Here is a 72,089-nt window from a genome sequence, read left to right on the forward strand (position 1 = left end):
GTCAAGTTTCATTTTTTTTTTATCTTGATATATGTACTTTCTTGTCTTCCAAACAGGTTATAGCTGAGTTTTTGTCTGCGGAGGAAGTCGCTGGAATGAAGGAAGCATTTGAAATGATGGATACTGGAAAGAAGGGCAAGATAAACCTTGAAGAACTTAAAGATGGCTTGCAGAAGCTTGGCCATCAAATCCCTGATGCTGATCTTCAGATTCTCATGGAAGCGGTAAGCATTCTCATGCCCTGCTTCTTGGCTCGATCTGATTTCTTATAGCTCTACCGGTGGTAACATAATATTTGAAAGTTAGCTACTAAACTTTTCTGCCTCAAAGAGAAAGCAGGTGCCTGAGATGATATGGCCATGTACATAGAACTCTAAATTACATCGATGGACATTATTTTAAAATGACAGAAAACCGCTCGGAATCCATGTGAACTTAATAAAGAAAATACTCAATGGAAGGAAGTAAAGGATACCAAGTAGCTGGATTAAGGCCAGATTGTTGGTGGTACACTTATTTTAGTGTCTCAATGTTTGCTAAGAGTCTTTTCAGTTTGGTTAGAGATTTGTACGTTGATGCAGGGATAACTGTGAGATAAAGAAAATTTTAAGAAATTCACGGAGATGAAATAGATCTATTATACTTATATAGCTTAGGGCCAAGCCCAACTAGTTTGGGATCAAATCGTAGTTGTTGATGATGAGAAGTTAGCATTAGACTTTTGTCTTTCACCCTTTTGTCAAAAAATTGATTGATTACAAAATATATTTTGTCAATATAAGTTGTAACATTTTCCTACCATTTCAGTGTAGAAAAACGGAAAACCTGTAGCCAAATGAGCTTGACATTTAGCTTGTCTTGGCATCCCTAGTTCGATGCTTATTATGTTCCAGAAAGGAAAAAAAAAAACATTTCTCTTGATCCTTTTGGGTTTTTGACCTGAAGGGTGCTTATCTTTTTTATTATTTCTTTTCCTTAAACTATTGTTTTATTATGTTTTTATTTTTCTGTATCGGTTTTACAGGCTGACGTTGATGGAGATGGAAGTTTAAATTATCCAGAGTTTGTTGCTGTATCTATTCATCTTAGAAAGATGGCCAATGATGAACACCTGCACAAAGCATTTTCATTTTTTGACAAAAATCAGAGTGGTTACATAGAAATCGAAGAGCTTCGTAGTGCCTTGAGTGATGAGGACGACAGCAACAGTGAGGAAGTCACCAATGCCATTATGCATGATGTTGATACAGACAAGGTCAGTATGTCCATTTATGTGCACATACACCATTTAGTAACTTTTCGTTCTTTGGTTAATAGTGCAAATATTATGCATTGATGCTAATGTTTTACATCTTACTGAGTCTTCATCTTGAAGCTTCCTTCTGAACCCTTGTTTGAGTTTAGAGCTCAAATACTCCACCTAGTTGTGCCTTATCGTATCTCTAAAATCCGTCATATTATATACACGTATTATACTTTGATGGCATGCACACTTTCTAGGACATATGTGTTGCTAACTAGACTCTAGTGCTGTGACAAATGAAGACCTTCATAAATACATGTATACTTCGATGGTATCTGTTCTTCCCATCACATATGTATTATCGGTCATTACTCTCTAGTGCCAAGACATTATGCTCTCCCTGCTCGCGTCATGATTTACACGGTTGGTTAACCTGCTGCTCGTTACATGTCTGCTACAGACTTAAAGTTTTGTTAGCTGTTTTCCATCTCATCTCTAACAACATTCCTACTCATTTGTATTAGCTTCTTTTCGAGAGTTTGTGAGCTCAGCCTTGTCTCGTCTTTTGTCAAACGTGTGCAGGATGGTCGGATTAGTTATGAGGAATTTGCTGCGATGATGAAGGCTGGTACGGATTGGAGAAAAGCATCGAGACAATATTCACGTGAACGTTTTAACAGTCTCAGCTTAAAATTGATGAGGGATGGCTCATTACAAGTTGATAACAAAGTCTAGATCATCAAAATCCAGAAGAAAGAAATGTTAAAAGAGGAAAAAATATAGTTTTTTCTTTAATTTATATATATCTTTTTTTTTTCCTTTTTATCATTGAGCATGAAAGTCTTTTTTTTCCACTCTAAACTCCATATAGGCATATCCTTGGAATGTATGTGTAATCTAACAAACTAGGTTTATTTTACTTGTAAATATATGGAATCAGAGATCATAAAAAGAAATTACACTTTCTTCTTAGACACTATTAGTTGTTGTTAGTAGGGGCGGGAGGGCGTTCAGGCCATTCAGATTGGATATGAAAATTTTTGTTGGAATTATCGTTTGAAGAAATTACAATCCAAATTCAATCTAAATAAGTTCGAATTGGATTGCATTTTTAAATTTTGGTTTCGACTTTTGAGTCTTTAAAGCAGGTCATAATAATTAAAACTTGAATTCATCTAATAGTTTGCTTCTTAGAATAAATAACTTTGTATTGTTAATAAGGATTGAGGCGACTTTGTTGCTCTTAATACTATAACGAGTAGCTTATCCTTTCCACTTCATTAAAAATAATTGCAATTTTATGAATTATTGAATTGAAGACCTATTTGAGGAATTTTCAATTTGATTTCGATATTCATATTGAGTCCGCAACTAATAACAAGAGTTTCTCTATATGTAAGGCTCAAATTTGAAATCTCTAATTAAAGGTCAGAACAAAATATAATTATTTGACAACTTTAATTATCTTTAAAAGATTAAGTCAACTTCTCATTGATTCTACTTCTTCTATATTTCATTATTGAGCTATTTGTCTATAATTGATTCTATGAATTCTTAGTCATTGTTTTTGGTTTTATTGGTAACTACCGACTCCAACAACTTGGTTGACAGATGGAAAGAGTTGTTTCCTTCCAACTCAAATATACTTTTATTGTTTCACTATTATTGGCTCTCCTTAATGTTAATTTACAAAAAGAGTATCATATGTGACGCTCATGACGGAGGGCAGGTTAAAAAAAAGATCGACAGACTTCTAAATTGACAAATTTCTGAAGAAAAGGTACATATGAGCTATGAAGCTTATAGCAGAAATTGAAGAGAAATGTAAAGTGTTTGTAATATTAAGTAAGTCCACATGGCATGTACGCTTTTGAACTTGATGATGACAAAGTCTAAGGGATGAATTCGTAACGTTTGTTAGACCAAAGCGAACCATAGATGTTAATAGGGCTTGAATTGTGGCAATATTTTGTAGAGCGATTGAATTATTTATCTAAGTTTATTTTGTATATATTGACAGTATACATTGATTAACACGAAGATAAAATATATAGATAAAGATGTCTTTGCTCTTACATGTACATTTCTTCGGTTATATATAATGATCTACATTATTTGAATTCTTCTAAAATGTTGTTGTACATGTGTCTGATTCCTCAAAAATATACTATTTTGCAAAATTCGATACAAACCTATCGATATTTCTGAAGAGTTTGAATAACATTGATAATGATAATCAACAAAACGCAAAAGTACTTGGAGATTCTTTCATCAAGAAAATTTTGCAATATCAATCCATTAGACAATTACATATATCCACAATAAAAAACTTGGGTTGATTTCTTATATCGTCACTCAACTAGAAATAATTATTATCTCAGAACGTCACGTGATCATCTGAGAAATCAAACTCGGAAAATCTCCATTCTACATTCCTCTCCCTAACCAAAATTACAAAATTATGCATTCAATTTCTCTTCTTTCCAACATCTATTTACCTTCTGAATAAATTCTTCAACTTTTCTTGTTAGCTCATCATCTTCTTCTTCTTCCTCATCATCCCTCCTCTCATCGTCGTCGTCAATGTCCCTTGCAACCAATTTTATACTTGTGGTTGATTCAATTGTATGTGTTAAACCATTGTTCTTGTCCAAAATAGAACAATTACTTTTCACAAAAGTACTCTTGGAAAGTGGAACAATTTTGTTGTCACTAATTTTTGAGCTACTATTATTATTAACTAGTAGGATGACAATGATCAAATTACAAAAAATGAAAGCAACAAAAGAATTAATGGAATTTGCTTGATTGAATAACTCAAATGTTGAACTCAACATGGTTGTAGAAACACAAAAATATATAGGACAACTAATAAATCATAATTGTGATGGATTAGGATTTTAAGCCCCTTTTTAAAGACAAATTTATCTTTGACTTTTAAAATAGTCATGTGCCAACTAAGCATTTTTTTAACACATTTTGAGAATTTTGATGGTGAGGTGTGGTGTGGTGTGAAAGCTAAGTTTATGACTTTTTTATATATTTTAATATTGTCAAAAGTTAATATTTTTAATTTTCGTTAAATATTTATCGAACTCTGTTTGTGAAACTTTACGGACAAGTGATGATTAGGGCAGTAGCGGAGCCAGAATTTTTAATAAGGGAGTTTAAAATCTAAGAAGTAAACACACGAACTAGTGAAAGGGGGTTCGACATCTATTATACATATCTAAAAAATAATTTTAACCATATATAAATCGTAATATTTTTCGCCGAAGAAGATTCGAATGAACCCTCTAAGTATATACTGCCTCCGCCCCTGATCTAGGGGATGTTAGGAGGTTCATCTGAACCTCCTCGACAACAAATTCTAATGTGTATATAAGATTTTATTTATTTATTTATATATATATATATATAAATTTAAGTTATGTTTTATAAAACTCTTTACTCGTCCTTTGTCTTCAAAAATTTATCACATTGATTATCTTACCTAACTTATTTAATAAAGAAAACAATTTAAAATGAGAATTGACATGTATTCACGTTGTATTCGTATAAATCATGATTAATGTTAGTTCTACCTTCCATAAAAGTTTCAATTCTTTAATGATAAATTGATAATTAATTATACCCATATTGCTATAATTATTTCTTGAATTCTCTAACAATTATTGCTTCTTTTGTTTTTTATTTATCAACTTCTGGATTTTCCATTATAATGCCAACTACAATTTAGGACTTAAGATTCAATAAGAAACAACAAAGAAAAGAAGTACTCCATCGTCTCAATTTATATAACAGATTTCGAGAATCATGAGTTTAAATATATGAAATTTTTCAGTTTTTTAATTTTTTATATATATTTAGAATCTATGTAAAAAACACTCAAAGTCATAATAATTGATAATTCAAAATATTTAACTGATATTAAAAATCATAATTAAGCAAATACTCATCTATTTTTTGAAATCTGAATACTACCATATAAATTGGGACGAAGAGAATTATAAAAGGGTTGCTTACAAAATTGTCAATCATAGTTATATATAACAACTATTTTTTTCCTTCTAAACTATAGTACAAAGTTTCTTGTTTTATATACTATAGTTAAGGTCAACAACTTAACAATCAGAGTTATATATAACAACTATTTTTTTCCTTCTAAACTATAGTACAAAGTTTCTTGTTTCATATACTATACTTAAGGTCAACAACTTAACAATCAGAGTTATATATAACAACTATTTTTTTCCTTCTAAACTATAGTACAAAGTTTCTTGTTTCATATACTATAGTTAAGGTCAACAACTTAACAATCATATAATTCATTGACTTTGATAAAATATTCCTAATTTTTCTGCCCTCCAACCCCTATTGATCTTCTCAATAAAATCTTCAATCCTTTTCCTCAATTCATCCTCTTTTTTCTCATTATTTTCTTCAAAATTTTCCTTTCTTGTTTTTGCTAAATATATTTTTGTGTCATTTGTACTATTAGCACTCACTCCTTCTACATTTTCACACTTGAAATTCGTGTCTTGATGAAGAGATTGTGTTGATGAAAATCGAGTAGCATCGTCATGTGCTTCACTTTTGTTGTCTTGATTTATCTCATTGAGTACTTTTATGGTCGATATCTCACTCGGTACATAAATTGTATGCATTTCTTTTGATGTGACACGTGCATCCGTTTTTCTATCAACTGCTATATTTTCACTCTTGAAACTCGTCTCTCGATGATGAGACGGGTTAAAAATAGTCTCGTGATTGACAACAAGCATCAATGTCGTACACTCCATTTTTTTGTCTTGATTTATATCTCGAAGTACTTCTATGATTGATGTATCACTCGATATCGAAAATGTTTGCATTTCTTGTAATGTGACACGTGTCCATTTTTCTAACTTGATAATCAAGATGACTCATACCTTTGTGAAAGTGTTTAGCCTTGGGATTGCCTTGTGTTTCTTCTCTTGGACATGTCATGATCAAGAATATTGTTGGTGTTATCTTGTGAACTAGATTGGAAGCCACTAAGTAGGATAATGGCTATGATTAAATTGCACAAACAAAATATAATGTGAGAATTAGAAGAAGCAATAAAGATCATCTCAAATGTGGAACTCAACATAGTTGAAAATGATATATGAAATTCTAGTCTTGAAGAGAACTTTTCAGCAAGGGGTGTTTTACCCCTCAACTGGCAACTCTAATGCGAATTTGGCTTAGTCAACCTAGTAAATCTCGAATACCAGAAAATTAAACAAAAAAAGAATCTTGAAAACAAGTAAGTTGCAAGAAGATATTGATAGGATTGAGAAGATATTTATTTAGATGTTAATTTTAAGTAGCATGTGATGAAGTGAGGCTATTTAAAGGTTTGTTTTGATTCTCAAAATGTGCCAAAGAAGCTTTTGGACCAATATTTAGAAGGAAAGCTAATGATATTTTAGTGTTATTTATGTAAAGCTTCCCTAGGAAGTATTAAATGTGGGACATTTTTGAATAATTTATGTGTGTCTACACTATCTTCAAAATAAAGAGGAGCACAAACAGGAGATTGTCCATGTGGGGCATTCTTAAATTATTAGGGTGTGTTTGATAGGATGGAAAATATTTTTAGAAAAGTAAGTAGATTTATTTATTTATTGGGATTAAAAAAATATTATTCTAAAATATTTGTATAATTTAGATAAACACTATAAGATTGGAGGTAGGGGCGAAGCTAGTGTAGAGTGTGCGGGTTTTTGTAATTTCAATTGTTTTATTTATTATTTTAAAGTCTGGTGTAACTTTTGAGGTGTATATTTTGTTATTTTAAATATTTTTTAGTGTCTAGTGCAATTTTTTGTATTGTATATTTTAGATTTCGGTTGGACTTTATAGGTGTTTATGATGATAAAGTTCTGTTAAATCTAATCGATAAAGTTCAGTAAATATTTGATGGAGACTAAAATGATTAATTTTGATAAAATTAAAGAACAAAAAATGCTCAATGCATATTTAAGATACTTTTTTAATCTATCATATCCTCAAACATAAGAGACTATTTTGATTATTTTCTCTGCATATAAACAACTACTATAAAAAATTTCTTTTCCGATAAAAGTAATGAGGCTCTTAATTATGATTTTAAGTTAGTGGACATGTGATCTATCACGATTCAAATTTATAATATGTATGCTTCGTTTTGAGTTTAGCATGAATTTGTCTTTTAAACTACACTAAATAGAGTTTAAATAGCTCGAATATCATATTACTATGTCATGAATTTGAGATATATCTTATAAAAATCTTCACTTAATTTTCGTCGTGTGCACCTTATCGATGTCATGTGACAGACTTCTATGGCTATCAAACTTATTCAATAAAGAAACAATTCAAAATATGAATTGATTTAGTGGTTAAGAGTTCTACCTTCCACAAAAGTTCAATTCTTTAATGGTACATGGCATGGCCAAACAAATAAAGTTAAAGGTAAATTGATAATTAATATACATCATTATAATAGAAGCAGAAAAAGAGATTTTTTTTAATTTTTAAAATAAAATTTACATTTAAAGTCACAATCATTGATAATACAAAATATATAAACGACATGAAAAATTCAGAATTAAAAAAATTCATTTGTTTTTTCAAATTCGAACCATGCCACATAAATTAAGACGGAAAAGTAATGAAGTGTTCCTTACAAAATTGTATAACAACTATTTTTATCTTCTAATTTCTAGTACAAACTAGCAATTATACAGTTCATTGACTTTGATAAAATATTCCTAATTTTTCTGCCCTCCAACCCTTATTGATTTTCTCAATAAAATCTTCAATTCTTTTCCTTAATTCATCCTCTTCTTTCTCATCACTTTTCTCAAAATTGTTGTCATTTGTCTCTTTTCTTGTTTTTGCTAAATACATTTTTGTGTCGATTGTAATATTAGCATTCGCTCCTTCTACATTTTCATATTTGAAATTCGTGTCTTGATGAAGACATTGTTTATCATTATCAAACTCGTGATGTTGAAAATGAGCAGCATCGTCGTATACTTCATTTTTATTGTCTTGATTTACCTCCTTGAGTACTTCTATGATTGATATGTCACTCGATACCGAAAATGTATGCATCTCTTCTGATGTCACATGTGTGTCCATTTTGCTACCATTAGCATTTGCGCCATCTACATTCTCAAACTTGAAATTCGTCTCTTGATGATGAGACTGTTTAAAATAAATAGACTCGTGATATTGAACACAAGAAACATTGTAATATGCTTCACTTTTGTTGGCTTGGTTTATATCCCCGAGTACTTCTATGGTCGATGTGTCATTCATACCTTTGTGAAATTGTGTAGCCTTGGAATTGCCTTGTGCTTGTTTTCTCTTAGACATGTCATGATCAAGAATATTGGTAGTGTCATCTTGTGAACTAGATTGGAAGCCACTTACTAGGAGAATAGCTACTATAACATTGCAAAAACAAAATATAATGTGAGAATTGGAAGAAGCCATAAAGATCATCTCAAATGTAGAACTCATCATGGTTGAAAAATGATATCTCGCGTTTCAGCCTTGAGAATGGACAATTTTTTGGCAGGGAGTTTTTTATCCCTCAATTGGTGGACAATCCTGATACAAATTTGGATAAGTCAATCTACTAAATCTCGAAAACCAGAAGACTAAACTAAAAAAAGAATCTTGTAAACAAATAAGTTGCAAGAAGATGTTGATAGAATTTGAGAAGATATTTAGGTGTTCAATTTAAGTAGAATGTGATGTAGTGAGGCTATTTAAAGGTTTGTTTTGATTCTCAAATTGTGTCAAAGAAGCTTTTTAGATATGATATTTATTGTGTTACTTTTGAGAAGCTTCCCTAGGAAGGACTATAAAAATGTGTGATATTTTTTTAACAATAATTTATGTGTGTCTACACTCTATACATTACCACTCCATCCCCAATTAAAAAAAGATATACATGTGGGACATTTTTAAATTATTAATGTGTGTTTACATTATAACTCATCTAACGCGTTTATTTGATTTTTTTTTACTAATAGAGGATGTTCGTTTCATAGATAATTTAATCGGTTAAATATGTGAAAATCGTATGCATGTTTGAATTGATGAGCACTTTGTGAATATGTGCAAAAAAAAAATAATTCAAATTATAAATCGAAAGTGTTTAATACAAGTATTTTATTATATGTTCATGTATTCAATTGAAATATATGATAGCTCGAGTATTTAAATAAAATTACTTGATAAATTTAAGAGGTTATCAATAGTTAATATCTTAAAAGGTTATTCAACTTTAAAAATTCATTTAATAAAATTATTAAATTTTATTTTAATATCAATAAAATCACTCAATTAAAATTATCATTAAACTTTTTTTACATAACAAGAGTATAAATTATTATGCCATAAGAGCTTCCAATTGGAGTGTTCCCCACTTCTTCCATGTTAGGATGAATATATAGTTGACTTTATATAACGAAAATCTAGTATACTCATCTTCAAAACCAACACGTGGTAGTGTTATCAAATTCTTTCACTTCTTACTCCTATTCTATCTAACGTGAGATTTGTTTAAGATATTCTTCGTATCTCATTTTCAAAAATCTGTCAATCCTACTTGATCTGATCCTATCAGTCCACCCGTTATCAACGGTGTGATACGATTGGCTTAATCTTAGTTACCTTACTTATTCAACAAAAAAAGAAAAATTTAAAATGTGCATTGAGATGAATTCATGTTGTGTGGTATATCATAATTATGTTAGTTAGAGTTCTACCTTCCACAAAAGTTCAATTCTTCAATAAAATGAAAATATTTTAAGTTTGATACCGATCATATTTTGAGAGTCAATTTTTAAAAATTTTGAGTTTGACTTTAAAAATGAAAAGTTGTCAAAATAAAATTTATATATTTGGAAAATAAGTAAAAATCTACTAAAAAAAAGTCATAATAATTGACGATTCAAAATATGTAAAAAAACAAATAAAAAGAAATCACGATTAAAAAAAATCATCTATTTGATAAAATTCGAATTGTGCCACGAAAATTGGGGAGAGCAGGTAATAAAGAGGTCCTTACAAAATTGGCAATCACAGTTATATATCATCTATTTATTTTTTCCTTCTAAATTCTAGTACAAGTTACTGAATTATAGACTAATTGACTTTGATAACATATTCCCAATTTTTCTGCCCTCCAACCCTCATTGATCTTCTCAATAAAATCTTCAATTCTTTTCCTTAATTCATCCTCTTCTTTCTCATCACTTTTCTCAAAATTGTTGTCATTTGTCTCTTTTCTTGTTTTTGCTAAATACATTTTTTTGTCAATTGTAATATGAGCACTTGCCTCTTCTACATTTTCATATTTGAAACTCGTGTCTTGATGAATAGATTGTTTATCATTATCAAAATTGTGATGTTGAAAACGAGCAACATCGTCGTGTGCTTCATTTTTGTTGTCTTGATTTACCTCCTTGAGTACTTCCATGGTTGATACGTCACTTGATACCGAAAATGTATGCATTTCTTTTGATGTGACATGTGTGTCTATTTTTCTATCAATGGTATCATTAGTATTCACCTCTTCAACATTTTCACACTTGAAACTCGTCTCTCGATGAAGAGACAGGTTAAAATTAGCAGGCTCATGATATTGAGAACGAGCATCAACATCGTATGCTCCACTTTTGTTGTCTTGATTTATATCCCAAAGTACTTCTATGGTCGATGTGTCACTGGATATCGAAAATATTTGCATTTCTTGTGCTGTGACACATGTGTCCATTTTTCTAACTTGATAATCAAGACCATTCATACCTTTATGAAATTGTGTAGCTTTGGGACTCCCTTGTGCTTGTTTTCTCTTGGACATGTCATGATCAAGAATATTGGTAGTGTTATCTTGTGAACTAGATTGGAAGCCACTTACTAGGAGAAAAGCTATGATAAAATTGCAAAAACAAAATATAATGTGAGAATTGGAAGAAGCCATAAAGATCATCTCAAATGTGGAACTCAACATAGTTGAAAATGATATCTCGAATTAGATCTGTGTGAAATGGATAACTTTTCAGCAAAGAGTGTTTTACTCAGTAAATTTCGAATACCAGAGAATCTTGAAAACAAACGAGTTGCAAGAAGATATATTGAGAGAATATTTGAGAAGATATGTAGGTGTTCAATTTAAATAGAATTGTGATGAAGTGAGGCTATTTATAGGTTTGTTATTATTCTTAAATTGTGCCAGAGAAGCTTTTAGACCATTAATTTAGATATTATATTTACTGTGTTACTTTTGAGAAGCTTCCCTAGGAAGGACTATAAAAATGTGGGATATTTTTTTCAATAATAATTATGTGTGTCTACACTCTACATTACCCCTCTATCCCCAATTTTTAAAAAAAGTTTCCATGTGGGACATTTTTAAATTATTAATGTGTGTTTACATCTTAACTCTTCTGACGCGTTTATTTTTTTTAAAAAAATTCATAGATAAATAATAAGTTAATCATTTAAATATGTTACTCCCTCCATTTCACAAAGAATGACCTAGTTTGATTTGACACGGAGTTTAAGAAAATAAAAAAGACTTTTGAATCTTGTGGTCCTAAATTAAAGTTATGTCAAATATACAAAATTGCCCTTTAATCTTGTGGTCTTAAACATGTCACGTGGAAAGCTGAAAGTAAAATGTTACCAAAAAAAGAAAGAGGTCATTCTTTTTTAAACATATTAAAAAGGAAAGGAGGTCATTCTTTTAAACGGAGAGTATATTTTTCAAATATATACATTAGTTTTAACAAGTTGTAAAATCACATGCATGTTTGAATTAACAAGCAGTTGTAAACATGTGCAAAACCTTTTCAATTGAAATATATCATAGTTCAAATATTTAAATAAAATTATCTTACAAATTTAAAAAGTTATCCATGATTTAGCCAAAATTAACACATAGTTTATTTCTTTATATCAAGGACCTACATGTGGTAGTTGGTTTACCTGTTAGGACGAGTATATAATTGACTTTGTATAACCAAAAACGAGTATATAATTGAAGAACGTGTTTTGAAAACTAACAAAAAAAGTCATTCTAAAAAAAAAATAGAGTTAATCAAGTTTTTGTTTGACTAATTTTTTTTATATGCTCCTGAATATTTTAATTATTAATTACTGTATTTATAGTATTTTTTCATAATTTTTAAATATAATAAATTTTATTTCACAAAAAAACTTAAAGCTTATATCACAGTTAAAGTTTCAAAATTTGAATCTCAAAATTTTAACTTTATCACATAAATTAAGACAAAAGAAATATAACATAGACACAAATTATTTAAAGAGGTATTCTCTCTATCCCAATCTATATGTCACTATTCAAATTTCGAGAGTCAAATAACTTAATTTTGATCGTAAATTCAGACATGAAATCTTTAAGTTTTTTAAAAATAATATTTATATATCTAAAAGTTACATATAAAATACTATAAATTACAATAATTAATAACCTAACATATTTTAAAATTACATTAAAAAAATAACGATCAAACAATAAAAAATATCATATAAATTGAAACCGAAGAAGTACTACACTTTACTACTATCTCTAAGTAAGCTTCACATGTTCACTCTGTCCAATACTCAACTATCAAGTCAACCCTCTGTTAGCTTTCCCTCCACAACTCACGTCTGAAAACTTCTTGGACACATTTTTCAAAAATAAAAAAACAAACCTTTAAATAGCCTCATTTCATCCCAATTCTCAACATTGGTAACTCTTGCAAAGTCATTTATAAATTAAAACTTCATCACTAATCCGTCACTAAATAAGATTATTTTAGTTGTTTATCGACTAAATTTTGTCCATCGCTAAATTTAACTTTCCCTTTTTTTTTGGGAGTAGTGAAACCATGTTGAGTCCCACATTTGAGTTCATCCTAATAGCTTCTTCCAATTCTCATATACTCTTTTGTTTTTGCAATTTGATCATAGCTATCCCCCTACTTGAAAGTTCCAAAACAAGTTCAAAAGAGAATAACAATACTATGAATTCTCAAATATCCAAGAAAAGAGAATCACTAGGCACTTCAAAACCAAAACATCTTGATTTTGAAGTAAGAGAAATGGACACGTGTTACATCACAAGAAATGCACACATATTCGATATTAAATGACACATCAATCATAGAAGTACTTCAGGATGTAAGCCAAGACAACAACAGTGGAGCATACGACAATACTGCTTGTGTTCAGTATTACGAGTCTACTAATTGTAAACAATCTCATCACCAGGACAAGAGTTACAAGTGTGAAAATGTAAAAGAGGCAAATGCTAATGGCACAATTGAGAGAACAATGCATTTGGCAAAAATGAAAAAGAAAGCAAGTGTCAATATTTTTGAGAAAAGTGATGAGAAAGAAGAGGATGAATTGAGGAAAAGAATTGAAGATTTCATTGAGAAAATCAATAGGGGTTGGAGAGAAGAGAAGTTGAAGATGTGTTATCAAAGTCAATGACATGTATGATTGTCATCAATTTGTTTAGCTTATGTTAGATAAATAAATAAAAATGTTGTACTAGAATGTTGAAAAGAAGTATAGTAGGCATTTGGACATCGATATGATTGATAAAGAGAAATTGACATAAATAGTCATCCATCGAAGATGGTTAACTATATTTGTGCCATTTATGAGTGCAAAAACTAGTATAATAATATTACATTGAACTTGATGTAAAAGAATACAGAGGTTTCTGCAGAACTAGTGTGGGTATTATTGTGAGGATGGACAAGCAGACACCACGACAAATCCAGTATATCGCCCGGAATATTACCAGTGATACAAGTAAATAAGTAATCAAAATGGTCCCTATAAGTATAATCATCCCACAAAATTTGTTGACTCATGTGTTTGTTAGACATGAACCATAAAATGCTCTATCTATGAAAAAGTTCTAATGTGGTTTTGGTTTATAGCCATCAACAGCAAAGTTTCTTGTGGCAACAGGGAGAGCTAATCGAATGCCATCGAGTTCAGGTTTTGCAATTACCTGACAACCTAGACGTGACCTGAAGGCGATGAATGTAAAAGAAATGAGAAGCTTCATAAATCATGGGAACTGCTAAATAGTACAAAGCAAGAGACATACGTATCGGTGAGAGCAAAAGCAAGATCCAACATATCATTTTCTTCATCTGTTGGATCTTCTAGCTTGTTGTAATACTCCATATCCTGTGAAACGCCACAAAAATAGATAAGAAATACAGCATATTTATTAGATCAGAACAACCAAGATGGTATTGAGTAGCTCGGTAGCTCCCAGCCAGGCGGAAAAAAGAAGCCAATGACATTATCCCGATCACAATTACTTACCATAACAATCACATGACATGTGGAACAGGCAAGTGAAGCTTCACATGCTCCTGCATCAAAGGCCATACAAATTTAGTTAAGTTAACAGCAAAGCATTTGTTGTCGTGCTTAGAAATGTTAACACCACAAAAATATCCAGAAGTGTTCTACCAATATTTTTATTTATCTGACAGTGTCCTAAACCACAATAAGTAGGCATGCATGTGTCAATCATGTAATTTTGCCTAGATGAATGCATCTGTGGCTATGGAGTATCTAATACTGAAGTCGAAACTAGAAGAAGTATCATGAACATAAAAACTTTCATTTATGACGGTCTTAATAAAATCATCCCATGTGCATATCTTCAACAACCGTCTCTCCAGGAAACCTTAAAGATGTGTTACAAACTTCCTCTCTTACCATCACCATCACCGCTTCAGTAGTATCTCTAGTATGAAGATGGTGAGATCACAATGCTCCTTCTGGAACTCCTCGAGCCCAACCATACCACTAACTTTGAAACAATTTTGGGAATTTCAACACATTATGCTCGAATCTGTAAGGGAATACTACTTTCTTTTCCGTTGTTTTCTTAGAACTTTTTGGATAGGTAGGATTGCAAGATGATGTTAGATGAAAATTCTAACACATCCAATCAATGCCTCTCAACTGACTGAAACTAGTACCAAGATTCACTAAATCGCCTTATCATTATTAAAATATCAGCAAACTTAAGTAGTTGAGGATTATAAGATCCGTTCAAGATATATGAACCAAGACACCTCAACAAAGCTGACCTTCAAGTTCAATGTCATTTTCATGTGCAGCTTCTAACATAGACATTCCAACAGGGACCTTGATATGGTTCTCTTCTCCATCCTTGTCAACGAAAGTTACAGATATTCTGCGAATCACAAAAAGAAACCATAGAAAAGTAAGTTTGTGGTAACTAAATCAGTGTGGCATAATCTCATGACATTCCATCAGCTAAATTGTGAGGCTAACCATGATAAGATGATGATGGATGCAATGAAGGAGACAGCATAAAGTTCAAAATTTACCATCATAATTCATACAGTAAAAAGGCTATTAAATCTCTGATACACAATCTATATGAGATATAGTGCATTAGATATCAGAAAACATAAGTTTAAGGAGGAAATGTTGGATTGTAACAAAAACTTTCCCTAGTGACGTCATGCATTGGACACAAAAGCAAATGAGATATATGTCCAAAATTTTAGGTAGTTTTTGGGAAATAATAGATCTAGATAAGTAGGAGTGAATGTGAATTGGTTTCATGATCCTAGAGTGGGAAAGAACAAATCTGATTTTTTGAGGATCAATTCTGGTCCAGTTAGAATTTAAAAATTTTACCGAACACATACCTAGAGCATCTCAATCTATAGAAGTTGATTTAGAGAAGGGCCTACTTAATAAATATTCTATGAACTTTTCTTCCAGTCCATATAAACACTCATGGCACCACTAACTAGTTACTGCTAGGTTGGCAAATTCATATGGTTTTACTTTCAACGGAACTTGTGTAAAAAAGGTATCATATAAGAGTGTACTCTAATAAGATCTGGCCCAAACTAGATCTGGATCAATTCAGAAGAAACAAAGAAAAAGTAGTTGAAAAGATCAAAGCTAGTCCAATCTACTATAAACTAGACATTTTCCAAACAGAACCTAACAGACCTTTAAAACCTAAATTCCATTCAAGACTTCCCCTTTAACAAGTAGATCACCAATTTAATTATGTCATTTTTGTAAAGGACAATTGTAGCCAGCAACATAATCTCATTTTCTGCCTACAGAAACCATAAGTACACACATTGAAGAGGAAGAGAAAAGAGAATGGAGTAAACAATTCATGTGAGAACTTACTTTTGCTCTCCCTCATTTCCTGCAGTAGTACAAAATTGTTCATGCCTCTGAAGCACAAATCAAAGTTCAGCACATCAAAAGAGGTGAAAAAAATCATATTTCAAAGCAGAGAACGAAACACAAACCAACAAAATAGGGTGCTAAAGAGAGTCGTAGAACATAAGTAATTAAAGCAACGAATTCTAGAACAATACTAATTATTAGATTCATCTAGCAAAGCTACTGACCAGGCCCTGTGTAGATGAATATCGCAACAAGTGTGTGTATGATGTCCTCGGAATACAAGCTAATGGGGCTGCAATTCATCAATAAAGAAAAGGTTATTCGGAGACCAAATATAACTCCCGTCAACTTTAAGATAGCAGTACACTGATTAATTGTAGAACTAATGCTTTGATAAGTCAACACAACAGAGTACAGACGGATGTCTAGAAATAAAAGTAAAAACTGTGTGAAATTGAATCTTGAAATAAAAAATGAAAACAAAAACTATGTAGAAATTGTGTGTCTGGTGAACCAGATTCATCTATCAGGTTATGCAATTGCCTGTGCAAAAGAGTCGTTCCATGCATCCAAAGAATAATTTCTTTTAAAAAAACGTTTTATACTCTTCGCATTATTCTCACTGTTTTGGAAAATTGTCCTCTTTCTTTTGACCAATATGATCTGAAAGGGGCAGAATGGTATAGTTCTCAGTTTCTTTTTCTTTCCTTTTTCTTTTTGGCTAAGGTAAATAATTCTTTTAATAATGAAAAAATCCTCTGTATACAAGCAGTATACTAAAAAGTAGAGAATCTACCACATTATTTGATTCTCTCCTACAATTTTGTAACTTGTATTAGTATGCCTCTAGATATTATTTAACTCAACTTTGGATTTGCATTTCATCTTAACTATGGACCTTGACCATTGGTTTCATCTTAATTGTGGACCTTGTCTATTTTTAAGTATGGATGTACATCCACATACTAAATCATCTTGATTGTTGGGCTTCAACCCTACTTGATTCAGAACGGTCTCTTGATATTTGATTTTGCTTTGATGTGATTGCACAATGTATGTGTTGGTCAAAATTTACAATTTGCAAGATTTAACATATTCTGTACGATGGACAAAAGTAGGTTTTATACATCACCATATTTCTCTCTATACTTATGATTTCTTTCTCCCTTTAAAATCCATCTAAGAATAACAAATCTTATCCATTCCCTCCTATCCTTTTGTCCTTCATTCATAAAATTCATAGGAATACAACCAAATCCCAAGAAGAAAAATCCACAAAATTTGAGTTCATTGAACAACTTGTACTGAGGCTTTCATCCGTAAATACTTGCCAGCAGTTGCACCTTTTCTGCTTAAGCAATTGCGTATCACTGATCAAGTTACCGCCCTCTATGTGGAACTGAAGACGAGTCAGTGCCTCAGTGGACCATTTGTTTTTCATGTGCACCTTTTCTGCTGCAGTTTGGGAAAAGCTCTAATCTTGGCAAGGCTGTCACAGGAATGCAATGGATTGGGTAAGTGAGGTTGCATGGATGGTGGTAGCAGGCACTGTGTATTTCATTTGGTAAGAGAGAAACAATAGGGTGTTCCAAGGCAAACACAAAACAAAAGTCTCCTGAGGTTCTTCTAAGGCTTATCATTCAAAATCTTACGGTGAGGAGGTGTATGCAACCAAAACTTGCAGGAATAATGAAGCATTTGGATTTCTATCCTCAGTGTTTTGCACTTCATATTTTATAACCGTGGTGTCCAGGCCAGCTTGTGCGCACCTCGACTAATTTCAAATTTCAAGAGATACATACCAAATAACTCTGTTCACCAACGCTAGAGCAAATGGGAAAGAATCACCTAGTTTATTTGAATCTGAGACTCCGGATTCTCAATTCATTTCATTGACCACTAGGCCACACCTTGGATGCGGTGTTTTGCACTTTTGAGGGACAGTTTAGCAGTTTTTCCTTTGGTTCTGTACCTGATTCTGGACCTTGGTAATTTATCCATATGCCAATTACTCTCCATTTTTTGAGCTTTGTACAAAACTTCACTTTTGGTTACTAAACTCTTCATTACCCAAAAAAAAATTGATAGCAATTCTGCTGCTCTCTAATAGAATAATACCCTTTACCCATCAACAACAAAAAAAAATTCACAGATTTGCTGAAATTAACAAGGAAACACTGATACATATAAGTCTAATAAAACGTACCACTGATATAATTCAAAGGAAACAAATTCCTAACTCGATTCGAGGTCCCCGTGCAATAACTCCTACAACCCACTTTCAGCGATAACTCGCATGTCTGTAATTGCAGCAAAAATTCTTCAGTACTAAACTAATCAATTTTTTGGGTATAAAAATACCTTAACAGAAATCTTAAAATTAATGAAAAATAGTCTTGCAGAAAACTTACAGAAGCTGAACCATGGAGAAGAAGAGAGGAAAGAGAGCAGCCGGTAAGCCGGTGGGCAAGTCGGAGATTGTGGAAGCCCACCATTTGGGGTCGCCGGAGAAATCTGAAGGCGCAAATGAGTCTGCGATTCAGGGATTACTAGTCAGTACTATAATTTCCCAAAAACCCACCTAAAACCCCTTGCCTTTTGACAAGTAGCCTCTCTTTTTTTTTTTTTTTTGACGTTTTTAATTTGATCTCATTTTATATTTATTACATGAGATAATACATATAGTCGATTTATTTATCTAAATTTTAACTAAACATAAAGTTAAAAAAGTAAATAGATATAATAAATTTCAGCAAAATTTGAGCAAACAATGCAACAAATCTAAACAATAAATTATAAGTTTCATCTCTAAACTATTGACCGTCATAAAAACACATATCTACTTAATTAACTAAATTTAAATACACCCCCAATATGTAACATGCCATAACAACTGATCTCAAATTCTTATATGAGCATGAAATTCTTAATAAAAAGCCGAGAAAAGTGTTGAAAACAGTTCTAAACAAACAAGAATTTAGGGATATATTTCACTAATGTTACGAAATCAAAAGTGTATTTAAATCCAATTAGTCAAGTAAATGAGTGTTCTTAAGTTTGTCACTAATTTAGGAACGAAACTAATAGTTCATACCAAATTTAAGGGTGTTTCAAATTATAATCTAAACTAATACATAAAATTGCTCTTTAATTTGACTTCAATAGGTATCAACGTCTTTCAACTTTAAATATATATAAGTAGACATTGAAATTTATATTAAATTTTACATCAATAGACACATATCTTACGTGACGTTATGCCTTTTTTTTTTTACTATAAAGGTGAGAAGTTACTATTTGTAAATTTTACCCCAAAACTTTCCCGGTATAACAAATTTTAGGCCCAATTGCAACAAACCAGCTTCGTTCCGGTATAAGCATTTTTATATATCTACTGTGTGTCTGTGTGAGAGAGAAAGCACGGCGATGAAGAAACCCGGCGGAGCGGAGAAGAAGAAGGTGAGACGATCTGCCGGTGTCGCATCCAACGGTTCGAATAGTACTACTTCTACGGTAACTTCCACCGCAAAACATCATACATTTTCTTATTTTGATTCAATTTGAAATTTCTCGTGTTTTCTGAAAGGATCCGTGTGTGTTTTTGTATGCCTTAGTTTTGATTGTTGAGATTTAGTTTTTTTTTTTTTTGGGTGAAATGTTGTGCCCTATTTTTTGAGAATGATGAATTTTTTTATAGGAGGTTGAGGTTTATGGAAATGTGAGGGGATGTTTGATAAATGTGGTAATGATTTTGTTATTGTTAGATACAGGCGATTTGCTAATCACTATTCCTGAATTGTGCTAGCTATTTAATATAGTTTCTAAATTTGTGCTATAGGATGAAAAGAGACTCCAGTTTTAGGTAATACTTGATTTCTGGAGGAGATCTATTTGGTAATTTTGAGCCTAGGGTTTATTGGGAACAGCGTTTCTACCTCGCAAGTTAGGTTGGGGTAAGCTCTGTGTACACATTGCCTTTCTTATACCCAACTTATGGGACTACACGGGGTATGTAGTTGTTTTTGTTGTTCATCTTTTTGAATTAATCTTCAATATGAAGTAACAGTTCTTGAAATGAAGTAATTAAGGCGAGAACTGTAGTTTACCTTATTATTCTTCTTCTTACCTTTTTTGGTCTTGATTAGTTCAGATTTTTCATTTTGCTTAAATATTCACCTATGGGGTCTTCCTATTACACAACAAAAAGTCTGCTCACGTGCGAACATATTTTTTTTTTAAAAACGGTAGTGTCCAATTCAGTTTGTGCTCCACCTAATGAAATCCTTGGGCAGCTGCTACAGCGCACTAGCACATTTGAGAAAATCTGTCCACTAAACTGGAGCAGATGGGGTCTCACAGATGTACATTGAAAGACGTGGAATAAAAAGAAGTGCAAATCATCTAGTCATTACTAGATAACTTGGTGCCAGATTCTCATCCATTAATCACCAAAAATTTGATGTAGGAAAATGTAAGGTTCTACATTATGAAGTGATTTTGTCTGAGTTTCATTCCTAACCTATTTTCCAAAACTGTTTCTCTCAATGGAACTAGTATCTTTTCTGTTTGCACTTAAATATTTGCTCCTCTATGTATTTGTATTTTAGGATTTTCTTTGGAGAAAGCTTGAAAGGTAGAGTCGTCAAAATGGACTGGCCCTTGAGGCCAGCCCAACCCATCCCGCTAATCTGGTCAGGCTGGGTTAAGATTTATGAATCACATTTAAAACTGACCCATCCTGCTATTCTGGTCAGGTTGGGTTAAGATTTATTAAACACATTTAAAACTGAGGTTTATAAGCCCTGCCCCAATCAGCCGCCCTGTGGGTGAAAAGGCTATTTAATTTGAATTAAAAATTGTGAAATAGAAGTAAAGACTAGGAATATTGATTACCGAATAAATCTTAATATCTTACACAATACTTTACTCATTTAGTATTAAACCCCTCATATTAAAATTAGTAATCGTCAAGTATAAAGATGCATCTATCGTAATATTCAAACACTTGTTGCTACTCAAAATTGGTTGCACGGCTATACCAAAATTGAAATGGGTAATATATTTAAAGTGAATCTAAGTATTATTAATTTTTGAAATGAAGTTATTTGATGATGTTTTACTAATCAAATTTGCATATTATGTAGACAAGATAAAGATGTTAATTAAGATAACTCATCACAAACTGATTCAAATGCGCTTCATGATGTTTGGTGTTAAATATGCTATAAATTGTCGCAGAATTATGTACTTTCATCTAATCATATGTTAAAAATGTTAACAAATTGACATATTTCTACGTTTGAATTTAGATTGATATCTTTTTTTACTATAAAAAATATTTAGAAAAAATGAAGGGTTAGCCCGCCCCTTCTAGGGCTGGTCATTTTAAGGCCCTTTCGAATAAAGGCCCAGCCCAGCCCACCCTAGCATGTCAAATTTCTTGCCCCGTGAGGCTTGAGATGGGTTGACCCATTTTGACAACTCTAGTGAAAGGTACCACAGAAGTAGAGATTGTCTTGAACTGTTAGACCTTTAAATCATTTTTAGGCTATAAGTGGAGGTGCTTAATAATGATCACTCATCCATTATTTGCTTATTTCCAAATAGATGTCTAGTTAAGTTAGTGCTAGCAACTATCTTTGTACATCTACTTTGCTTGTTTTGTCCCAAATACATGCCGTCCTTTTTTGGACGTTAAATGTTTATAAATTGTTCGTAATTTAGGTTTTGTTACCTAATATTATAGGTTTAAATATGAAGAGGTTGTATTTTTATAACTTTTTAAAGCTGGGTTTGAGCAAACTCTCAATAGTATCTGTTGAATCAACATATTCACAAATATCTAAAATGTAAGTTTTCTAGTTCACATACATGATATGCATTTCTAATAATCTTCTGGCATACTCTAGTTTTAAGGGACTGAGTAAATGAATAGTTTTATTCTCCATTTTGTGATTGGATTGTGGAACAATTCAATTAATGGGAGAGACTCTATAGCATGTTGAAACCATAAAAAAGAAAGCTGAACAAGAAAAGGAAAAGTAAAACTCTTTGTTGTTCGGATCCTCGAAAAAATGCAGCTGTACTCATGTTGGATTCTCCAGAAATGCATTACTTTTGAAGGATCCAAGCAACATAGGAAAAAAGAGTTTTTAAGGAAGAAGCAGAAGGGCTTCTGAGGGATCTCATAGAAATCCTACAGGAATATGTTAGGATATTTTGGGGCTGTCTTCTATTGTACAAAGCTAGGGACATGGTCTTCTCCTTTTAGAGAAAGAGAATATGCATCTTTTGAACATCTCCTCCCCCTCTTTTTTTCTCCCTGTTGAACATTTCCTTCCCTCTTGTATCACTGGAAAAAACCTCAATTATGCTGTGAGTTTTGATTTTCAGTTGAAAGAGCGGTAGAAGGGCCAATTTGCCAATGTAATGAGAATACATTTATTTGATTAAAAAAAAACTTAATTATCTTTGGCTACTCTGAATGGAGATTTGCTAAACTAGGATTTAGCGGCTGATGAGAAAAAAAGTAAATATTCTGAGGCGGTAAAGCTGTATTGAATCAGGTGAACAGTTTTTCTTTCTCATATCAGTTGCTGCTTAGATATTCTATGGGGCTGACACATAGAAAATCAAGACAATTTTGTATAGGAAAGATGAAGACTTTGCATCTGAGGTAACTGTTTGTTGCATGTTAGCCTTTAGCTGGTACTTGTTTGTTGAATTCATTAAGATGTTATTGCCCCCTAACTTTCCAGTTTGTGATTGTGTGGTTTTGGTAATTTTTTGGTGACGATGTCTTTTGTAAATTGTTTTATCCATTTTTTGTTTACTTTTATTTTCAGAAACAAGGTGTGAAGGACGTCTTCCAGCTGTTTGCCGAGAAAGCAAGAGATCATAAAGGCTTAGTGTCACGTTGGGCTGTCCTGCAGGAAACACGGGTAGAGTATTTCAGAGGAAAAGATTTTGTCGCTTTTGTGAGAAATCATTCAGAACTTAAAGACATACTAGAGTCAGATAAAGGTTTGGAGCCTGAAGATATTGCCAACACGCTGCTTCAGAAGAATCTTTTAGTCCGCTGTGATCGTGTGGTGAAAATTGTTCGACCTGGGAAGAAAAAACTATCTTCTTGGCCAGCACATTTAGAGATATACCATGTGAGTATCTTTCTTGATTCAGTCAACTATTGGGGATGTTAAAAAGTTCCTGACTTTATGTTTAATTTTATCTTTACTAGTCTGTGGTTCTGCTCACACATGTATTTATGGTCCTATCATATCCGTGGCCAGTGAGTATGACATAGATGTGGATCCTCTATACATTTCAAAATACAGTGAGAACTTCCTAAAAATTGTACATGCTATGTGGGTGAGTGTATCTGTTATTTACACCACCTGAGACCTTATTACATAGTTTGGTCTTTCCATGGATTTATTATGCTTTGATCCTAACTTGAACTTTGCATATGGACTTAGAGAATGGATGAATGGTAGGGTTACTGAGCTAACTCTTTTCCTAGAAGAATCACAAAAAGATATGGATGAATGGTATGGTTTTGAAATATTTATATGCATTTCTCTAACAGTATTTGTTTGGATCCCTGTCAATGGAAGCTTAGTTTCAATGTGATTGATGGGTCCAACTGGTACACTTCCTGAGATGGTAACAAATTTCATTAATATAAAAAGAGAAGTTCTTAGCACAAAGATAGTGCTAAGAGAAATAAACCATAGTCACAAGACTTCCAAATGAATAAAACAAAACAAAACCAAGTCTTTGCCAGTTACAGGGATCCAATGAGATCAACTTAGGACTTTACATCTTGTACTAAAGCTTCTTTACACCAAAAATGAACAAAAATATACAATTCAATTTAATCTTCTGTTCAGAATTTGCTGAATCTTCAAAACTTTTGGAGTTCCTTCCACTCAAATTGTTCACCAAATGCAGGCTGAATCTTTAAGAGTTTTTTTTTTACATCTACAACAAATTTCCACATTTTGACTTTTTTTGGTAACTTGAAATTAATCTTTTTCCATAGTTTGCTTACAACTTTTGATGTTAAGTTTCTTCAACGGATATCTGCAGGATCAAGTATTTTCTGAAAATGATGCCTTTTTTGCATGGGCATTTGTGAAAAGAAGACCCCTGTGGCAAACACTTCTCTCATTTTTCTGGCCGGTGTTAACACTAGCGATTTGCTTGTTTCCTGTTTATCCCCATTGGGCCAAATTGCTTATACTATACACGTGTGCTGGTCTCCTCCTTCTCATTCTTAGTCTGCTATTCAGTAAGTATCCGCTGCTTGTTACCCTTTTTTTTCTCACACTTGTTATTCAATTTTATTATTTTTGTATAGAGTTGTATCATGCACTGTGATGTGGCTACTCCAAAACTTGAAAGCATTACAGCTCTTGGCTAAAATATTGTGGCATATGAGGGATTGGTCTTATAATTTAGCAAGTTGACAGGTTTCTTCAATCATCAAATACACTGTTGGGTTCACACTTGTCATGTCAGTATCACGATTTTGAACACATATTAGCTAATTTTATATATCATAGCTGACTACTAAAGCAATGATGTTTGGGCTTGCGTGAGATTAGAGGCTTTAGGTTCTATGTACAATTCATATATATATATAGTGAAGAACATGAACTGCAAGTTATTGTTCCCCACATGTTTCTAATTTGGAAAACATTCCAAACCTTTTCTTTTCTTTTGCATTTTTCTTTTAGGCTTGAAGTAATTATATTCAACATAGTTCTATGAAGTTAGGACAAGGTTGCTTATCACTCGTTCGGTTTTATATGTTATCGGTTCGGTTTTTCAGTTATCGATTTGTTAGCATACTAGACCAATAAGATATTTGTTATCCTTTAATCAGCGGTCCTTAATCGTTCCGTTATCGATTTTAAAACCGACAAGAAAATGTCTTCTAGGGCCACAACCAACTTTGTCCTCTATGTTCTCCCCTTTCCCTTCTTGTTTCCATTTATTAATATGCACTTTATTTAACAATGCTAACCTCTAAGAGGCAGGACAGAAGAATTTCACACCCTTGTCAGTGAGTTGCAGTGGTGTATGAGACCTCCATGTTTTTCTCTTGATCTATAAGAAGCATTTAAGCTGGACAGGTGGATGTCATTTTTTCAATAACTAGGATTTTTGAATGCCTGCACACTTTCGTTAGTTCACAATACTGGTTACTATCATTGGAACTCTACGATAGCTTCTTTTTGCTTTGTGTCTATGACAGCTCTGGGTGTGAACTGCTAATCATATTCTGTTATCCTTCACTTGAATCATCCGAATCCCTAAGTGGCACTCATCAGCAGATTTTATTTAAGTATTTCTGCTTGAAGTGGTGTCTGATATTTCCTTTATATATGCAAAATTTGCCTGTTGTAAAATGGTGACTCTGGGCTGTTCAAATCATGCTTGTCATGTGTATTTTTGAGTCTTCTATTGGGCAAAAATCAGCATTACAAAGAACAATTTTGTGCTTGCAGTAAGAGCTTTGATCTTTGGTGCTATTTGGGTACTTTTTGGGAAGCGCGTATGGTTTTTCCCCAACATTCTGGCCGAGGAAGCAACACTGCAAGATTTGTTCCAGGTTTGGCCTCAGAAGGATGAAGCCGAGCGACCTAAGTGGACAGCAAGGCTTTTCTACGCAATAGTAGCTGTGGTTGTTATTTTGCTCCTGAGGCATCATGCTCCTGACGAGGCTGCAAGAGCCAGGTTTGCTTACTTGTACTTTAATCTCTTAAGCTTGGGAGTTCACTTGAAGAAATATAACAAAAAACCAGTCCGTATATTTTGAGTTTTTCATTAAACCAAATCCCTATGAAGCTAGATGTCGTATCTTCAAAAAGACGAACTTCAGTAGCAAATAATCTGCAATTTTGTGTCATATTTTGAGAATCAATAACCTAAAATCCCAAGATCCAGCAATTCAGTGGCATCTTCTCTCATTCTGCGAATACAATTCTCTCTTTCTATCGCGCTGAAAAAGAATTCCTTTATTATCAACTGTTGCAGGTATCAGAAACGAGTTTCCAACATTATCGATGATGTGCTCGAGTGGTCTCCTAGACAGGCTCTGTCAGGGATGATGGATACCGTTGTCAATGTGACCGACTCAAATGATAATACAGCTGATGATAGCAAAACTGGCAGTGAAAAAGTTTATTTCACAGACGACTTAGACGAAGAAACCGATCTGAAAGAAGAGAGTGAGGATGTTATTGGAAACTTAGAAGATAGTGATCATCAGCAACGTGACTTGTAATTTATATAAATGTTGAAACATATGCGTCAAGAATCAAGATTATTCTTTTTCTTATTTTGTATCCTCTTTGTTAATTCTCTTTTGTGGGAAAGTATATTGCAGAACTCTATTTTGGGGCAACTTTAACTGCAACTGCAGAATTTGAAAACCAAGGGTGAGGAGTTCCCTACGTAATATTTTGAAGCTTGGTTTCAAGACTTCAAATCTACAATTGAAGTCTCTTTGCCACTTATAAAAAAGAGAAAAGATTTGATATACCTCTCAATTTTTCTAATTTGAAGCTGATATATCCCTTGTTTTAAAAGTGACTCACAAAGTTGAGGGCTATTATTATAGTCAACGTGGTCTAACAAAATGTTACCGCAGCGTTTTGTCTTGTGAAATTTGAAAAATAATAATTTGGTTTTCAATATAAAAATAATATTTGAAAATTGGAGTTGTGTTACTATGAATACAAATTTGAGATGTTTTTTTATTTGTGGCAAGTAATTTTGAGTGAAAATATATTTTTTGTTATTTTTCAAATTCTTAAAAAAATTTAGAATTCAACTTAAGTTAAATTTGGAGTTCTTAAAGCCAAACGTGTATTCTGAAATTCATTTTTTTCCATGGCCAAACATATATTTCAATTTTCAACTAAGAAGACGACGTAAGTGTTTTGTTTAAGATTGTTAATTATAAATCTTCATTAAGAGATAAAAATTAAATATCACGAATTTGAAAGAAAAAAATTCTTAAAATATGGACACTAGTGAAAAAACTCACAAATTTTATTTTTTTTCTTGCCCCATATTCACATTAGAGTTAGAGTTAGAGACTAAATTTGAATTCACATTGAAAAATATCACGGCAATTGGGTAGCGTGGGACTCGAACCCGAACCCTCTCTTAACCGAGCAGAGATTTGTTTTTCTGCCAGTGTAGCTAAAAGAACAGAAATCAAAACCAAAAAGTTCCGGCCGAGCTACCCTTTTTCAATCAGTGTAGTGTAAGAATCAGAAGAATCTGGTCCTTTTGAACTGTATATCTACCGTTTCTTTTAGCTCTCTCTGAAGAGGTAAAGTCTCAATTCTATATCATTATTTTTGCTAAATTTGTCTATTTTTATTTTTTTTTGGAGAAGAAGCCGGTTTTGATAGTTTTGTCTGATTAATTAGGGATAAAAAGTTCATAATTTTGAATGGTGACACGAATGAATCAAATGCATTGGAAACTGATTATTTTGCTGCATTAATTTCAATACTTTATCTGTTTTTACTTACTTGTCGATTGTTTATCGGAAACAATCTGTAGTAGGGCTAGGTAGACACCATCCTCCCTAAATCTCACTTGGGTATGTTGTTGTTATCGGAAAAGCGCTGGCCTCTGTCCCTCTTTCGAATCTGATTACGTTGTTAAAAGAAATCAATTTTCGAATTTGTTAAAAACATAACACTGTGAAAACAACAGATTCATATAGTTAAAAATATAACAAAGTTGTTATTTTACATTTACATTAGGTCCAGTGGTTGATAGGAGTATTTTGTCGTAGTTAGATATACTTGTATTTCAGTATTAGAAAACATTTAGCTTAAGTGAGATACTATTTTATCTTTTTTTTTAAAAAATCAGTCCGACATCCGTTATAATTTGTTTGACCTACTTATTTTTTTAGTTCGTTTAAAAAAGAATGACCCTTTTGTTTTTAGCAACTTTTTATTTTTAACTTTCTGCGTGACATGTTTAAGACCACAAGATTAAATAGCATTTTGGTACATTTGACAGGTTTTTAGTTTTAGACGACAAGATTTAGAAGTTATTTTAACTTTCTTAAACTCCGTGCCAAGTCAAGACAGGTCACTCAATTTGAAATGATTTGCATAGAACAAAATGATTTAGGGGATTCATATAGTCGAATTTGACTAGTTGGATATTAAGACAAAGTTGATTAGTTTACTGTTGCGTTGATGATTGGTTCGATTGCTTATGCTTTATTTGTTCTCACTGAGAGACCTGTTTTTGAGGTATGTAAACCTTCCACTTCTCTCTTAGCTTTGCATGCTAATTCAGGCCTGTGATCGATTCCCTTATTGATTCTAGTGATTAATCACCATGGTTATCCATATAAAAAATGTTCTTCCACCTCTTTGAAAGGTTTTGCTTACTGTGTTTCATTGTAATTGGACGTCCTCCTTTGTCAAGAAACTTAACAGGATTGTGTCCCACTCATATTTAACACACATTGTATATAAATTCTTCTAGTAATCTGTTTAATATACACAAGCCATCAATTCCCTTTTCTCCTTTTATGTTTAAGTAATTTGTTTCATTCTGTGTTATTTGGCAGATGGAATCCTATGAATCAAAGCAGTGCTCAAGTTGCAGGTTAGAATGCTTTAGTTGAACTTGTAGTCTGGAGTCACATGAGTCGAAGTTCACTCCCTCAAGTTACCAACTGGACCAGAACTATGTTTGCTACTCGCGGTGCTCATCGATTCTCCAAAAAGCTTCAGCCTTTTCAGGGGTTTCCTCTCGAGAGCTGTTGTTATTTTAGCAGAACTATAATTAACCATGTACATTCCTTTACGCAATCCAAACAGATGAGACCTGTACGACGAGTTAATCGACTGCCGAGCAAGTCTACCAAATCTGTTCCGGAGCAAGACATAGATCTCCCTAAAGTTTTCATGAGGGATACAGTTACAAGAATATCACATATACTGAGATTTTCAACTTGGGATTCTGCTCAAGAGCAGTTGATGGAACTTCCCATAAAATGGGATTCCTACACAGTCAATCAAGTTCTCAAGACCCATCCTCCTATGGAAAAAGCCTGGTTGTTTTTCAGTTGGGCCTCTAAATTGAAAGGCTTTAAGCATGACCAGTTTACCTACACGACTATGTTGGATATATTTGGGGAAGCTGGGAGGATTTCATCCATGAACTATATCTTTCAGCAGATGCAAGACAAAGGAATCAAGATAGATGCAGTGACGTATACATCCCTTCTTCACTGGCTTTCCGACCATGGGGACATTAATGAGTCAATTAAATTGTGGCAGGATATGAAAGATAAAGGATGTGTTCCTAATGTTGTTTGCTACACTGCATACATGAAAGGTTTGTTTGATCATAATCGAGTTAAGGAAGGAGCCAAGATATACAAGGAGATGCTTCAATCTGGTTGCTCTCCCAACTGCCACACATACACTGTCCTTATGGAGCATCTTGCTAGTTCTGGTAAGAGTGATTGGCTTGTTCCTTTTTATTATAGTTGGGAACTTTGAAGTAGCTCAAGTAGTGTACTTAAGAAAGAACTAGCTCAAAAATTTTCCTTCTTACATGCAGAATGCTTATAACAGTTAATAAAATTATGTGAACCACTTCTTGGGAAGACACCATTTTAAAAAAAAAGTGTCCATCAAACTTGTGCATAATTAAGCTTATCCAACATTTCCCTTAGTTGTGAATAGTTGGTGTTCTATCTTCTGAAGTCTGTAAAGCATAAGTATATGGACTTGTCTATGGCTACATCAGTTCAAATACGGTACTTTAAGGTTTATGAACTTATGAAGGATCCATACAACATATTCTAAAGCTACTCTCATATCCTCCTTGAGCTATAGAGTGTGGGGAACTGAGCCCAGTTTGGACCCGTGATGTGAGCAGAGACGTTAGGTATTGTTTTGCAAGACATCTGCTGCTTGAGTAGTGGCCATATGCAATCAGTGATATAACTTTCCTTTGTTAGGAGAGTGGTGCTTAGGTTATCCTTGTTTCAGAGTGACAGATGACTAAGAGAGACATTGGTATCAGAATGTATGTTGTCCATGTAATATTAGTTGCAACTGAAGAGGCTAAGGGCCTTGTCACTACGTTGTAGACTTGGAGATAAGATAAAAATCTAAGAAACATTTGTACACTCAAAGGTATATATAGAAATTAGTTCAGGACGGTCTTATTATGGACAAGAACCTAATTGCATCATCCAAAGCACCATCAGTTGAGAAAGTCAAACCAAGGCCAAGCCAACAAAATATGTTCTGCAGACTTCTGATTTGCTTTTTTTTTAATTGTTCAATTGTGAAAGTAAGTAAGCACTCTGCAGACTGTTTTTCATACAAAGGAGTGCTAAGATTTTCTTGTCAAGCATTTTTGACTTTCTAAAATATGCTGTAGCTTATAAAAGGCCTTTATCTGTGCCTAGGAATTAACACAAACACCTAGAAATTCTTCCTTGGTAAAAGAGTTGTGTCACTTCAAACTAGTAGGATATAACATAGTGACATTGTTTGACGGGGATGTTGGTCGACCCATTTTTCTAATCAAAGTGTTTGATGATTTTAACTGATGGTGACAACTTTCTTTGCGGTTTGTTTTTACTTTTACTTTTGCCTAAAGGAAGCTGATTATAATTCCAACCCAGAAAATAGGAAAAAAAATGAAAAGAAAATTCTTCCTTTATGTGGTAGATGTGTCTGTTTCGCTTCCTACCATTAAATTGTCTATAAATAACACTTCCTTCATATCACACCATTTTATTTGTATGAATTGTCTGGAAAACTGTTGCCTTGTATTATACTATGCGTGAATGCAATTTTAAAGACCATATAATGTCAATACTGAAAATGGAAGCTTCAATATTTTTGACTTGTAGAAAACTTTGCCAAAAATTGAATGACAAAAAGGTAATAATTTGGCATTCTAAGTTCTCTTTGCTATCTGTAAAATTAAGTGATTATGATCTTGAATTGTTAGACCATTGTCACTTCGAATTCTTGACAACTATATTATGATTCCTTAGCTATTAAGAATCTCATCTGTAGATGTACCATAATTGGTTTGCAGGAAAATTTGATGGAGTTCTCGAGATTTTCAGTAAAATGCAAGATGCAGGGATCCAACCAGATAAAGCTACATGCAACATCTTAGTGGGAAAATGCTGCAAAGCTGGGGAAACACAAGCACTGATGAAAATTCTTCACTACATGAAGGAGAATTTTCTTGTTCTGCGTTATTCTGTCTATCAAGAGGCTTTCCACACGTTGAAGATGGCTGGGGTGAGTGATCGGCTACTTAGGGATGTGAACCGTCATTTGTCCTTACAAAATTTCAACCAAGATCAGATTGATGAATCAGATGGGATTTCTGAAAGTAGTTGCTTTACTTTGGACAATAGGATGATTTTGTACTTGTTGAATAAAAAAAGTCTTCTTGCTGTTGATTACCTACTAGATAGCTTGATGAATAAGCGCCTCAAATTGGATCCTAGAATAGTTTCAACTGTAGTTGAGGTAAACTGTAGTTGTGGTAGAGTAAATGGTGCCTTTTTGGCCTTTGAAGTCAGTGTGAAATTGGGCATAACCATTGAAAGAATTACGTATCTCACCATGGTGGGAGAACTTATTAGAACAAATTCCTTTTCAAGGGTTGTGGACATTGTTGAAGCAATGGTTGGGGCAGGCCTGTCATTAGGGTCAGAACTAACTGCTCTTCTGATTCATCGGCTTGGCTGCGCTAGAGAGCTTGCTTCTGCTGAAAAGTTATTTAGCATCTTACCTGATCAGCAGAAGAGTATTGCTGTATATACAGCTTTAATAAATACCTACTTCACCTTTGGGAATGCTGATAAAGGGCTTGAAATATTCGAAACCATGAGAAAGCAAGGGATAAATCTGGCATTAAGTACTTACTGTGTCCTATTGAATGGTCTTGAAAGAAATGGCTTATTTGATAAACTACAATCTTATAGGAAAGAAAAGAAGAGATTTGAATCTGAAAGCTGCAGTAGGGAGATGTCAATGGAGGAAACAGTCTGCGATCTTCTTTTTGCTGGAAATTTTGACAGTTGAGATGCTAGATATGGATATATGGACTCTTTTCATGATTGATTGGAGTATTTGGAGTACAAATTAGCTGTTGGTACGTTGCTTGTGCTGTCTATTGTGTGTTCAAATTTACAGAAATGGGGTATGCTTAGTATGGAATCCCGCATACTGAAACAGAATGCGGGATAGGTAATCTCGTATGGATCATATTAAAATGTTCTCTCTTTGACAAGTTTAGCTTATCTTTAGAAGCTGTAGCAGCTGGAATGATTGGTCAAATGGGGCTTGACAGCTTGATTATTCTCATGCAACATTATGGCCTTAAAGAGGTATATTTTCTAACTCTACTTCTTGAATGGGGCCTATAAAGTTCCACAGTTATTGTTCTCCACATGTTTCTAATTTGGAAAACATTCCAAACCTTTTCTTTTGCATTTTTCTTTTAGGCTTGAAGTAATTATATTCAACATAGTTCTATGAAGTGAGGACAAGGTTGCTTATCATTCGTTTGGTTTTATATGTTATCGGTTCGGTTATCAGTTATCGGTTTGTTAGCATACTAAACCAATAAGATATATGTTATCCTTTAATCAGCGGTCCTTAATCGTTCCGTTATCGATTTTAAAACCGACAAGAAAATGTCTTCTAGGGCCACAACCAACTTTGTCCTCTATGTTCTCCCCTTTCCCTTCTTGTTTCCATTTATTAATATGCACTTTATTTAACAATGCTAACCTCTAAGAGGCAGGACAGAAGAATTTCACACCCTTGTCAGTGAGTTGCAGTGGTGTATGAGACCTCCATGTTTTTCTCTTGATCTATAAGAAGCATTTAAGCTGGACAGGTGGATGTCATTTTTTCAATAACTAGGATTTTTGAATGCCTGCACACTTTCGTTAGTTCACAATACTGGTTACTATCATTGGAACTCTACGATAGCTTCTTTTTGCTTTGTGTCTATGACAGCTCTGGGTGTGAACTGCTAATCATATTCTGTTATCCTTCACTTGAATCATCCGAATCCCTAAGTGGCACTCATCAGCAGATTTTATTTAAGTATTTCTGCTTGAAGTGGTGTCTGATATTTCCTTTATATATGCAAAATTTGCCTGTTGTAAAATGGTGACTCTGGGCTGTTCAAATCATGCTTGTCATGTGTATTTTTGAGTCTTCTATTGGGCAAAAATCAGCATTACAAAGAACAATTTTGTGCTTGCAGTAAGAGCTTTGATCTTTGGTGCTATTTGGGTACTTTTTGGGAAGCGCGTATGGTTTTTCCCCAACATTCTGGCCGAGGAAGCAACACTGCAAGATTTGTTCCAGGTTTGGCCTCAGAAGGATGAAGCCGAGCGACCTAAGTGGACAGCAAGGCTTTTCTACGCAATAGTAGCTGTGGTTGTTATTTTGCTCCTGAGGCATCATGCTCCTGACGAGGCTGCAAGAACCAGGTTTGCTTTCTTGTATTTTAATCTCTTTAGCCTGGGAGTTCACTTGAAGAAATATAACAAAAACCAAGCCGCATATTTTGAGCTTTCATGAAACCAAATCCCTATGAAGCTAGATGCCGCATCTTCAAAAAGACGTACTTCAGTAGCAAATAATCTGCAGTTTTTGTGTCATACTTTGAGAATCAATAACCTAAAATCCCAAGAGCCAGCAATTCAGTGTCATCTTCTCTCATTCTGGGAATACAATTCTCTCTTTCTATCGTGCTGAAAAAGAATTCCTTTATTATCAACTGTTGCAGGTATCAGAAACGAGTTTCCAACATTATCGATGATGTGCTCGAGTGGTCTCCCAGACAGGCTCTGTCAGGGATGATGGATACCGTTGTCAATGCCACCAACTCAAATGATAATGCAACTGATGATAGCAAAACTGGCAGTGAAAAAGTTGCTTTCACAGATGACTTAGACGAAGAAACCATTCTGAAAGAAGAGAGTGAGGATGCTATTGGAAACGTAGAAGATAGTGATCATCAGCAACGTGACTTGTAATTTATATAAATGTTGAAACATATGCTTCAAGATTATTATTTTTCTTATTTTGTATCATGTTTTATCGTCTTTGTTAATTCTCTTTTGTGGTAAAGTATATTGCAGAACACTATTTTGGGGCAACTTAACTGCAACTGCAGAATTTGAGAACCAAAGTTGAGTTCCCTACGTAATATTTTGAAGCTTGGTTTCAAGACTTCAAATCTACAATTTAAGTCTCTTGCCACTTATAAAAGAGGGAAAAAGGTTTGATATATTCTCAATTTTACTAATTTGAACCTGATATATCCCTCGTTTTAAAAGTGATTCACAAAGTTGAGGGATATTATTAAAGTCAACGCGGTATAACAAAATGTTACTGCAGCGTTTGGTCTTGTTCTATTGTGAAATTTGAAAATTGGAGTTGTGTTACCATGAATATAAATTTGAGATGTTTTTTGATTCGTTGCGAGTAATTTTGAGTGAGAAAAGTGTAAATACATTCTTCTTTTTTTTTTTGTTATTTTTCGAATTCTTAAATTTTTTTGAATTCAACGTTAAATTTCCAATTCTTATAGTCAAGCGTGTAATTTGAAGATTAACTTCGGAAAAAAGGAAATTGTTTAAGGGTTAAACACCTATTTCAATTTTCAACTAACAACACAACACATGTGTTTTGTTTAAGTGTCTACTTATGCATACTCAAAGTTGGAGGGCATGTCAACTAAAGCCAAATTAAAAGGCATATTTATGTATTCTGGCTCCTAAATATTTCAAAGATAATTAAAATTGTGTGGAGGGTTGTTAAGGCAGCAAAACAATGATATTTTTTGTGACATCTTTGTCTAATAAGGTATCTAACATAATGCATGTGTTTTTACAAGTGGTGGGACTTAGCTTGACATATCTTGTATAGACCGGCATCGCTTGCACAAATTATGTGCAGAAGACTCTTAATTATATAGTGATATTATTCGTTTTGAGAAAAATTTGCATAGTTTTCCCTAAATGTTTCTCATCATTAAGAGTATCACTACTCTGCTTATCTCCAAATTATCTCTCTGCTTTACCACTTCCAGTTCCAAAATTGTGGAAAATCTTATTCTTGAAAAGTAATTAACAAACATTGAACGTGTTCATGATCAATTAATTTCCAGCTTTAGGAATATGGCATATTAAATTAAAATTATTAATAACACATCAATTGAACACTAATCTATTCTCTTTTCATTTATCCTAAATTCGAATATTTCTACAAAATTTTATAACTTCAACTATTTTGATAATATTTGAATTGAGCTTGATAAACACAAGGTCTATCATGATTCATGAGGAGGAGATAAGAAGTGGGAAAACAAAGTAAAGTGATTTTTGATTTTTTTGTAGTAGGAATTTTCTTTTTCATCTTTTTTTTTTTTTTTTTTTTTTGTAGTAGAAAGGGAATGTTGTGTGTATGGTTGTTAAAGAGAGCCAAAACAACAACTTTTTATGTGATATCCTTGTCTATGATAAGGTACTACACAACATACATATTGTGTAACACACTGAAATTGACATAGAATGACTAGGTGACCTTCCTAGAATTGATTACTCTAAGGCAAAAACTAAATGTGCATTATAAATTGGAAAAAAGAGATATATATACTCCTCAACTTTGTGATCTAGAGAAAATATAAACCTTGTTAATTAAAAAGTGATGCATAGATGTCCTCGTCTTCAAATAATTAGCGAATATTTATCTTTTATCATTAACAAAGACTTATATTTACTGAACTAAAAAAATTCATTTATATAATCCAAAAATGACATGTGGCTTTTAAAAAATACCTCATCCATTTTTTTACCCCTCCAATCCTAACCCGATCCGAATGAGAAAATCTCAATTTCTCTACTACTCAATCTTAAAATGGATTTGGGTCGAATCTGAATAACAGAGGAACTATTTTTTTAGTTAGGTCAGGTTTGGAGGGATAAAAAAATGGGTGAGGTAAATTTTTAAAGGCACATGATAGTTTTGAAATTAAAAACCCAGTTTTAGGACTTATTTATATTTTTAAATCATTATGTTAAGGAGAGTGGTAAATATAAACCATTTGTTAGACGACGTGAATATATAAGCACCATTATTTAAATGACGGTGTATATGCATCACGTTTTTAATAAGAGGTATATTCGCTCTAAATCGCAAAGTTGGGGAATATATTTTTTCTTCTTAAAATTCTTTGCTTAATTTGTTCTATATATACCTCATCAAAATTATTGAATAGAGGAACAAAACAGAGATTTATTCTCTACCAACTTAATTAGTTTTGAACATTTTAGTGCAGAAATGAGTTACGTAAAACTTGTATTTTTTATGCTATTACCCTTCCTCTGTCAACTTGCTTTCTGCTCATCCTTATCTCATTTGTGCCCCAAAGATCAAGCTCTTGCTCTTCTACAATTCAAGCATATGTTTACAATAAGTCCTTATGCTTCTGCTTACTGTGAGTTTTCTCATCCGAAAACTCTTTCATGGAACAAGAGCATAAATTGTTGCTCATGGGATGGAGTTTATTGTGACGAGACGACAGGACACGTGATTGAGCTTAACCTCAATTGCGGCAAACTTCAAGGCAAGTTTCAAGCCAACAGTAGCCTCTTTCAACTCTCCAATCTCAAAAGGCTTGATTTATCTGGTAATGACTTTTCTGGATCGCTCATTTCACCTAAATTTGGTGAGTTTTCTAGTTTGATACATCTTGATTTGTCGGGTTCAGATTTTACAGGTCTAATCCCAGTAGAAATCTCTCGTCTTTCTAAATTACAAGTTCTTAGTATCCAGAGTAATATATATTCAGAGCTTAGATTCGGACCTTACAATTTTGAACTGCTCCTTAAGAACTTGACTCGATTAAGAGAGCTCAACCTTAACTCTGTGAACATCTCTTCCACCATTCCTTTGAATTTCTCTTCTTATTTAACTACTCTACACCTTGGGAATACACAGTTATACGGGATATTGCCTGAAAGAGTTTTCCACCTTTCCAACTTAGAATTTCTGGATTTAACATACAATCCCCAGCTAACTGTTAGGTTTCCCACGACCAAATGGAATAGCAGTGCATCACTTGTGGGGTTATATCTCAGTGGTGTGAATGCTACTGGAAAGATACCTGAATCATTTAGTCATCTATCTTCACTACGTACATTGATGATAGCTTCTTTTAATCTCTCGGGATCTATTCCTAAACCTCTATGGAATCTCACCAACATAGAGGATTTGGACCTTGATTATAACCATCTTGAAGGACCAATTTCTGATTTCTTTAGATTTGGAAAGCTCGTGTGGTTATCACTTAGAAATAACAACTTTAATGGCCAACTTGAGTTCTTATCCTTTAACAAAAACTGGACGCAACTTGAAATGTTAGATTTTTCGTCCAATTCCCTAACTGGTCCAATCCCTTCCAATGTAAGCGGACTGCAAAACCTACAACGTCTCAGCTTGTCATCAAACCACTTGAATGGGACTATACCATCATGGATATTCTCCCTCCCATCATTTGAATGGTTAGACTTGAGATACAACCATTTCTGTGGAAACATTCAGGAGTTCTATTCCAAATCATTTGATGTTGTTTCTCTAAAACAAAATCAGATGGAAGGTCCTATTCCAAACCAGCAGAGCCTACGACGTCTTCTCCTTTCACACAATAATATCAGTGGACAGATTGCTTCAACCATCTGCAATCTGACAATACTGAATGTGCTAGATTTGGGCAGCAATAATTTGGAGGGAACAATCCCACTATGTTTGGGTGAGATGAGTGGACTTGTGATTTTGAATTTAAGAAACAATAGTCTTAGAGGGACAATTAATACAACTTTTAGTATTGGAAACCAACTCAAAGTCATTCAAATGGACAGGAATAAGCTAGAGGGGAAAGTCCCACGATCTTTGATCAATTGCAAATATTTGACGGCTCTTATTCTAGGTAACAATGAGTTGAATGACACATTTCCAAAATGGTTGGGAGCCCTTCCTGACTTGCTGATTTTAGACTTGAGATCAAATAAGTTTCATGGTCCCATTAAAGCTTCAAGGACTGGAAACTTGTTTGCGCAGCTTCGATTTTTGGATCTCTCATCCAATGAATATAGTGGGAATTTACCAGAAAGTCTTTTTGAGAATTTCCGAGCTATGAAAATCATTGAGGAGAACATGATACCTCCAACAATGCATGTAGGAGTTCGATATAATCATATAAAAAAAAGATTGTATCTTGTTGTGCCTCAAGTTTTGTTTGCTGACATAATTATCGATCTCTCAAGGAATAGATTTGAAGGATATATCCCAAGTACTATTGGAGATCTAATTGGGCTTAGATTCATTAAATTGAACGGGAATAAGCTACAGGGGAAAGTCCCACGATCTTTGATCAATTGCAAGTATTTGAAACTTCTTGATCTAGGGGACAATGAATTGAATGATACATTTCCAAACTGGTTGGGGACCCTACCTGATTTGTTGATTTTAAGCTTAAGATCAAATAAGTTTCATGGTCCCATTAAAGCTTCAAGGACTGGAAACTTGTTTGCGCAGCTGCGAATTATGGATCTATCATCCAATGGATTTAGTGGGAGTTTACCAGCAAGTCTTTTTGAGAATATCCAAGCTATGAAAATTATTGATCAGAACATCACAACTCCAACATATGTAGGAGGTGGTTCTGTGACAATTACAACAAAGGGATTGGTTCTTGTTTTTGTTCAAGTTTGGATTAATAACATGGTTATCGATCTCTCAAGGAATAGATTTGAAGGTCATATCCTAAGCATTATTGGAGATCTCGTTGGACTTCGTACGTTAAACTTATCTCATAATTGCTTGGAAGGTCATATACCAGCATCACTACAACATTTATCTGTACTGGAGTCATTGGATCTCTCATCCAATGAAATAGGCGGAGGAATTCCACAACAACTTATATCCCTTACGTCACTTGAAGTCTTAAATCTCTCTCACAATCATCTTGTTGGATGCATCCCTAAAGGAAACCAATTTAATACGTTTGATAATAGTTCATACCAAGGGAATGATGGATTATGTGGATTGCCACTCTCAAAAGATTGTGGCGGTGATGACGGGGTACTACAAGCAACAACTCCATTTGGGCTAGATGATGAAGAAGAAGAAGAAGAATCATCAATTATAAGTTGGCAGGCAGTTCTCATGGGTTACGGTTGTGGACTTGTTATTGGACTGTCCATAATATACATAATGTTGTCAACTCAATATCCAGCATGGTTTTCGAGGATGGATATAGAATTGGAACACATAATTATTAAGAGAATGAAAAGGCACAAGAAAAGATATTAGTGTGTTACCTCCAGGTATTCAAGTTGATCTTTTATAATATCAATGAATTTGCTTACTTCCTTCATCCTTAAAGCTCTTAACTTTAATTCTTCTTTTTAATAAATTGCAGGATTCAAAGTCTAGTGTATACGTATCCCGCGATGCAAATAAAATCTTGTACTTTCCATTTCCCTATGAATAAAAACATGATTTTTCGTTTATCAATAGTTTGTTACATATTCAGCTTAATTATTAGTCAGCTAATTGGAAAGTTCAGTTAATAAAAATTCTTCTATTTTTCTCATGTGTTGTCTGCAAATCGTACAAACTGGTGCAAGGTTAGTTAAATCTAAAGTCATCCCTCTCACCTCTATAATGTTCTTGATCGTAGCTCTATTGTCCTTCAGAAGTTTGTTTTCTTCACTCAGTGGTTATGTTGCGCTCTCTATAGCCATCATTCTCTATGTTTTTTTTTTATAATCGTTTTAAATTTCGCAGTTCTAATTTATTTTTTTTCAATATACAACTATTCATGATATCAGCCTTAAAAATTATACTGCTCATTCTAAAAACAACACTATCAAATGGTAGGATTTATCGTCGAATATTGATTTTCAGGCCTAGGTTGGAGATCGAACCTAGGCATGATAATATTTTTAAAAAAAATCAAACGAGCACTAGACCATTAAATAGGAGAAAATTTAAGTAAACTCAAAAAAATAGTTCGATACAATAATATCATGACACTAATAATAAATGATCCTTTAATTTACTTTTTAAACACATATGCTACAATCATGAGAATGCACACATGAAAATATTTAAGTTAAATAAGATTAAAATTTATTTTTAAGAATGAATAACAAAAGCTCGCATAGAAAATATAAGAAACTGAATAAGATGGAGGGTATTTTGGTAACTAAATAATTTATTCTTAGAAATAATCCAATTCATATTATTTTGAATACAAGTAACCAAACAATCAATAAAAAATAATTTCTAAATAACTAATCACAGCATAACTTATTTCAACATAACTTATTTTCAAACCGAACGAACGTCCTAGAGTATCACTTACACTAAATAGTGCTCAAAATGCGGTCATTAACTGTTTTCTTCGTTAGCACTAGTACCATCCCCCTATGAATTCAAAACAAAAGAAAATATTATTTAGAAATTAATTATTAGCTACAACAATTAATGTTGTTATGATTTTAGAAAACATATATAATAATTAATTACTCACATTAGCACAGAAAAGAGAAATACTACTATCATGATTTTCACCCTTTAAAATTTGGACCATTTGTGGCATGGGACTATTACTCGACAAGAAACCCATTGGCTCCTCGTTTGTTCGTTCTTGAAGAACAGAAATAAACGTTGTGGTTCCTCCGGAAACCAAATGGTCTTTGTGGCACTTAATATCACACAAATAGGCTCACTAAGGTTCACTACTAAGAAACTGCTAAAAAACGACGAACAGAAAAGTGACAGACAGTGTCGCTCCAAAAGGCGACGACATTTGCCACACTGTCCGTCGCTTTTTAATTAAAATATTTTTTAAAAAAATTATTTTACAAAAAGCGACGGACGATATCTCTTAGTCTGTTTCGCGGATTTTTGCGCCAAATATATATATATATATATATATATATATATATATATATATATATATATATNCGCTTTTTATTAAAAAGAATTAATTTTTAAATAAAATACTAACCACGTTGTCCGTCATTTTTGAGTTATTTTTATTTATTAATTATTTTTAAAATTTGCGACGGACGACATCTCTTAATCCGTCGCTTTTTGGTCAAATAATTGCTCAATCATATTTAACAAGCGACGGACAGTGTCGTTTAGTCCGTCGCTTTTAAGTCAAAATGTTGATCAAGCATTTTTAAAAGAACGATGGACAAAGAGATGTTGTCCATCGTTTTTTATAAAAAATTTGGGAGACAAGATTGTATTTTTCTCATTTCTCTTCCCCTCATTCTCTCTCTAATTCTCTCCTCAACCAGTCGCGTCGCCGTTGCCTGCTCGCCGTCGCTACTGCTTGTTGCTTGCCACTGCCTGCTCCCCTCGATCTCTTCATTCTCTCCTTCTTCTTTAAAGGTTGGAGTTTAATAATTCATCAAAAAAAAATTAATTTGAGTTATATTGATTTTGTTAGTTAGTTTATTAAATTTGTGTTTATTGATTGTTAGTTTGAATGATTTATTGTTAGTTAGTACTTGAATTTGGAATTTTTTATTTTAGGATTAGTTTGAATTTGGGATTTTAGGACTAGTTTGAATTTGGAATTTTACAATTAGTTTGAATTTGAGATTATAGGACTAGTTTGAATTTGAGATTTTAGGACTAGTTTGAATTAAGGTGTTTAAGGACTTGTTTGAATTTGAAATTTCAGGATTAGTTTGATTTTGAGATTTTAGCACTAGCTAGTTTGAATTAGATTATTTTAGGACTAGCCAGTTTGAATTAAGGTATTTTAGGATTTGTTTGAATTTGGAATTTTAGGACTAGTTTGAATTAGGGTATTTCTTGAGTATATTGAAGAAATACCCTAATTTAAACTAGTCCTAAAATCCCAAATTTAAACAAGTCCTAAAATACCTTAATTCAAGAAAGCTAGTCCTAAAATAGTTTAATTCAAACTAGTCCCAAAATTCCAAAATCAAACTAGTCCTAAAATCTCAAATTCAAACAAGTCCTTAAATACCTTAACTCAAACTAGTCCTAAAATCTCAAATTCAAACTAATCCTAAAATTCGAAATTCAAACTAGTCCTAAAACATCCTATTTCAACTAGTCCTAAGATCCCAAATTCAAACACTAACTAACAATCAATAAACACAAATTCAATAAACTAACTAACAAAATCAATATAACTCAAATTGAATAAAAAATTGACGAATTATTAAACCCTATCCTTTAAAGGAGAAGGAGATAATGAAGAGAGGGGAGCAGGCAGCGGCGGCACGACTGGTTAAGGAGAAAATGTTAGTCGCTTTTTTAAAATGTTTGACCAGTTATTTGACCGAAGTAGATTAATCAAGATAACCCAAAAAGATAGATCTGCAATTAGATGATAATGTTAAATTATGAACTATAGAAACATCTTCATAGATAAATTGCCAATAGAAAATTTATATTATGAGGATACAAGTTTAAAATTACTCTATCGATTTCATATAAAAACCTATATCAAGGGAAAAAAAACCAAATATAAGAAAAATCAACAATAGGAAATCTAAATATATGATGAATTTGCAATATCTACCTAAAAATAACACTACAATAAATCTTACTTAAACTAAATAGATAAAAATAAACCAACAAAAAGAATATTAGTGCAACATGAAAAAATTTTAACTCATTAAATTTTGAAAAAGTGTGAAGGCCTTAATGGGACTAAATATGGGAAGAAGGCTAAGTTGAATTACCTTGGAGTAATCATTAGTCATATCTTGAATAATACAATCAGATGGAAGCTTTCTACATTTTTCAATTTCACATTGTCGTGAACCTCTCCAATTATATCAATAGAAACATTCATGATAGCCCAGATATCTTCACCATGTTGATAACAAAAACAAAGAAAATTCAATTTATGGACATCAACTAAATTAGAGACAATTTGAAATTCACTTTAAATCTGTAAATCAATATTTTCAGTTTTTAGAGTAGGAAATAATAAAATAAATAAGATATGTGACTCCAATAAAATAAAGAGTAAGAAGAAATACCAATAGCATGGTACCATTCCTGTCTCCACCTATGTTAATGGTAGATATATATACTACAACTTTTGTGTTGACCAGGGGGAGAAGTGAATTCACTTTGGGTAATTTCGTAATTTGATTACCAAAAAAAAAGTATTTCGAATGTAAGAAATGTGATTTTCTAAAATCAAAGATATTTCAATAAAAATGTGATTAGTGGTAGATATACTATAACTTTTGCATTGATCTGGCGGAGAAGTGGATTCATTTTGGGTAATTTCGTAACTTGGTTACCAAATAAAAGTATTCAGAATGCGGCACATGTGATTTTCTAAAGTCAAAGATATTTTAATAAAAGTATGATTATTGGTAGATATACTATAACTTTTGCATTGACCGGACGGAGAAGTGGATTCACTTTGGGTAATTTCGTAACTTGATTACAAAAAAATAGTATTTTGAATGCGACAAATGTGATTTTCTAAAGTCAAAGATATTTCAATAAAAATGTGATTAGTGATAGATATACTATAACTTTTGCATTGACCAGGAGAAAAAGTTGATTCACTTTGGGTAATTTCGTAACTTGGTTACCAAATAAAAGTATTTTGAATGCGACAAATGTGATTTTCTAAAGTCAAAGATATTTTAATAAAAGTATGATTATTGGTAGATATACTATAACTTTTGCATTGACCGGACGGAGAAGTGAATTCACTTTGGGTAATTTCGTAACTTGATTACAAAAAAAAAAGTATTTCGAATGCGACAAATGTGTTTTTCTAAAGTCAAAGATATTTCAATAAAAAAATTGATTAGTGGTTGATATACTATAACTTTTGCATTGGCCAGACGGAGAAGTGGATTCATTTTGGGTTATTTCATATCTTGATTACCAATAAAAAAAGTATTTCGAATGCGACAAATGTGATTTTCTAAAATCAAAGATATTTCAATAAAAAATGTGATTAGTGGTGTAGATATATATAGGGATAAGGGTCTGAAAAATATCCCAACTTTGGTCGAATTTGTTGTTGCGATACTAAACTTTCATGAGGACCTATTACCTCCCTAGACTATTTAATACCATATTTTAAACATATATATTTGCCCACGTGGACATAAAAAATAATGCAAAATTATAAATAGTAATGTGTCCACGTGGGCATATATATACCTTTAAAATAGGGATAATACATATATTGGACCTTAAACTTGGCTTCAAATTTTAACTTTGACCTCCAACTTTCATAATGCACAAACAGACACTTTAACTATCCAACCTTTTAATAAATAAACACGCGTGTCTTACCTGGCAAAACGCGTGATGTGCACGTTTTTTGCGCGAGTAGGAGTAATTTTTGAGGCCTACAACAGTAAAAAAAAATGCTGAAATGACAACTCTACCCTTAATTAATTATTTTTTTTTAGTTCTAAAATGGACGTGTAAAGTATTTAATTAGTTGGCAGTCATTGAGTGGCTCACTAATACACGTGGCAGCGTTTGCAATTCACGCTCTTGGCTCCAAAAATCGCGTGTTTATTTATTAAAAGGTTGGATAGTTAAAGTGCTTGTTTGTGCACTATGAAAGTTGGAGGTCAAAGTTAAAATTTGAAGCCAAGTTTAAGGTCCAAAATATGTATTATGCCTTTAAAACACACTATTAAATAGTTCAGGGGGTAAAAAATACGGTATTAAATAGTCTAGGGAGGTAATAGATCCTTATGAAAGTTTAGTATCGCTACAACAAATCCGACCAAAGTTGGGATATTTTTCAAACCCTTATCCCATATATATACTATAACTTTTGCATTGATCGGAAGGAGAAGTGAATTCACTTTGGGTAATTCCGTAACTTTGTTACCAAAAATGTATCGAATGCGATAAATGTGATTTTCTAAAATCAAAGATATTTCAGTAAAAATAATTTTAGCTGTTAGCCGAAAAAATAAATAATCACTTTATTAGTAAATGTTTTCTATCCAAACTATCATCTGTAAACTTTTCATACCTGAACACACCTCAACTATCAGTTTATGGAAACATTTGGTGATAGTTGGTGATAAACACACTTCAAATGTTTATCGAAACACACCTCTGATTTTCTTCTTTCTTAATTCAGAGTACCAACATTATTGATTCACTCTCATCAATTTTACACAAAACAAAGTTGCACCATGCCAAATGATAGTAGCATTTCAGCAGACCATATAAACTTCAACATCACTAACAATTTGCAAACAAATTTGATAGTAAACAATGATGTTCAGACCAACTTGTACGAACTTCATCACAATGTGCTGTACTTGGAACAAACTCCAGATTCTACGATTATCACATTCACAGCCCGTAAAGGCAACCACTGTCATCAAATTAAACAACAAATTCGAAGTTTCACAGAATCAAGATCCTAAAATACAGCAGCACAAAGGAAATGTTGACAAGTATACAATCTACCTACAACTTTTCATACCTATAACTTTACAGTTTACAAGCCTCTAAATTACACTAAACAGCTAGCCATATGCTCACTGAATTCTTCCTTTTCAACTCTAGTCCTAGTCCTTTTTTTATGTACAGAAAGGAAGAATCAAATCTATTAGGCGCATGACCCCTCTTTTCCACAACATTGAAATAAAAAGCCAAGGATGAATTGCCACCAGGCTTGGACCAGAGGTACTAAAGGTGTGATGTGATGTTTCTACCATCGCTGGCCGGAAGAACCTCCTTCCCCTACCTGAGCAGACTGGGCCTGATATTTCGATTCCTGAAAGCTGCTTTGTTTTCCATAACCATTACCATTCGAATAAGAACGCTGACGCTCAGCCAAACTTCTATCCTTATGCCACTCTGGAACATCAGCAGCATTGGACAGCAAAGGTTCAGAACCTGATGAATGCACAGACTGCAAAGAAACAGCAGAACCAGAACCTTCTCCCTTCGAAGTACCAGCATCTGACTTTTTCGCAAAACGCCCTCCAGAAGCTCTTGCCCTTTTCAAGGCATGCTGATGTCTCGACTCGTGAAGATATGGCTGTATTACGAGGAAGACAGTAAGTATCAGCAACTGAGGATGAGTAAGCAGAATAAACCAAACATATGTTGCATATCACCAGCACAAAATTCGTGCAAAACCATGTCAGCCAATCCTGTGACTTCACAATAAAAATATAGCAGTGGAGAAACTGATATTGGTTATTAATAGCCCAAACATTGGCATAAGGAACATTTTTCACCAAATTATATTCATGACTGGTGTTTTTGACTGAGCAGTTTAAAAAGGTAAAATGACGGTATTCTACACAGATAATAGCAAAGTAATAGCAGATTCTACCTTTCATTTCCTCCTACTTAAGTAACATAAAATTCTTAAACAGTTGAATTTCTTTTTTAGAAAAGTGAGCTCAGCCAAAGAGTGGGTACATCTCCAATCCGGGACAAGGGAATATCTCCAGAACAGCCAGGCACATGTAACAAAAATATGATGCTAAAAAGGTGCATCATGCATTCTTTAGATAACAGGAGAAAAGAACACCCAACAAGCAGCCCAGTGGAAGAGGCATATACTAACCTTTCTCCCTTTTATCAGCTTCTTTTCAAGTTCTGCTTTCGCACGTGACTCTCTTCGCCGCAGAATACCATGATACTGCTTGGCATTGACATAAACAGGCTCTTGAGCCATTTCATGAGGCAAAGGCATCCTCGGATGATGCATATCAAGTACATGAGAAGGAACCTGTATAGCACCTTCAGTTAAGATCTTAAAAAATCTTGTGCTCAGCCATCAACCAGCCCCAGGCACAACTATGTTATAATAGATTTTTTTTTTATCTCTTTTTTTAATGATGGATTTTTCTTCAGTGGCGATGTTTTATAAGGTGGATTCCTACTCCTATCCCCTAGGAATATCATGCAGAGAGATCTTTCGGGAAATGATTGTCTGTATTTGTTAGTCGAAGTAGAAAAAACAGGGAAGAGTTCCTTAAAAGACAAATGAAAGAAGCTGCATCCGGAATACCCTTTATACTAGCTGTCCTACAAAATCCATTCAATGATTTAAAGGAAAGGGCCGTGCACACTGGGCGCCACTCATTCTAAATCAATTGAAAGAAGAAATAACTCATCCTGAATTGAACAATAACGTTGTAAGATGTATGATTACAAGAAGGATATTAAGCAAGTCACCTGGGAGTTGGCAATACAGAGGAAGCGAGTGTTTCTAAAATAAAGCTAACTACAAGAAGATATCATGGTTAAACCAACTCATATAAAGACTACGTCTCAGCAACTTCCAAAAGACACATTGAACAACCATGCAGAAGCAGCTTTCTATGTTTAGATATCCCCAAGGACATAAAACACTGAGCAGTCCCAGAGGTATCCCATAATATAAATTGGCAGAAAAGTAAAATTGTCCTCTTAACGTATCAGACCTAAAGCAAAGTAACATGGAAAAAAAATGGAAAATGGAAGTTATGAATTTGAACCACATGCATACCATAGGCTGACCAAAAGGTGCCAGTATTCCACCATAGTATGGGTCAACATACAGATTTGGAGCACATGCCTGCATGTCAATTACAGAATAACATCAAAATCAGAAAGGATTAAAAAAGGTGAGATAACCCAACAAGCAAATCCAACTTCTCAAACTCCATAGAGTCAAACATACTTACCATGGAGTGTGCAACAAGTTCAAGCTGTGGGGGTTGTGTTATGCTCCCATCATCCTTTGGAGGTATGGTTGACGCAATTGGCTGTAAATTCTGATCTACTTGAGCATAACTCCCATCTAATTCCGAACCAAGAATGCAGAGGCATTACTTAAGTAATTTATAGCCATTAACATCATAAAGATATATATATTTTTTCCCATCTTTACCAAAACACTTCCCCCGTCAACAAATATGTCACCTTCTTTCCTCTCTATGGAAAAAGATTTAAAAGAAGAAAGTAACTAGGCAAATGAAGCATCATGACAGACTTCCAGTCCTTAACAACTACGCCTCAATCTCAAGCAAATTAGGATTGGCTAAATGAATCCTCACTGATCATATTGCTCCATCCAGACCAATACTATTCAACATTAGGGTAACAAATATTAATATATTATTAGTTGAAAAAAGTAGTAGATTACTTGTCAAAAAGAGAAAAATGAAGAAAACCAGGCCAAATCACTCTGTCAATGACCATAGTGGTTTATTTTAGCTCCTCTTTAGATTGAAGAGAGAAATACAAGGTATTTTGGTGGAAAGAATAACTACCCTCAAATATAGGTGTTTACGCCTACTGGCAGCTTCATGTATTTTACAGGATACATATGATGAAATAGGCATGGCCGACTTTATAGCTCCCTACAGGAGTAACTTTGTATAGGGGAGCCTATCCTTGTCGTTTTTGTACAGGAGGGCCTCTCACTTTTTAAAGTTCAGCACTAGCTTAGAGCTCAACTATATTTTTCTACCAATAAAACTTATTTACTGATAAAAGAAAAATCAAGATTGAAGAGATACCTGAATGCATAGGTATGGTCCTTTGTGATTTTTCAGGAGCATCATCATCTTCCTCGTTGGATCCACCATCAGATTGTGATCGGCCATCCACAGCTTGTTCAGGTGGTGGTGAATCTGATGCACTTCCCCGCATCAATCCAAGAGAAACAGGATTATTGCCAGCAGTATTCCACCAAGGTTCTAGGGTGGAATTCGGAACATTATATGTTCTAGCTTCCTCACAATTTGCACTTTTGGACTCTGATTGCATGCTTCTCTAGTTCTAGTAAGTTTAGTTCTTCGTACAATGTTCTGGCAGATAGACAGAAAGCAAAGCAACTCAGTAAATCAAGTTTAAGGGAATCTACAATTATTCCAGAAGCACATTGCTATAAGGTTCCATGTCCTACCAAAAGGATCTTAAACTGTAATGAAGGATGCATGAGATGAACAAGACTAATATTTAGCAATCATACATTTATTTCGACTTGAACAACATGTTTGTGTCTTTTTTTAATTCCTTTTTCCAAAGGCAATTGTGCTGAACCTTTCATTTCTAATTGTGAAGAACAAGAAAGCCAGATATCAACCATCTATGAATTTAGTACAATTTGCAATTAAAATAACTGACTTCAGCATCCAATACACATAAAGCCTTTATAAAACTAACTTCTCAAAGTTGAGATTTTTCTCATTGTTATCACTTTGTGTACTGCTTTTTGAAACGCAAACTTCTCTAAACTACATTGCTTCACCTATGAAGTGATAACTAATCATTTCATCGCTTAGCTTTAAGGGACGAAGTAATGTCTTTTAATAACATTATAACACTGCATAGATATGCCATTATACTGGAGTTCCCTTACTCCATAAACAAGTTATAGTACATGCAAGAAGAAAGTTATACTTTTTAACCAGATTTACACCAACAATAAACTATATATGAAAAAAGAAACAGAGCTAGGAAGGATAGACTCGAAGTATAAAACCATTTTCCCCCATTTTTGTGACTGTTTTCCTCATATCTAGTGCCCCAAGACCTTTAAAAAAAAGCTAGGAAGGATAGACTCGAAGTATAAAATCATTTTTTCCCATTTTCTATGATTTCTTTGCTACTGTTTACCTCATATCTTGTGCCTCAAGACCTAAAAGCCATAGCAACTTAACTGCATACCCCCCCTCATCCACCCCACCACCACCACTCAGTGGCGAAACAGGAATTTGACTAACGGGATTCAAAATATAAAGAAGTAAAACATACGAAGAAGCAAAAGGGGCTCAACAACACCTACACATATACACAAAAAATAATTTTGATCTTGTATATATAGTATAATCTTTCGACCCTTGTGCTACCCTACCCTAACTCCGCCCCTGCCACCACCACCACCACCACAAAAAAAAGAAACTTTAAAGGTATACTCCACAGTAACAAACCATATGCCCCTATTACTAAAATTAGGGGAAAACTTATCAGATTTCAATCCATCCCCATCAATAAACCCTTAAGAAGGGACATTTTCCTCTGAATTCACAGTAATTTCAATAAAAAGAAACACCTCAACCCCACCACACCGCTCAAAAATGAAACGTCTTCACTCATAAAATCAACCCACCAAATAATTAACAAAAAACAACGAATCTCATTCCATACAATTGACATAAACATTAGAATTCACAGCAACTTTCGAAATCAAAATTAAACCAAATTAATCAAAATTTTAATTTTCCAATGACGGTGGTGTGTTCACCATCCCAAACAGAGAAAAGGGTATCTCCAGATTGTTACTCCATTGAACAATCAAGAATTGGACTAAAAAATCACAGAATTGATCAATTTCAAAAAAAAAAAAAAAAAAAACTGAAAACCTCATACTCCAAAACACAGATAATTGTACTTGAAGGAGCTGAAAATTGAGAATTGAAAGAGGAAAAAAACTTACCAGTTAGAAGGGAAAGGCAGAAGAGAGAGTAGAGTGAACAGTGATTAGTGATTGGTGAAGAAGAACATAAAAGATTTTGGGTAAAAGAAAGAAGAAGAAAAAAAGGGGAAGAATGAAGGAGGAAAAGAAAATTAATTTGTTTTGTCACCAATTTATTTTTGGAATAAATATGAAGCAAGCTTGTAGCGGGATTTTGGAGTAACGATAAAATTAATCATATGTGATTTATAGATTATGAGTTTAATTTATAGAACTAACCAATAATGTTTGTATAAAACTATGTTTTTTGTGTCACACTTCTTCGAGTGCGGCCTTTCTGAGTAGGGATGGCATTGTATGGTATTTGAAATTTTGATATCGTAATTTCGGTATTCGATTTTTTAAAATGTTATATCATTATCATATTGATTTAATTCGGTATTTTGAAGTTCGATTTCTGTATTTTGCAGTTGGTAAATCGATAATCATAGTTTGTTCAACTTCGACTGATATATACTCGTATAATAGAATATTATGACTCTGATAATTGAAAAAGGGTCTCAATTGTATCATTCCAACACATTACACATGTATAAATATATATTCAAAAGAAAGTACAAACAACTAATTTTGTTAATCAATTACATTTAAATACAGTTCAATCAAAATAGAGTAGTCAAAGTTTTAACTTCTAAATATTTAGTTTATATTAATACTATGTTGCATATTTGTTAGTATGTTAATAATATGTATATGTTATTTATGTAACTATATACTTCGGTATGATATTCAATATTTTGTAAGTTGTTTCTAAATATCAAATATCATATCAAATATTTTTTAAAATATATACCATGTACCATACCAAATATTATAATACCAAATTCCCGATATCAAATTTTTTGATATGATATGATAATTTTGTATGTACCATACATGCGCACCCTATTTCTGAGGATTTGTTAGTGTGTGATATTTTTAACATTCAACTATCTTTTCTTTTATTTCTTTATCTCGAATTATTTATGCCATTTTTAAAATTAATTATCTCAAATTATTTGTTATTTTAAAATTTTAAGACAAAATTAAGTATTATGTTCGCTTAGTAATAATATAAAAGTAGGGGTGTACACGACCGGGTTGGTTCGAGTTTTTCAAATATCAAACCAAACCATTTATGTAAAAAATTTAAATTTATAAACCAAACCAAACTAATAAAATTCGGATTTTTTTGGGTTTTTCAACCTCGGGTTGGTTCGGATTTTTCAAATACTAAACCAAACCATTGTGTCGAATTTTTAAATTTATAAATCAAACAAAACTAATAAACCTCGGATTTTTTCAGATTTTTGAATTTTTTCGGTAAAGTTTGCATACAAACATATAATTAACTTGTGCGCTAAATATTTCTTTAGTCCAACCAAAATACAATTATTTAAGGTGTTTCTTAAAAAAATAACACAAAATATGAGATGAGTACTGATGACACAAAAATATTCAATAAAAAATAATAATGAAATCATCATATAAAATAAATATTGTAAAGTCATAATGAAAATGATCATAATTTAAAAGTACTAAATTATTCTAAAATAAGTTTAATAAGTATTAGTTACATTACTAAATATTTAAGGAAAATTAAAATTAGATTATGTATTTTAATTGTCTAATCCATTATAAAACTAAAGAACAAATATTCAATATTATTGTCATTCTTAGTGTTGAATTGATTTTCTTTTTGCATTAGTATTAATTTGATTTTGATTTAAGTTTTATTAGAGTTATCAACTTCTATGAACTATAATCTTTATTTGACCATTCCGAATTCTAAGTTTTAAACTTGAAATAATATATTAAAAGATAAAAACTATGAAATAGTATAAGAAATATTTTAAAATTATATCAAAGTAAATATTTTTATGTATAAAATAAAATTTTAAACTTACATCTATAATGTCGGCTTGGTTTGGTCTCGGGTTGTTTTTTTTAGTTAAAACCAAACCAACCCAAATTAATCGGGTTTTTTTTTTCAATACCAAATCACTAGTCGGGTATTTTTTTGGTTTGACTCAATTTGCAATTTGATTAAGTTTTCAATTCGATTTTGTACACCCTATATAAAAGTATAAACATTCATGGGTGGTCGCAAGAAAGTTTTTGGATACAGGATTTTAGCTTCTTTTTTTTTAAGTTAAAGCATTTAAATTAATAATTTATACATAATAAAAACATATTTTAAGAAAATATTATGTTTGATTAAATGTTATTGAGTTTGGTGGAATCAGTACTTTAATCCCTAGCTTTGTTGCTATAAATATCTAGAGATTATATCATAAGAAATAAATATATAAATAATGAAAAATTGTATAAAAAGGAAAATAATAAGGAGTAGTAATTTAGATAGCCACAACAATATTTATAAAAAATACAAATAATAATAATAATGTACTTTAAAAAGTCTATATCGATACGTATCCAAATTCGTTGTAGTTATATTCATAAAGAGAAAAAACATTTAAAACCGATTTGACATGATATTCCAAAAGTTATTTTTGCAAAAGTCAAATAATACATGCTTGTAGAAAAATAAATATATACTTTTACTCTTTTGAATATTGATAATTTTTCATTTTGATCATTATGATATTTTATTAAGCACTCATATCTTTATATTAATTGAAAAAAATTCTTTTGATCTCTTTCTTTGTAAATGTTATAAATTTAATAGAATTTTAACTTTTAAATTATTTAATTATATATATGTAAATATTAAATATTTACCAATATTACTTCTATTATAGATTGATGAGACGCAGAGGCGAAGTCAATGCTAGGAGTTTGGGGTTCTAAATCAATTTTGTTTGGGGATTCACATGTTAATATACATATATTTATTTAATTTTCTAATATAAATATAGAGTCTACAAAAAAACTTGTGAATTTGTTTGAACCCATGAACCTCACCTAGCTCCAACTCTGATAAGACGGGATGAGTGTTGTGTGAATTTTGTCTCAAATCCACAAAATTCCAACTTGCGTCATTTCATTCCTGTTAAGTAATTTCATTTGCTTTCATTTACGATATATTTGTGTTCATCCACATATGTCTTAACCTACACTATCTTGTATCTATCGAAATTCATTCAACCTATATATCAGCTCCTAAAAATATAGGAAAAATGACAAATATACTTCCAAATTATCGTAAATGATATGCAGATACCATTCGTCATATTTTTAGGACATTGATGTCCTTGCCGTTTAAAAACGAGAGCATATATGCCCTTCACTCTAATGGAAGACTAAATAGGGACACGTGGTGCAATCTTATTCATCAATCCGATATTTAATAAATGTCGAGTCGGTGGATAGGATTATAACATGTGTATGTCCGTTAGTACAAAGAGTATATATGCTTTAGTTTTTGGACGGCACACGTGTATGTCCGTTAGTACAAAGAGTATATATGTATTAGTTTTTGGACGGTAGGGACACATATGTCCCAAAAATATGACGAAGGGTATTTGCATACCATTTACGATAGTTTGGAGGTATATTTATGCTTTTTCCCAAAAAATATACATTCTCATATTGCAAATTTTTGTATCTAGATATGATGTGAGTCAATTTTATTTTTAATTAAAAAACACACACACAAAAATGTCTAGTTAGAGCTGTCAGCTTCCTTCTCAAGTTTCGAGGGTGATACTATCAACTCCTTAACGAGAATATTCCCTCGATTCCAAAAATACTTATGGTGTTTAGTTTTTCGATAATTAAACTACATAAATTTTTATTGATATTTTGAAATATATTTATTATATTGATACCGAAAAAGTTATAGTGATTTGTAAAACTTTTCGTATAATTTAATTATTTAAAATTGTTAGTCTCCATTTCGTATAATTTTAATTATTGTAAACTTTATTTTAAACATTAATTAAATTAACTGGTAAGAAGTGAAATGTGACAATTATTTTAAAATAAAGGGAATAATAATTTTTTTTTATTTTTTTATTCCTGATTTATATGGTCCTATTTTGAATTTTTATGAGTCAAAACTCATTAATTTTGATCGTTAATTTAAATATAAATTTATGTTTTTTGAAATAAAATTTACATTGATTTTTTTTATATAAATTATAGTAATTAATAATATAAATATTTAAAATATATAAAATGTCACGATGAAAAAAATAATTTATTGGACTTTTGAAATTTTATGTGTCACGTAAATTGAAACGAAAGGGTTCACGTGGCATGTTCTTCTAATAACGGTTGCTTCCTCATCCACGTTGCAATATTTGTAGAAGAACAATATTTTTATAAAGCAAATATAGAAAATTGAATTTAAAAAATCTTTTTTTTTAATATTCTATTATAATGTGATGGAGTGTAGGCCTATTGAATAGGTCAGATGGACCCATGGATTGATCCATTTAACCCTTGTAAAATGATATGGTAATCCATTTAGACCCATTAAGTTTTCGTTCTGAACAGTTTAGTCCGGGTCGGTTCAATTTTTCGGAACCCTTAATCTGCAACAAATCAATTGTTGACCCACGAGTCAACTTGGGCGGGTCAATACAATATAAAAATTTCAAATTATGTGATACAATGATGTACGTTTACTAATCAGTCATTATAATTGTATTTTAAATTATAACAAAAAACTAGGTAACATGATTTATTTACTTTTTTGAAAAATTATCTAATGACACGACTTAAGATAACATAATCTTTAAAAATCTCTGTAATTTGAATTAATTACAAAAAACTTTTTTTTTCCTACTCTCTCTTAACATCTGGATACATTACTCCACCTCTATCAAATACATTATAACTTTGTTTGTGTACAATGTATATGGTACAAATGTTATTGTTGATACATAACCCTAATTATTTCAAACTTAAATCAGTATGAATCGATTTACAATTATGTATATGATACATAACTTATGAATCGTTTGTTATGTATCAGACGAAGAAGCAACGTATTCTCGAGTTTTAAAAATCTGAAATTATTATAATTTGAAGAACTTTCGGGATAAAATGTAATTAGTGACCAAATTATTGAGATTTCTGTACTCTATACTCTTTTTTTTTTAGCATGAAGGGTGTTGTCTTCGTTTTATGTGTATATGTTTTGTATGTCATTGTATATCATTGTAAACTACCGTATTGATTTCCTAAAAATCCAGTTATTTAGTTGGATGAATATATTATGTACTTCATTTGGTTAAGTTGTAAAAAATTCTTCTTGAAAGTTGAGCTTCTATTAAGTTTGAGATTTTTTCTTTCATTCAGTATTTTTTTTTATTCTTAATTTTTGTTTAATTATAATTTAAATAATGGGATAATACATAAATATGTCATTTAACTTGATTTTAACTGACATATATGTCTACAACTTTGAATGTGCACAAATAGACACTTAAATTTATATAAAATTGAACAAAAATAGACACATTCGTCCTACGTGATATCCTATATGACAATTTTGTATATCCTATGTAGGGTGTCTTATGTGTATTATGTCACCTAGAACGTATATGTGTCTAGTTATCCAATTTTATACAAGTTTAAGTATCTACTACTACACACCCAAAGTTGGAGGATATAGATATCAGCTGAAACTAAGTGAAAGGATATATTTATGTTTAAGGAATTTATATTCCACTTAGCAGCCCAAATAAGCTTTTCTTCATCTTTTACTTGTAATTTGTGATTTTTAATACTTGTGAGATTGATACCCTGATATTAGGATATACATACACCTAAATCATATTGCTTACATATTCACAAAAATTATACATTCAATTTTGTAACTTTAATTAATAATTCTATATAAATATAGATGTTAGGATAATTTAAGTAGGCTAGTAGTAATCAACATATTGTTATGAGTACTATTAACATGTTAATTAATTACTTAAATAACTCAATTAATAATAATAATAAAATAAGTGAAGAATTCAACATGATTGATGGTTTACCTATAACCCTGTGAATTACAACCTAAATTAAAGCTTACCTACTTTTTTTCTATACAATTTCAAAATAGTTGTAATTAAATACAAACAATTTTGAAAAAACTTGAATTTATAACTTGCATTTATTTGATTTAGTAAATAGTTAATCATAAATCTTTATGAATATAATGCTTGATCCTATAATACTTTATTATTTGTCGACCTCATCTATTTATGTATACGTTTGAGAACAACATATTTGTCCTTATCATTAGAGGCGTTTTATCGTAGAATAAGAAACTTCATGTATCAAAATACTCAAATTTACACATTTATATTTTATTGTTTGAATTTAAATTACCATCAAATTAAAATTTTGTTAGGAGATTACTCACAAAATGAGATTTTTCTCTAGAAAAGACTATACCCAAAGTATAAAAGAGGCAAAATTGATTAATTATGGGTATTATAGGTACAGATTTCATCATTTCCTCCTATTAATCAAGAAGTTTACAATCTCAAAATCAATTCTTACAATTATAATAACTATTTCCTCCATTTATATTTATTTTTCATATTTGACTTGACATATTTTGTATGAAATAATAAATAAAATAATCATTTATCTATATCACTCTTAATTGTTATATAAATTATCTCACTCCCTGAAAAATGAATTGATCATAATTAGTACACAAAAGAAATATAAAATGATAAATTATATTTTATTTTTAACAAAAAGCTGAATAAGTAAATATAACATCGATTTTTAATATACTCCCTCCATTTCAATTTGTTCTTCTTGCTTTTCTTTTTAGTCTATTTTTTTTTTGACAACTCTTTAATTTCAACTTTTCGCATGACATAATTAAAATCGACTACAAAATTAAAGATTATTTTAATATATTCTACATATCTGCGGTTCAAAATTACAAGGTTCAAACCAAATTATTACTTTTTAATTAAAACTTTGTGTCAAACGAATAAATTTAAATCGAGTGATAGATGAAGAAAGACTTATTAAATGATTTATTTTTGTTGTTACAAAGTATAATGATTTGTACCCATCTATCATATTGCAGTAAATTTTCCTACATAGAGTAATGATAAAATATAGTGATTGCAACAACCAATACATACTGCAATATTTATTTGTGCCGTCACAATGTATAATGAAATTAAAACCATGTGTCAGATTTATATTCAACGTGTCACATAATAAATTGAAGGAATTGTGGGTTGTTAAACTCATAACGTTACACTTTAATAACATACAAAAAAAAAAGTCTTAATTAACATCGTAACGGATACAAAATTTTCATTCAAAGAATTTAACATATGAAACTTATGGCGTATTTAACACATCATGAAATCTATAGTGTATCCAACACTTCATGATCATCTTATCAAGCATATCTGAATCAGCTTGTGGCAAGGTTGGCTTAACATCTTCATTTTCATCGGCAATTTATATGCGGTTTCAATTAGTTAAATATTAAATAAATTTTGAGTTTGGATTCTCTTTAATTTTAAATTTTAATATTATATTATATTATATTTTTTTTAATTATTTTTATTTGGCCCACGGGCCGGCCCTACCTATATTTCTCAAGCCCCACAAATCAGCAGACTTATTCAGGCCGGGCTAAATGCCTTTTTCTTAAATGGGCTCCAAAAATCTTAGCCCAACCCTATTAAATCCCGGGTTAAGCCAGGCTGGCCCAGCAGGCCTAGCCCATATTGACGACTCTAATATATACACACTAAAATTCATGTTACTTTATTGAGGAATTAAGATTTCGTAGCTTTGATAAAAATTCTTAACTACTTATAACATAAATAAAAGAAAATGACCTTATAAAATCTCTTAGTTCTTATTAATAAAAAATAAAAGTCCCTTATAAAATGAAATTATTAAAATATTNTTTCTTAAATGGGCTCCAAAAATCTTAGTCCAGCCCTATTAAATCTCGGGTTAAGCCAGGCTGGCCCAACAGGCCTAGCCCATATTGATGACTCTAATATATACACACTAAAATTCATGTTACTTGAGGTATTAAGATTTCGTAGCTTTGATAAAAATTCTTAACTACTTATAACATAAATAAAAGAAAATGACCTTATAAAATCTCTTAGTTCTTATTAATAAAAAATAAAAGTCCCTTATAAAATGAAATTATTAAAATATTGTTATTTGACCATAGCTAATAAAGTTGAATCAAAACTTGATCATAAAATTAAATTCACAAGCTATGGATAATCCATTCATGTAATCTATTTTGGAATTTGAATATGGAACTTCAACATAAATTTTGAACTTTCGAGGCCTAAATCATATTTCTAATTTTGTATTTAAGAAATTCAAAATTTATTTTAGAATTTGACTTTGGTTGACTGATAGTTGATTTTAGATGATTGACTTTGATTTTTTACTTTGATTTTGATGATGACTTTGATCGGGAAATGAACCACCTAACCTAATATGATACTTAGGTCAATAATTTTCTTAAAAACTTAAGAATACTATCCAACTAAAGTACTAATATATTTATTTTGTAGTTAATGGAAATTAATTTTCTTTTGCCTTTTTCCTCTCTTATTAATGAATCACTATGAATGGTATCCAAAGCTCAAATCACGTTCTCTTAAAAAATATATTAGTAAACAAATGGATGACCACATGATATATAGTTAACTAAATTAATAAAATTATGTAATATAAAAGTCACCCACCTTAATGTTTCTAGATTTTGATCCTTCTCGACATAGCAAAGTACGTAAATCATCGTTTATTATAGTGGAGTAATTCGAAAATTAAAAAAAAATTTGACTACTGCAACGCGCGAATTCAAATTCATGAAGAGGAAGGTTTTCTAGTGCAACAAAAACTAACTAAAGTGTCACTATTAAAAAAAGTCAAAATTAATTATGAATTATACTATTTGTTGCTAAATTCAATTCATCAGCTACTACTAATTAAGATTGGCCTAAAACTATGGGGTATCCTAAGCTCAATGTGTCCTAATAAATAAATAAATAGAATAATTTTATAATGGCTGACTAAGTGAGTTTTTATTTATTTATTTATATATAGAAAATACATTATATTAAAATGTTCTTCCAAATTGACCGACCAAAACAGTTACTGTCCCTTTGACAATTTCGATGCTTTTTTGTTTATTTATTTTGGCATATTTTGTTCCTTTTTCTTTTTTTATTCTTTTTTTCTTTTTTGGGGGTTTTAAAACCCTACTGAAAAAAAATGAACCTACTTGTGTGGTGATATTTTTCATATTGGCAAAAAATAAAGATAAATTTTGTCAATTCGACAAGTCTGATAAATAATTGAACAAAATACATAAAATAAAGATATTAAACAGTATGATATCTTTCTAGTCTTACAAAAGACTTGTAAATAACTAGACACATAGGTAAGTCTTATCAATTCAACACTTGTGTGTTTAATTATTTCCAAGTTTTTTGTAAGACTAGAAAAATATTACTATCCGATATCTTTATTCTACGTATCTTGTTCAATTATTCAACAGATTTATATATAGATACAATGAATATTATATTTAAGTCATGTACCGTTAATATAACTTGTGACAAGACAAGTTTTGCAAATTCAACAAAATTTGTGAACAATTCAAAAATAGATAGAAATGAAGAGTTTACTAAAGTAATTATATCCTATCGGAAAAACTTGTAAAAACATTGGTATCATTTGGTAAAGTAAATATGTGTTGTGTTAATAGTTCAACTCATATATGCTTTTACGGTTCAATAATTAATTCAAATATATCCTTATTTTAAGTGATAGAAAAATAATTACGTCCTTAAAGTATGTAAAATTGGACAATAATATCCTTTTTTAAATAATTTAATATTTCTTCAACACGTTAAAGTGAGTCAAAACTAAAATGCTACTCTTTCCATCCACTCTTACTTAGCTTATTCACTATATTAAAAACAAATATTCACTTACTTATTTAGTTTAAAAAATCAAAAAAATAATTTCTCACTTAATTTAATCAACTAAATCATTAAATACTAAATAAGTAAAAATGAACGCGAGAGCGAAGCCGTGAAAAAATAAAAATAAAGGAGAATGAAACAAAGGTTCAAGTTTGACCTTTTCTTTGGGTAGTGGGCAGGCTGCCCCAATTTATTCTACTATAAATATAAACCTACTCCAGCATTTCTATTTTCATTTTCTCCTTCTAGCTTAGTGCTTTTTCTTTGACATAACTCTATATATATAGCTAAAATCTCTATAATTTTGAGTTCTGTTTAAGTTATATACGCTGACAGTTTAAGCGGAAATCTACGAATATCACACAATGGATCCATCTTATTCTCCTAGTAGAAGAAGAACAAGAAGTTCAAGAACCATGACACAAAATCAACAACAATTGAAGAATGATGAAGATGTTTCTCCATGTAAGAGTACTACTACTACTAATTTATTGAAGAATAATGATACTACTAGTATTAATAATATTACTAGTGAATATTATTGTTCAACTCCAAAGTCCAAGAGACATCAAATTCCAAAAATCAAGAATTGTCCACCAGCACCAAAGAAGAAGAGAAGAATAGTATTTTCATCATCAACAAGAAGTACTTGTAATGATATTAATTCATTGAAAAGAAGTCCTATTTCTTTCTTTACTACTACTACAACACTAGATTTAGAGCTCTTTTTCAATTTTCATTGAGAAAGTATATGTACTAATAATTATATGTTCTAACTTCTTGTTGGTTTCAATAGTAACTTTCTTCTATATATTTCTTTTTTTTCCCTTTAATATGGATATACCTTGGCATAGATTTTCTAGAGATCCTAAGAATTAGCGACATATGAATTATGTAGCTAAACAATAGAATTTCCCACAAATTCTACTGATGCGATGGATTATCATAAAATTCTGTCTGATACAAGCAAACGACTAGGTTGTTTGGACTCTTCACTTTCGATGTCATCTCCGTGTCGATATGATGTGGGTGGAGTGTGGGATCTATATTGAATTTGGTCAATCGATTTTGGGTATTTTGATCAAAACTGACAGAGAAATTCAAGATAGATATAATGATTTCTATAATAAAGACAAAAGTTAAGGTGAAATAGAAAAATATGGACTAGATTGTATATAGAAGTTTCTATATCAATCATTTTTTTTAAATCTCCTTTTGCGATTCTCCTCTTGATCAATATTTTCTTCTCGAGATACATCATAAGTTTTTCTCATAATGTCTCATAATTTAGACATATATTTGAATTATTTTAGCCGAATCTTCACACAATATCTATATCCTAAAAATTTTAAAATTTAGATCATGAAAGATTTAACCTCTAAATTCGCACCCATATTCAGCACTTGCATCTGAGTTAAAGAAATTTAATTTACCAATAAATTAGTGACAAAGTTCATAGCTAATTTCAAATTTTTTTAAGGTAAAAAAGACAAATATACCCTGAACTATCGTAAATGGTATGCAGATATATACCCTCGATCATACTTTTGGGACATTGGTGCCCCTGCCATCCAAAAATTAGAGCATATATGCCCTTCACTCTATGGAAGACTAAATAAGGACACGAGACACAATCTTATCCGTCAATCCGATATTTAATAAATGTCGGATCGGTGGATAAGATTATGACATGTGTATGTCTGTTAGTATAAAGGGTATATATGCTCTAGTTTTTGGATGACATGGGCACCGATGTCCCAAAAGTATTACGAAAGATATCTCCATACCAATTACGATAATTTGAGGTATATTTATCCTTTTTCCCTTTTTTAAATTAATCGTTCCAAAGACAATTGGCTCATGGTAGGAAACTCATGGTCATGAATAAATGGAGTACGTATTATTATATATCATTCCCCATTTAAATATCAAACTTTATTTTATAGCAGTATTCAAACTAGTTATGTGACTCATTTTTAATTAAACCAAACTTTTATCCACAACAACATTCAAACTAGTGGCATACACCTATTATATGTTACTTTATTGTTTGTTTTTTTAATTATAATAACTACTCCCTTTGTTCTATTTTATGTAAAAGTGTTGTTTTTTTAAAAGTCAACTAGTTTTTCTGTAATTTTCAAATTATTAGTTATGGTAACTTCTACTACTTTTTATGTAATTTTTAATTATATATAATTTTATTTTTAAAATTTTGAAAATTTTATACCTAAATTTATAATTAAAATTAAATAGTGTTTTGATCTTTGTACTCTGAATATCTTCACATAATTTGGGACATAATTGTGTGGTAATGTTGTGACAATCTTCAACAAGTTTTGGTACCATGTTGAAGATATTTATATTTGTTGTTCTTGTTCTTTGTGTATAGGGCATACTAATTAATTACAAATTTCATGTTTACTTATGGTTGTACTACTACTTCTCCTTTCATTATTTGGTCTAGGATTTATGGCTGAATTTTGGAAGGTCTCATGAAAGTGGCAATTAATAAATGGAATTTGAATTTTATTTCTATGATTAATTAACTACCAAGAACTATCCACTTTTTTGGTGTGTGGTTGTTCACAACAAATTTTCTCAATTACGAAAAAATACTGCAATCACAAAATAATTTTTTTCAAAATGATTTTATTTATCAAGATTGTGAGTACAAATCTATATATTTTCTGATTTTTCTTTGTGAATTCTCTCTATAATTTAAGGACTGTCAGTAACGTATTTTTAAAATGTGCGATAATTTAAACCTCCTTATGATGTATTTGATCGCTACTCTAGGATAAGATCAATAGTTGATATGTTAGGTTTTGTTGCCTTAAATATTGAATATGAGGTGTGCCTCAAAGAGATCTATAGTAGCACAAGATATGGTATGAGATAAATGGTCATGACATAAGTAGTTGGGAATTTATAATTTTCTTCTTGTTATTTAAATAATTTTTTTGTAGTTTTATAAAATAGTAGTTGTTGATTTAGGCCTTCTTTTAGGGTTATAAATAATCAAGGCAGGTGCTTTTTAGCATGTTTGACTTGTATTACTATAGCAATTAGCAAGGTTGTGTGGTAGAGGACATTTTAATGCACTTAAAATTCTTGTATATATTTAGTCCATTATATTATAGTATAATATAATGCGGAAGATTTGATTTTGTAATTCATTACTAACATTGAGAGCCTTTCACCTAACAAAATATTCATGTTTTAAACTTAATTAATGAACTTCTTTTAATATGATTAACATAATCAGTGCAATTTTTCAAACAAAAAAGGTTAAAGCAGAATAAATTCTGAATGAAATAATGACTTATGGTTTTTTTTTAAAGAAAATATAGTGTCACATGTAATTTTTTATTTGACAAGGAAATTCACAATTGTTATCTTTTGGATGTGCATAGAGTTGTTAAAACAGGCAAGTCTAGCCCAACCCAAGCCTTGTGGGTCAAGAAATTTGATGGGTTAAAGCGGGTTGGCCCTTCATTTGAAATAGCTTGAAAATGGTCAAACCAATCCAATCTTAAAAGGGTCACAGGCTGAAGCGGGCTAGCCCTTCTTTCTTTCCTTTTTTCCTTTTTTCTTTTCTAAACTTGAAATTCTGTCAATATATTAAGTTTTTAACATGTCTAACAAAATTATTTGAAAATATATAATAACTACAATCATAACATACATTCTACATACAATTAATCGTGTTTTCAATTACAAATTCATATCAGAAATATATAATACATCAAGAAAATGAGAAAATTTTCAAATCAAATGTGACAGACAATAACGTTGTTCAATAATTCTAGCAAAAAATATTAAAGAAAAAATAATAATTTTTTTGACAGATAAATGAGTAAAGGATATATGAAAAAAAAAACTTGTAAATTAAAGAATGATTACACCTTACAACTTTAATTATTTTAATTCAAATTCTTAAATAAATACTTCTGGCCTATGAACCAACCACGACCCGGCCTTGATAAAGCCTCAACGGCCGATGATTTATTTGGGTCAGGCTTATAAGTCCCATGGGCTAAGCTCATTTTGATGGCTTTAGGTGTGCATAAGATAAATCATGTTTCACTGTAATAGTCTATAAATTACAAAAAAAAAAAGATGGACAAATTACTTAACTACACTCCTTTACTTACCTTAATATCCATTTATCCCTACTTATTTCAAAATTTTCAAAAATCCTTTATTTTACCTATGTATCCCGCATGTATCCCGTGCACAACGCTATGTATCTCGCTATGTGGAATGTATCAAACGCTATGTATCCCGTGCACAACGCTATGTATCCCGCAAACATCATTTTTAAGGGATTTTTGGTAAATAGAAAACTAGAAGGGATAGGATGTTATTTAGTACTTACAATATGTGGTTCCTATAATTTATACAAAAAATAAATCACATTAGACAGGTCCGTACAACGAGCATAATCGTTACGCGTAATTAATATTATAGAACTGTGGGATGTTGAAGGTTTAAATAGTACTGAACGATGAATTAAAGAGGGGAATGGATGGAATTTAAATTTAAGTCTGAGGAATGGTTTTAAGTAATTACACTTTGTAACAAATGAAATAAATATTTCAGTATATAAGTGGTTGTTTGGTATTGAAAATATTTACAACAGTACGATATAGATGAGTTTAAGCCATTATACTTTGTAACAACAAAAATAAAGGTCTTTTCACCTACTTGACGACTCGATAAAAAATAATTATAGTTATTATTCAAAATATGATATTATTTTTATTATCGAGAATATGATCTTAAATAGGAGAGTACTACGGATGACACATATTAGGGTAGAAGGTTTTAGTAAGTAGTGTAGTGTTGTTTCTTACTTAAGGTGGCTAGTGTTTGAGATGGTACTAGTTATATTTTATTGTAGTTTATGGTTTTTGATTTTTATCTCTATTTATTATTGTTTTTTCAGTAATTTATCCTAATATATTGTTTACTGTGTTTTGATCATTACATTATTTTATTGTTGTTTTCGGTTTCCTTTCCGGTAGACTTCACTTTGTTACCTTATTACTTGATATATTCTTTATATTGTCTCCTTTTTCTTTGTATTTGAATTTGGTGCACTTGGGTCTTTCGGAAACATCTTCTCTATCTCTACGAAGTAATGGTAAGGTCTACGTACATTCTACCCTCCATAGACCTTACTTGTGGAATTTCACTAGGTAGGTTGTCGTTATTGTTTGCCAAATATATATTTAGAAGAAGAATAATAAACTCAAGCTAATAAAGGAGATTCATGACTTGAACGACCTGTATACAAAGTGTATATATAAAATGGAATAAAATTATGGAAGCTCCTTGGAGATTCTAGATTAGCCTTGGTTTGACCCTAAATTTTCAGCTTAGGATAATAATTTATAGAAAGGAAAATGACTTCTTTGTTATTTAGAGGTGATATACCCTCATTACAAAAGTGGTTCACATATACCCCTACAGTTACAAAGGTGGCTCACATATACCCCTATCGTAACAAAAGTGAAAAAAATAATTTTTAATTTTAGAAAAATCATGTATTTGATTTTTTTTACACAAAAAATATTTTTTGACTTCTTTAATTCTTATTATTTGAGTTTTTTTTTGTTTCTTTCTTTCATTCTTTAGATTAAAAATAAGATAAATAAAAAGAAAAAAGTGTGAAATGAAAAAAGATTAAAAAGTTAAAAATATTAATTAAAAAGTCTGAATAACAAAGTTGAGGGGTATATCAAACCCTTTTCCATTTTAAAAAAGTGATTTTTCTGATACAAATGAAAGAAAAGTGGCCTTTGGATTAAACAACAAAAAATATATTATTTTTTTGATAAAAAAGAAAAAAATGATTGTTCATATTTAAATAGTCGAGTGACCTAATAAATTATCAACTATGTTTTCACTTAAATCAAAGGAACATTATCAATCATTTAAATTTTTTTTTTTTTAAAAAAATAAATAGGGAAAAGCATCAATAGCAAAAGATGTAAAGGAAGAAGGATAAAGACCAATGATCTTGAGCGACCAATTCGGCAAAACCCATAGTCCTTTCTTGCGGGAATGGGAGTCTACTTTAATCTTTATATTTTATTCTTTTTAAAAAGATTGGAAATGATCGAGTCTTGATTGGACCGATATTGATATATAAAGAAAACGTAGGCTCCCATTCATCCGATGATATAAAGCTATATATAATTTAAATTAATTAGAACAAGTTGAAAAAAAAAAAAGAAGACCACAAAATTTTTGTCATATGAACTCCAAAACGATAAAATCGATTGCATTGAAAAAGGTCTCCAACATAAGATAGTTGAGTAAACTCATTTCCTCTTTTAGAATATAATTATTCACATTTAAATTAGGTGTTAAATATATTAAAGACTAAAATAACACATTTTATTATACATTAAAGATCATTTCAATCAAGTGAAATATATCAAAGACCGAAATAAGCACTTTTGTTATACAATAAGAATCATTTCAATCAACTAAAATATATTAAGGACCAAAGTAAAACATTACCCATACATTAAGGACAATTTTGGTCATTTTCTCCTCTCTTAAATATCACTATTACCACAACAAAACATAAACTTGAATTGTTGAAACTAAACAAAATGCAGTTTTCAAGAGCAGTAGCGGAGATACCTATTTATATTAGGATGTGGTTCAATCGATTTCCTTCATTGAAAAGTTATAATGTTTATAATATATATATATATATATATATATATATATATATTATTCTATACATTGTTGAATCTTCTTTACAAGTGGTATATAGTAGATTCTTTTATTTTTTTTACTTCTCACATTGGAATATCTAAGTCAGTTGTTCATGAAAATAGCTCAAGGGTCAAAAAAAGATAAACACAAAAAAAAAATTGATTTATTGATTTCTTCATTTAATTCAATTTATCTTTTTTGATTAGAACTCAAAAACTTTAGAGCAAAACTAATTAAATACATTAGTAATTGTTATTTTTGTAAAAAAAAAAACTAATAAATACTACTTCTATCACAATTTAATGATCAACTTAATTTTCTTAGTGAATTACATTGTTCAAATTGAATATTGAATCACATTAACTTTGTGAAAACTATTTGGTCAAAATCTATGAACTATAGATTGGTATTATTAAATTAGATAGTCCTGAATTTGGTTGCTCCTCGTTAATTTTTTGAGAACTATTTGAAAAGAGGAGTTTACTAATGTGAATGTGAAGATGAAGAGAATGTCAAATAAAATTAAAATCAGTCACCTTGAAAAGATGACATCACCTAAATTACATATCAAATGAGAATAAAGTGGTTACGTTGTTGTCAAAATATAATATCCTAATAAAGTTGGGGTCGAATTCCACAAAAAGTGTGGTGAGCTAGAGTACTTACAATTTGCAAATGAAATCCAATCTAATGACTTATTTTAAATGGGGATTTATCAATTAAATTATACTATGGATGTTTGTTTCAAGAATTAAAAACAAACTAAAGTTAAGGTTCCTTCATATCGAAATTCAAATAGATACACTATCAACTATTCAGATGTGTTCATTGCATAAAACTAACGAATCTATTCTTCTTCTAAAGGCTCTTGACTCAATTAGAAGAATTTCATTCTAAGTACTTCCGGCACTTGAGTGTCAAATTAATTTATTTATCATCATATGTCTCAGATTAGCTATCTTATCTCTAGCTCAAGATATTAAATTGGGGGTGGGGTGGGGTTGGTAGCCCCAAATCTTTGTAAATGATCTTTTTTTCATAATCTTAGACTTTTTTTTGTCAAGCTAATCAGCATGCGGGCGAGTTCTTAATGTTTGCAACTATTAAAAAATCAATCTTTACGAAGGAATCTTAATACACAACAATCATACCATCATACTAAGATTTTAATATGAGAATTCATCATCCTTATCACAACTCTAAGTTTCATAACCCCAATTATGTTATTTAATTAGTTACTCATAACTATTTGCGAATAATAATAAAAGTAATTGAAATAACTAAAGAACATTAAGATGAAAAGAAATAAACTAAATATTTGATTAACGCAGCTCACGCAAGAATATCTTGTTCATACCACAGTAATTTTCTATGAAAGCAGTAAATTAAAACTAAGAACAATTATAGAGTAGTTTGTAGCAAAGCATAATGAACGCTAAATATCATAATAGCAAAGCGTCATGTCTTGACTACATTTTAGTTTGGGACACTTCACTTTGAGTTTCTATTCATATTTTGGATCAAATCTTGTTGTTTTTAGCCTAAAATTAATTTAATCATATGTATTAGCACATCACAACAATTATACATAAAATATATGAATTTAATTTACATAAGTTTATACTCAAAACTTAGCTAAATTATGAATAAAATATAATGTTTAAATGCGTAAATACATCATATATAAAAAAATATCATGAAAATATAATTATCACATATTTTACTCACATGAAACATCATAAATTTTTTAAAAATAAATAGAAAAAGACAAATTTTAGTTAACTTTCTCAATTATTGCTAAATATCATTATTACCATGACACATAAAAAGAAATTCTTGACACTAATTGATTTAAAACTCTTATTGTGCATATTAGTAAAATTTAAAAGTTCTGCTCGTCTTTATTGATAAACAACAAATTTGAATTGCCAAAATTGAATAAATGAGGGTTTCAAGGGAACAACTTAATGTCCAAGAGTAGACTATAACACGCGATATATCCTCATTCGCTTTATTTTTTCAATTTAATTTTCAAGAGAATATCTTGGCGACTAAGACGAGGCATTTGAACCAATAAGGAAAACACGATTTTGCTTCTTCATTCAATCCAAGTATAGTGTGGATAACTCATCGGCCAAGGGGGATATAAACTCGACAAAGAGGATATCGATCTGAATTTAAGGACCATCAAGATATGCAGTTCTTCTTGGTTTAGCAAGGTTTGTTATCACTTTTTTGATTTCCTTGAACTTATGGTTAGAATTAATTTCCTACGTTTCAGTCCTACATTTTGATTATTTTATGTCTTATGGAGTTGTTTAATCCACAACTTTGTATGAGTATATCTCAATTAGGGGTGACAATTTGTTGAAGTGTGTGACCATCTCATCTAAAAAAGCTTAAGCTGTTAGAGAGAAGCACACATTTACTATTTAATGATATTCTCAACACGGCCCCTCACGTGCGGGTCTGATTTTTTTTTCATGGACTAAGACCAAGCACGTGGAAATTCTTTTTGATTTGGGTGGCGGTGAGATTCGATCTCAGGACCTCTGCCTGCTCTGATACCATGTTGAAGTATGTGACCATCTCATCTAAAAGCTTAAACTATTAGAGAGAAGCACACTTTTACTATTTAATAATATTCTCAACACAATTGGATAGATTGAATAAAATTTGGGCGGCTCATAATGGATCAAGACAACAAACGTTCAAGACCCAATCATATCTAAAAACTTTTGGGTCAAAACGGGTCAGATAATAGGTTATAAAATGGGTCAAGACCCAATTCAGTTTTTACTAAGTTTTAGTTATTTTATTTGTTCTTTTAAAATACTTTAGTACCTAATAAAATTATTTTTTCTTTATTATGACTATATATAACATATTAAATTTTAAAAAAATTAAAGGTATTTTGACAAGATTTCTCATGAGTCAATTTCAGTTACATATAAACTCAATATTTAATGGGTTGAAATGAGTTAAGCTAAACAGGTTAATTAGGCGGGTTAAGCGGGTTGAATTTAATTTTGCCACCCCTAATCTCAATTTAGTTAAGTTTGATTTAAGTAAAACATAACGATAATTGAAAAAACTTTCCTTTTTATTCTATAATAATTATCCTATTGTAATTTTATCAAAGGAGGAGGGTACATAATAAATTTATTCTACATCTTATCACTGTTTCGTATTAATTATTATTTTATTTTTACTCTTATTAAGTAATTATTTTATTAATTAATTTGATTACTTCTGGTCAACTTTAAACTTCAAATATCATTAATTAAACTAATTTGGTCAAATAAATTCTTGACTAATATTTTGTAAGATAGTACAAAATGCAATTTGGGCGAAAAAAGAAGAACGAAGGGCGTAATTCAAAAATTCTGATGAAAGAAGGAAAAGATGCAGAGGACCATGCGCAACAAGGGGTATCAGAGAGTATAGTGAATAGTTCCAATCTTATTGACTTCATTGCTATGGTAATTTTCATATCTTCTGTTCATCTAATTATATCCCTATCTAGCATAATTTTTTAGCAGTCCAAGAAGAGATTTTTTTGACAATTTTATCTATATGAGGTTGTCGTTGTAATATTAACCAACAAGGGTTGTGGTGGAGTGGTAAGTATTCCTTCATCCTTAACCAAGAGGTCTTGGGTTTGAGCCCCCTTGGGTACGGAGTCACCTTTGTTAGGGAGCACTTTACCCCCAATGTGGGACTTCCCGGCGCGAATCCGAATTTAGTCGGGCTCCAATATGGGTACCAGACACCGGATGGGAAACCAAAAAAAAAAGGTTAACTTCTTAGTAGATTGTGGTATGTCAAGGTACTTGAAAGGTAAATCATCAGTAGTATCACCTGATTGCTTACCTGGAATTCTGAATTAAGATAATTCATTGTTCGTTTTTCTACTTTCAGTCACTTGAAAAAGAAGAAGAGGGAAGTTGTAAGAGGGCGGCGAAACAGAACGAGAGATATGAAGAATGTAGTGAAAGCCAAAAGGAAAAGGAAGGCTCTTTCGAGAAGGAACCACTTGAAAAGCAACAACAACAACAAGGTATCAACGGAATTTAAGAAATTAACATTTCAAAATTGACTTATATTACTTCTTTCAAATTATTTTGATGTGGAGATGGAGATAAATCCTAAAATTTTAATTAATTTTATTCATGGTACATAATTAATTATTCATGATACGTAATTTATTTATTTAAACATATTACAATTTACCTATATACATTTAATTATTTTATGTTCACTTGGTTATATGTGATTTTTCAGGTGTCTTTTATCATACTTTAATGGAGGAAAACATTGATAATTTAACTAAAGGAATA

The 72,089-nt window shown here is 31.5% G+C and overlaps 6 protein-coding genes across 9 annotated transcripts in view; 4 read left to right on the forward strand and 2 right to left on the reverse strand.

Moving 5' to 3' along the window:
• The window catches only part of LOC125874103 (calcium-dependent protein kinase 8-like), a 6,595-nt gene extending 4,393 nt beyond the window's left edge, over positions 1-2,202 (forward strand). Inside the window, exons 7-9 of the mRNA XM_049554922.1 lie at positions 57-224; positions 1,025-1,255; positions 1,826-2,202. Coding sequence (XP_049410879.1) covers positions 57-224; positions 1,025-1,255; positions 1,826-1,978 — 552 coding nt within the window. The 3' untranslated portion in view covers positions 1,979-2,202. The remainder of the gene's footprint in view (positions 1-56; positions 225-1,024; positions 1,256-1,825) is intronic.
• Positions 2,203-13,964: 11,762 nt separating this feature from the next.
• Positions 13,965-19,080, reverse strand: LOC125873711 (adrenodoxin-like protein 2, mitochondrial). The gene is made up of 8 exons (XM_049554584.1): positions 18,916-19,080; positions 18,711-18,804; positions 16,729-16,796; positions 16,502-16,548; positions 15,409-15,515; positions 14,630-14,679; positions 14,406-14,488; positions 13,965-14,325 (listed from the first exon to the last, which is right to left on the reverse strand). Exons 1-8 carry the CDS (start codon positions 18,997-18,999, stop codon positions 14,211-14,213), a joined length of 648 nt encoding a protein of 215 aa, XP_049410541.1. The 5' UTR covers positions 19,000-19,080; the 3' UTR covers positions 13,965-14,210.
• A 760-nt stretch (positions 19,081-19,840) lies between these two features.
• LOC125868418 (uncharacterized) lies at positions 19,841-34,650 on the forward strand. 2 transcript variants are annotated; one of them, XM_049549079.1, is made up of 5 exons: positions 19,841-20,017; positions 23,350-23,661; positions 24,593-24,794; positions 26,017-26,245; positions 34,349-34,650. In XM_049549079.1, exons 1-5 carry the CDS (start codon positions 19,931-19,933, stop codon positions 34,596-34,598), a joined length of 1,080 nt encoding a protein of 359 aa, XP_049405036.1. In that variant the 5' UTR covers positions 19,841-19,930; the 3' UTR covers positions 34,599-34,650. The 2 variants fall into 2 exon arrangements, with proteins under 2 accessions (XP_049405036.1, XP_049405033.1); XM_049549076.1 differs by lacking the exon at positions 34,349-34,650 and adding an exon at positions 26,546-26,842.
• Positions 29,121-33,895, forward strand: LOC125868402 (pentatricopeptide repeat-containing protein At2g01390). 2 transcript variants are annotated; one of them, XM_049549064.1, is made up of 3 exons: positions 29,121-30,013; positions 31,622-32,930; positions 33,821-33,895. In XM_049549064.1, the coding sequence occupies exons 1-2, from the start codon at positions 29,197-29,199 to the stop codon at positions 32,623-32,625; spliced, it is 1,821 nt and encodes a 606-aa protein (XP_049405021.1). In that variant the 5' UTR covers positions 29,121-29,196; the 3' UTR covers positions 32,626-32,930; positions 33,821-33,895. The 2 variants fall into 2 exon arrangements, with proteins under 2 accessions (XP_049405021.1, XP_049405024.1); XM_049549067.1 differs by lacking the exon at positions 33,821-33,895 and having other exon boundaries at positions 31,622-32,695; positions 32,840-32,930.
• A 2,256-nt stretch (positions 34,651-36,906) lies between the features above and the next one.
• Positions 36,907-39,939, forward strand: LOC125859721 (receptor-like protein Cf-9 homolog). Its single transcript, XM_049539532.1, has one exon. It carries the CDS (start codon positions 36,907-36,909, stop codon positions 39,937-39,939), a length of 3,033 nt encoding a protein of 1,010 aa, XP_049395489.1.
• A 6,097-nt stretch (positions 39,940-46,036) lies between these two features.
• On the reverse strand, positions 46,037-51,194 carry LOC125853244 (nuclear transcription factor Y subunit A-1-like). 2 transcript variants are annotated; one of them, XM_049532909.1, is made up of 6 exons: positions 51,083-51,194; positions 49,161-49,451; positions 48,324-48,439; positions 48,146-48,214; positions 47,219-47,383; positions 46,037-46,681 (listed from the first exon to the last, which is right to left on the reverse strand). In XM_049532909.1, the coding sequence occupies exons 2-6, from the start codon at positions 49,408-49,410 to the stop codon at positions 46,349-46,351; spliced, it is 933 nt and encodes a 310-aa protein (XP_049388866.1). In that variant the 5' UTR covers positions 49,411-49,451; positions 51,083-51,194; the 3' UTR covers positions 46,037-46,348. The 2 variants fall into 2 exon arrangements, with proteins under 2 accessions (XP_049388866.1, XP_049388868.1); XM_049532911.1 differs by lacking the exon at positions 51,083-51,194 and adding an exon at positions 49,810-49,831.
• Positions 51,195-72,089: the final 20,895 nt, after the last annotated feature.

The sequence above is a fragment of the Solanum stenotomum genome, chromosome 1 (assembly GCF_019186545.1).
Source record: "Solanum stenotomum isolate F172 chromosome 1, ASM1918654v1, whole genome shotgun sequence".
Lineage (NCBI taxonomy): Eukaryota > Viridiplantae > Streptophyta > Magnoliopsida > Solanales > Solanaceae > Solanum > Solanum stenotomum.

Coding starts and splice junctions, on each gene's coding strand:
- LOC125873711 (XM_049554584.1), bottom strand. CDS start 18,999: ATGGTGGGCTTCCACAATCTCCGACTTGCCCACCGGCTTACCGGCTGC. Junction 16,549..16,728: donor ATTCATCTACACAGGGCCTG/GTCAGTAGCTTT, acceptor TTTGTGCTTCAG/AGGCATGAACAATTTTGTAC. Junction 14,326..14,405: donor GCTTTTGCTCTCACCGATAC/GTATGTCTCTTG, acceptor CATCGCCTTCAG/GTCACGTCTAGGTTGTCAGG.
- LOC125868418 (XM_049549079.1), top strand. CDS start 19,931: ATGAAGAAACCCGGCGGAGCGGAGAAGAAGAAGGTGAGACGATCTGCC. Junction 20,018..23,349: donor CGAATAGTACTACTTCTACG/GTAACTTCCACC, acceptor TTTTATTTTCAG/AAACAAGGTGTGAAGGACGT. Junction 26,246..34,348: donor GACGAGGCTGCAAGAGCCAG/GTTTGCTTACTT, acceptor CAACTGTTGCAG/GTATCAGAAACGAGTTTCCA.
- LOC125868402 (XM_049549064.1), top strand. CDS start 29,197: ATGAGTCGAAGTTCACTCCCTCAAGTTACCAACTGGACCAGAACTATG. Junction 30,014..31,621: donor GGAGCATCTTGCTAGTTCTG/GTAAGAGTGATT, acceptor ATTGGTTTGCAG/GAAAATTTGATGGAGTTCTC.
- LOC125859721 (XM_049539532.1), top strand. CDS start 36,907: ATGAGTTACGTAAAACTTGTATTTTTTATGCTATTACCCTTCCTCTGT.
- LOC125853244 (XM_049532909.1), bottom strand. CDS start 49,410: ATGCAATCAGAGTCCAAAAGTGCAAATTGTGAGGAAGCTAGAACATAT. Junction 47,384..48,145: donor CACCTTTTGGTCAGCCTATG/GTATGCATGTGG, acceptor GGTGCTATACAG/GTTCCTTCTCATGTACTTGA. Junction 46,682..47,218: donor AGCTGATAAAAGGGAGAAAG/GTTAGTATATGC, acceptor CTCGTAATACAG/CCATATCTTCACGAGTCGAG.